Genomic DNA, 72,089 nt, shown 5'->3' with positions numbered 1-72,089 from the left:
CAGTTTCCATACAGTTGGAGAGAACTGACTCATGTGCTCCATGGCCTTCTACACACACACACACACACACCATGACATGTGTGCACACCCAGCCACATTTAATCACCCAAATTAAATAAGGAAATGTATATGTATGTCTAGAAATAATGTGTGTATATCTAGATAGTTGATGCTAGATGATAGATATATATCTAGGTAGATATGATAGATTCTCTCTCTCTCTCTCTCTCTCTCTCTCTCTCTCTGTGTGTGTGTGTGTGTGTGTGTGTGTGTGTGTGTGTGTGTGTGTGTGTGTGTGTGTGGTGTCCCTTTAGGAAAATGAAGAATCAGATTTTGGACCTGGCAAATGTTTGGAACATTTAAGCATCTGTGTTTTGAAAGTTAAAATTAAGTATAAATAAGAAAAGGGAGAAGTGAGTGGAAGGGAAGGAAAGAATGGATAAGAGGAAAGAAAGAAGCTTTTCAGAGTCAATTATCAGTGTTTGTGGATGTTATGAGGAGTGGAATGGAATCATGGGTACTGGAAGGAGGGGTCATTTTGATGACCCACCTCTCCTGGATCGCATGGTCTTTGAATGTGAACCCTGGGGTCTGTTTGTAAGAAGAACCTGGCAGTAGGTCTTTCAGGGGTCGAGCCCTCACTACTAAAAGAATCCTCTGTGGGCAGGCCCCTACTTTCAACTCCAATCTCACTCTCTGCCTCCTGGTTTGCAGCCACATGAAGAGTCCTCACCTCAAGTACCGTGGCCACAGTAAGTGAGCTACTGGGCTATGCCTTCCACACCTCTGAATCTGTGAGAAAAATAAACATGACTTGGTCACAGTGACCAACGGCAGCTAACACAGGTCTATAGGAGTACATGTCATTTATTCTCTTAGGTTAGACTGGTCCTCAGGGGAAGAAGGGCTCAGCTTGATGATGTCGGGAGACACAACCTCAAGAGGATGCATCTTCTTTCCATTGCTATGATGAATTACTGCAGAGGCAATAACTTCACACTCCAAGTTCCTTATTGCCCAGTTATATGGACTGCATGTGTGCCGTGACTTTCAGCAGGCCAAAGGCAGGGCACCTGCCGGTCAATGCATTCCTTCTGGAAGCTCCAGTGGGTGATATTGCCTTAACTGTTCCCACTTTTGCTGTCCACTAGCATTCCTCAGCTCAGGGCCCTTCCTTCCTGTCCACATTCACTGAGAAGTGACAGCGGTGGTGGTCGAGTTTGTCTCACGTCCCACGCTTGACTCTTTGGCTAATCACTGTCTTTCGCCCAACATGGAAAGATCATTATACAGACCACACTGCCCCTCATTGGATACCTAAGGATCATGACATGCTTTTTCCATGTCAACTGACCTATTCCTGGTACTGGTAATTAGGCTGTGTGGTCATCGCCTATAAACAGATGCCTTCCCTCCTGGAGGGAAGGAGAGCGGCTTAAAGAAATCACAAGAAAGTGGTGAGACACTGAAACTCTTTCATCGAGATACAGGCAGTGAACAATTACTGGGAGACGACATTCTTAGATGGAGTTGCCTATATCCTGTACAAGGAACTCTAGGGGTACCTGTTCCATCAGATGCCACCCTTGTCCATTTGAGCTCCTCAGCATTGAGTCACCTGTGTTCTGATAAGTAACTCCTCACCCATACTCACGTAAGAACCCCAATAAGCCACACTTGAAATGGTTTCTTTGGTTAGTCCTGGGGCCCTATCTGGCTCTTCAGGTAATGTTTTTCTGTTCTTACATTACTTTGCTTAAGTTTGAATTTGGGGTCAGATAAGTCTGTATGCCCACCCCCTGCACCTTGACTGACAGCCTCATCATGCAAACGATGTGAAAAAGGTTACTTCCTGAAATTACATTAGGATTTGATGTTTTATAAAGAAGAATAAAATTAGTGGGCAATGTGGGTTGCTAAAATATAAAGCCATAAGTGTCCGTACCGTGCATGGGATGGGAGTACTTGCTTCTAAGGGCAAGTCAATAGGTGAGGAAGCTCCATTAATTAACCCTTATTCCATGGGCAAGAATAGATCCTGTGAGCCTACGTGTGGGATTGGACAAACGCGAGGCTTTAGCTTTTTTCTGGAAATAGAAGAAAAGCTGCATTCAGGATTACTTGTAAGATACACTGAATTTTAAATTTCCAATGTATATAATTATGGCAAAGTATAACAAATTACCTATGATACACAAAAGCTTATAGGATACTATTATCCTTAATTAACGGGCAAATGCATGTCTTTTATTCGATGAAACTGATTTATTGTCTTAATTTTCAGATATTCTGCTTCACATTTCCATGAACTCATCGTGTGCCCATAGTAACCAGCTGACACCAGGCATGTACGATCTCCTTTATGACCTGAGCCTAATTAGTTTTTTATTGTCATCTTCCAACTAGCACTTAAACTGTACAAACAGGGGCGGCATGACTCCCAGTACCGGTGGATGACACGCCAGCCCTGGCTTTGCAAGAAATAGGGTATATTTACGAGAACGGCATCTGTTGCCTTTTCTTCTGGATGCTTCTCCCGCAAGGAGGTGGAGTGCCGGGCTCAGAGGGGGGTGTTGGATGAGGGCCCAGCCAGCTCCACCTTTCTTGTCATGGCTGCCCCTCACCTCCTGTCCTTCACCACCCCTATTAGGCTCGGCTAGTTAAGTGAAAGAGAGAGAAACGAGCTGAAAGCTGGTGGGTGTTGGAGCTTCGAAGTCCAGAGATCTCCGGCTAATTGCTGGTCCTAACAGGCACAATTAGCTGCTACAAGCCCTTTGAGATGGCCCGGGGCCTTTCTCAGGTAGCAGCCATCACCAGATAAAGGCTGAAATGCTCTCCACTTAGAAAGGCACTTGCAGACAGGAGTGTCACAGCCTGCCAATTACACTCTCCCTGTACACAGTCACTTCCCAGGGAAACACAGACCCCAGGGGGTACCCGCATTAAAGGGGCACAGCACAGGGTGCTCTCAGCCCCCAGGAGCTGAGCTGCAGGGATGACAGAGGCCTGGGAGGTGGAGTAGGGGGAGCTTTGCAAATTAAAACCCCATTGTGGAGCTCCTTCAAATGTGCTACCATCTACAATCCTCTTCCTTCTTCTGCAAACTTTCTGGCATAAACATCTGCCTCATGCCTTTTCCTTTTTGTGCTGGGGGTAAATTCAGACAAAAATTGTCCATTTTAATAAAAGTGGCTTGTTGCTGGGAAAAAAAATGCTTAAGTAGGAAATGTATTGCATGTGCTCCCACAGACACACAGACACACACACACACACACTCTCTCTCTCTCTCTCTCTCTCTCTCTCTCTCTCTCTCTCTCAAACACTTTATGCCCCACTCATTTCTAATTGAAAGCTACATATTGTTCTCAAATCTTTCGTACAGGCTTAGGTTTTAAGATGTGGGTAAGACAAAGATCACATCTTGATGGCCATACTGGCTGCATATACTGTAATTCATCCATAAAGCACAGCCTAGACAGATTTATGTAGACAACAGCATCCAGTCTTTTTTGTGTTTAAATGCCAACACAATTATGAAGTCTAAACTAAAGCCTACAAGTACATAACATCATTTTGTTGCTGTTGTTTTATCTCATCAAACTAAAGAAAAGGTTGGCCCATGGGTTTGAGTTTCTGTTATGTTAAAGTTCATGCAACTGGGCTGGTGGATGATGGTGGGAAACCAGCATGTCCTTGCCAGGGTTCTGTTTTTTCATGCACACAGGAGGGAGCTGTATACTGATGAATACTACCACTGCCAGGACTGATGTCCTTCCCTAGGTCATGGGCCATCTTGCTGCAGGATCTTCTAACCTAGCCTTGATTTTAGCACTCAGACCCTGAAGACGTGCAAGCATGACCTTGTCCGGTCTACTGCTTGGTGTGGGGTGGGTGGAGGGTGTGGTGGAGAGGGTCCTGCATACCTTCCATATGCAGCCATGGCTATAGGAGTGAACTAACAACCATATGTTTGTAGATGAGGCAGAAGTTCAGAGAGATCTAAATGGTGTGGAAGACCCTGGGCCTGAAGTATTGTGAAGTTTGGGAGCAATTAGAAAGTACCCAATTGGTCTCAGGTGTGTTTGGTGTGATTAACAAAGATGTCTTCCCCCTAGGCCCCCACAGCCTGGTATAGGTCAGGTCTCACTGGGGAACACAGTTCTACAAAGAGCTTGTAAAATTCCAGTACACAGTGCACAACCAGCCACCAGAGAGGGATGCTGCGGTCTGAGAGGCAAGCTTCAGACAGCCACAGGCCCTTGTGAGGCCTGGGATCTAATCCCATTTGTGTTTCTTCCTCCCTATGTGATACTGGCTGAGTCACTTATCTCTCTGGGCTTCTCTCCCTTGGTTTTCCAAATGAACAATGAACGTTCACTTCATGGTATCTTCGGTTTCTCCCCCACTTTGGGTATCTGGTGGCCCTGTGTTGGTCTGCCTGCTATCTTGAAAGTTCTTTGGGATTCTGACCATGTTAAGTCTCTCATCCTAAGGAGGGAGGAAGAGGAGAGGAGAGAGGTGTCACACTCTTAGCAAAGGCAGATTCCTGGTCCTTTGGTCACTTGAGGCCCAAAGCTTGGACACTCACCTCTGCTTCAGAAGGGAAGTCTCATTTCTCTCACAGGCACTACCAACCTTAGGAGAAGATTGTCTTCTGTGATTGTTGCAACCCATAGGTTAGACACCAGAGAAAAGGTATCAGGCGAATTCAGCGGGAGGTGTTATAATAGCCCTTTTCACAAATAGCCCAGGCTAATGATGGGGAAGGGAATGAACATTGACCTTATTATAGCATATAAAAGCACAATGCAAAGTGGAACCTATAAATAAATGTATTATTTAAATCGTGAGGGCCAGCGAGCTGGCTCTGTGTGTAAAAGAGCTTGCCGCAAGGCTTATGACTTATGTTTGATTCTCAGACTCCAGATGGTAGAAGAGTTGTCCTCTGACATCCACACACAAGCCAAGCTTTGGCACACACCACCTACCCTCACACACACACACACACACACACACACACACACACACACACACACACACTAAATAAGTGTAAAACCATGAAAGGACCATTAGAAAAATGTTATTCCTTAGGAAAAAATAATTTACAAAAACATTCACAAGGGGTAGTTGTATCATGAGAGTAAAAAATCATGGGGCTGGAGAGCACTGTCTGCTCTTACAGAGGACCTGAGTTCTGTTCAGTTCCCAGCATCCTTATGGCAGCTCACTACTGCCTATAATTCCAGATCCAGGTGATTTGATACCCTTGCAGAGATATACACACAGGCAAAACACTGGCAAACATAAACTGTGTGAAAATCATGATTAATTGAACTCTATAAAATCTAAAATCCTTTTCTGATTGAAACACTATTAAGAAAATCAAGACAAAAATTTATAATACCCATCCACAGGACTCACTGATATGGAGACAAACAACCTTTCTACAGAATGGGCAAAAGACTACTTAAAATCTACTTAAGTCAAGATAAATGTAAGAAATAAATGCATGAGAAGGAATTAGAGATCAGGGACCCTTCAAGAAATGCAAACACAACCCATAATTAGACATTTCAATCCCCCCCAGTAGAACAGCTGACACTGAGGAGGGTCAAGAGTTCAAAGCTGGCCTGGGTTACAAAGAAAGATCCTATGAATACGTGAATGGATGAATGAATGAATGAATAAATGAATGAGTAACATAGCAAAGGTTGATAATATTAAATGTTGAAAAAGATGTGGGACCACTGTTAACTCTCCCTTATTGTTCAGGGAACTACACAATCACATCACTCAGTGACTCATTGTGGGATGCTTTGATCTTTCTGTTGACACGAGACTTAATCTCATAGTTCTCAAAAGCATTTGTGACACCCATCTACCATCTGTGCTATTCTAGAGACTGACACATGGAAGCAGGAAGTTGGAGTCCAGCCTGGCTACATACACCATTACAGGTCAACTTGGGCAACAAATTGAGACAGTGTCTCCATACGTAAAATGGCAGCTGAGGACGTGGATTAGGGGAAGTGTTTGTCTACTATGGTCAAGGCCCTGGGTTTAGTTTTCAGCACTGATAAATAGAAAAGTGAAAGCTTTCCCAAAGTATGTATATAAAGTATTTTAAGTGAACCAGGGTCATTGCCTACAAAATCAGAGGAGGGCTGGTGATTGGCATTTAGGTGAGAACACACTAAAACAGAGGGGTACTGTATAAGGCTCTCTAATCCCTGAGGAAACAAGTCACCGTGGCTCATAATTTCTCCTCCCCCAAAGCCGTACTAGCAGAAGAGGCCATGAAGACCACCACATGCCCCATACCCTCTTTGGGACTCACAGGTTTCTCATGGCTTGATATGACACATACCCCATAGGCTTGTGTGTCTCAATGCTTTGGCCCCAGCTAGTGGTACTATTATAGGTTGTTTTGGGAATGTTATGGATTTGCACCCAGTTGAAGGATGTAGATCATGGAATAAATATCCATGGTCATATTATTCCTGGCCCCTTCCTGTCATAGTCTCTACTTCCCATTGCCCATGAAGGAGCAACTCTGACTCGCAATCCCACCATCAAGATGCTATCCTTAAACTCAAAAAACAAAACAAAAAAAGTCAATACAGATTGAGAGCCCTCTGAATCTACAAGAACAATGGATAATTTATCCATTAAATAATTTATGTCAGATGTTTTGGGTCATAGAGATGCAAAGCTAACTAATAGAGGGTTATTCCCTTTCTACCTCTGTTTATTCCCCCGTTGACGTGTTTTGTCTCCTTTAATTGCCTTATGATATGAAAGGGTTTGGCCACATCTTACATTTTCTCAGAGCTCTGGAGCCACTTGCAATCAGCCAGTCTGGCATTTAGATCTGAAGTGTACATCAGGGTCTGACCCAAGCCCCCTTTCCATCTGAGTGTACAGAGCCAGAGAGCAAGGCTCAGTCCCCCAGTAGAATCTTAAGTTTGGGCATGAAGGAGTTCTCAAGGGACCCACATGAGTGACAGCCCCTTCCTTCCCTCTGCTATGCTCCCAGTGTGCCCTTTAGTGGAAATGATGGAATTCTGCAGGTATACTTATCTCCTAACTCTGGTCTCTAGGTTTCTCTATTGAAATTTCAAGAACCTTAGAGAGTTTCGGGAAGTAGCCACCATCAAAGGGAAGGACTGAGAAGCCCAGGCACTCAGATCTCAGGGTATTTCAGGAATTAGTCTTTCCTGCTCAGAGTCCATTGCAAGCATACATCTGAAGAAGCTCCTTGGCAGGAACCTCAATGATTCTTTGTGTCTTTCCCAGCATCCCAGTCCATCCTGCCCTTGTGATGGGTATAGAGACTTCCACTAAAAATCAGGGATGACCTCCTCTCAGTGTGAGTGTGCTGGCATAGTGGTGTGCTTGAGGAGGACATTAAAATGATAGGCTGCACTGGGTTTTCCTACCTTTTTGCTGAGTTCTCCCTGTGCAACTTTGAGATAAGAGCAAAGAGCCCTTTGTGGGTTAACAAAAGCATTTTTTGCTGGTCTGAGGCTGGGTGGGTCCTGCTGTCTGAGCTCCCAAAGTTAAGGGATGAGAACCTGAAGGATCAAGAGCCAAGCTCAGGTAAGCAGAACGTTGTATCACCAAAGCAAGGACCACGTTGGTTGAAACAGTCTTCAGATGAAGCATATCTATGGAGTTCATATTTAAATGTACTCTAACAGCAGCTGACCATAGGCAGATGGCCCCCTTAGGACATAGAGGATGTACTTCCAAGCTGGGAGGACAGCTGAGTTGAATAGGTTGCCTTTCCTCCTCATCATCTTCATCTCCATCATGACTGACACTTACGGTTGCAACTTGATCTAAAAACACCACTAGAGGATCCCATGTCCACTTCCCACAGATACATAGCAGTTTCCCTGTCTGAGGTTTCATTTTCAATAATTTTATATGACTTTTATTACAGTATCATATTTTTACATTTTTCTATTATACTTAAATTATGAATATTAATTTCTTTTATACAATGTTTCCTTTAAAAATATGGTTGTGAATATTTTGTCTGCATGTATGTCTGTGTACCATATGCATGTAGTACCTGCAGAGGCCAAAAGAGAGAGTAAGATTCCCTGATATGGAAGTTAACAGTCCCAAGCAGCTATATGAATGCTGGGAACCAAATCCAGGTCCTATGCAAGAGCATCCAGTGCTTTTAAATCATGAGCCATCTCTCTACACACATGTACCCCAGCTGTTAACTTCTTATTATGCCTATCTATATTTATGAGTTAAAGTTTAGCTTAGGTATGTATGCATAGAACAAAAGAATTCATATAATTAGGTATTCACAGGATTTCTAGATTTGGGAGCCTTGCAACCTGTTTGGGAGCCTTGAAACCACTGAATACTATTTTTCTTCATTTTGTAAGAAAAGCAAGTAGTGATTAGTCCTAGATTTAAGTCCTACACTGATACACTAAGCCTGCTTCATCATCCTAGCTCCCAGCCACTGTCAATCCAGAGATCCCTTCAGAGTGTACATTGCACTTGACAAGGCATCATGATAAATTTGGTTCAGCAAGCATGTGCACACAGCAGTGTTTCCTCCAAGAGATGCTGGTCCCTGGTTGGGATGGTTCACATTGGTAACTGTGAGGTTAGAGTCTCTGTGGTCCCTCCTAGCCCTGCTGTTCTGTTCTCCCGTTCTGACTCCATCATTTCTATAAAAGATGCTCTTTGCCTGTGCTTTGGAAAGCAGCTCAAACTCCACTTCTCTCCCCCAGTCTCTGAGCTAGATCTAATCACAGGACCATTTCCCTGTCCTCCATGACTGATAAAGAAGATTAGCCAAATGGATAAAAGCTTGTTGTAGAAATATGTAGAGTACTTCAGAGCCTGCTTCTTAAAAGACCAGCCATTGCTGGCTGTCATTTAATTTGAAGAGAAGAAAAAAAATCTGATGGATCTATGAAGTTATGACCAGCAGCTGGAGAGATGCTGCCCTGGGCACAGTTGTGTTTATAGAGGTAGTCAAGTTTAATGCCACTTACTCTTGCTGTATTCCCCTCCTAATACCTAATATCAAGTGCCTGATCACCACAGGCTGAAGGAGTTGGGCTGTATGGGCTATCGCCTTACCTCCAACACCACAGATCCTCAGAGGCTCACCAGGTAAACCAACACCATCCAAATACAGCAAAGGATGACCCTCGCCCGATGCCAGTTTTCAGCACTCACTCCTGTATCATCATTAGCACTCACATTTAGGCTGAAAGCAAGATGCAGAATGACTCCTGAATCAAGGGGGACAGAGGCGCCTGGTGGTGGTACTCTGCTAAAGATCTTTATTGCTCATGGGTGTGGTGCTTCAGGCCTGCCATTCCAGCACTCAGGAAGTTGAAGCGGACCTACCAAGTATGGCTTGGGCCCCATAGGAAGTCTCTATCTCAACACCTCTCTCCAGTGAGACTCTTCCAAGTCAACAAATGTTTCCAGAGCATCTGATTTTCCAAAAATGTTCCTGCTGTGTGTGTGGGTCTCACTATCAAATTCTCAATGGAACAGCTGTATGTGGGCCCTACAATTGCAGCAGGAAGTTTCCACTTCCGCCCCCATTAAAGGCACTCTGGCTGTATTCTTTTCTCTGCCTCATTTCCAGTCACCCAAATCTGCAGGGCAGATCCTGCCTCAGTCAGAGCTCCCTATGCTGGGAAGCCTTGCATGCTCATTTGGAAACCATCAGAACTCAGCTGTGTCTTGTGGGAGGTGCTTCCGGACTGGATATCTGTAAGACACTGTCCATTTGCTGACTCCAACTCCCTCAATGGCTCCATCCTTGAAGACTTGCTCCCTCAAGCCAGCTTGCTAGTCATTGAGGCATACATAAGAGAGGCAAGAAACATACAAATCCGTTGGTGTTTCTTTCTTATAGCAACCATTCATGCTTTCCATATACAAGAGTTTAAGAGTGTACATATGCATGTATACACACATACATACATGCATGTGTGTGAGTGCCCTTGAGAGAGAGTGTGCCCGCACAGACACACACACACACACACACACACACACACACACACACTTTCAATGTATATCTGTGCAGTTACCTTTCCACCCCCAAAGCAGATTCAACAAGTCATCATGTTAAGGCTGGAAGTGGGACTGAACATTGGCTGCATGCCAAGAAACGGAGCACACACAAGGAAGGCGTGAGACATGATTTCTGCATCCTGGCAGCCCTTGACTGAGCTTGCAGACTTGAGAGACTGCTGGGCCATGGCAGCCAGTCTTACCTCCATCCTAACCCATACTAGTTCTGAGAAATGACCAGCCATGGGAAACCCTCCATGCTGGCACTCAACAATCCTTCTCTGGAAATTTCCTCCAACTGCCACCAATCAAGGACTGCCAGCTGTACCTAAGGACTGGTTAGGAAGTCCACCCAGCTTTGAAAATGTCAACTTGATAGAAACCTGCCATTCATAGTATTTTCATCTTCATTTTAATCTCAGAAAATGGTCAAATTTGTCATCCTTGTTGAATCAAAAAACAGATCAAGGAATCAGTGAAATAGCCCTGAGTTTGGGGATGATGGCTTTTTAAGAGAAAACTAGGTCATCAGTGCTCAGACTATAAAATGATGATGTCATTGGGAGATAGTGAAAGGAAAAAGATAGGACCTAAGTTGGAAGAAGACATTTATTGGTACCATGTTCTCGAGGCCACATCATGACTTGGCCTCTTCCTGTATAACCCTTTCTCTACTTCTGCCTGCCACAAAGGAAGTCCTTTGCCACACATTCCTGCTACCATGATATTCTGCCCAAGTGCATGGAGCCAAATGACTATAAACAAAACACCATAACCCAAAACAAACAATTCTACCTGTAAGCCAATCATGGCAGGCATTTTTATTCACAATGGTGAGGAAAAAGTAATATACCCCCCTAAAAAAATTTACTTATCTTTCTAACACCTCTGAGCCTTTGCCAAATGAAGTAGATAATAGGTGGAATATCTTGATTTTTATGCAAGAATACATAGACTGTCCTTGAACTTTGTCATGTCTTAGACTTCACCTGAATATAATTCAACATGGAACAGCAACAATCAATATAGAACCTAATGGGTTCTCTATTGGGTTTTACAGGTAATTGCAGGTAGGTGGGAGAAGATGAGATGGGGTTTGTAGAGAATTTTCATGAAAGTATTTAAATTGGGGGGGGGTGGGGTTGAACACCAAGAGCAGCAGAGGAGCCCATGGGAAGTGAACAAACAGGAAGAGGTAATAAGAAGAGCTTAAGGATAAGGAGCCATGGATGGTGGCGTGGAAAGGACAAGAAGACCATGTCCCCAATCTTCAGAATCTGACTCAAAAAAGCACACTGGAAGAATTTAAGAGCAATAGATTATGACACCCTTCTGCAAAAGGAATTAGAGCCATTTAAGGGGCTCCATGAAAGCCCTCAAACTATGTGCTGTAGTTTGCTTTTTCTGTTGTCATAATAAAATGTTCACTGAATTAATTGCTTTCTATTGCTGTGAAAAATGCCACACCAAAGCAATTTATGAAAGAAACCATTTAACTGAGCTTACAGTTTCAGAGGGACAGAGTCCGTGATGGCAGAGCAAAGTCCTGGTAGCTGGTACTGCTGAGAGCTCACATCTCAAAATCGGAATCAGGAGGCAGAGAGCATACTGGGAATGGAAGGAGTCTTCTGAAATCTCTAAGCCTGCCCCACAACACACTTCATCCAGCAAGAGCATAACTCCCGATCCTCCCCAAAGGGCCTCCAACTAGGCACCAAGTATTCAACCCCCCAGCCTTATCAGGGCATCTCATTTAAACTACCACACTGGTCAAAACCAACTTGTGGAAGAAAAGGGGTTATTTGGCTTATAAATTACAGTCTATTCTCGCGGGATGTCAAGGCAAGAACCTGGAGGCAGTAACTAAGAAGGGATCATGGAAGAGTGATGCTTACTGGCTTGGTCCCTCTGACTTGCTCAGTTGGCTTTCCTATACTGCCCAGGACTAATTGCCTAGGGATGGCACCATCCACCGAAGGGAGCCCTCCTACACCAATTAACAGTCAAGAAGATGTCCCACAGGCACAGCCACAGGCCACTCTGATGGGCAATTCTTCAGTTGAAGCTTCTTCTTCCCAAATGACTCTAAATGTATGTCAGATTGACAGCTGAGGCTAACTATGGTGTCATCATGACAATTACACACTGTCCATTTTCAGCCAGTTACACCTTGAGGTGTTCCCATTTTATTCTCCTGACTTTTTTCTTCCTGACTCTCATGTTCTTGAAGTATGAAGATGTTGGCTTATCTCCTTTACAATGCTTCTTTACTTTAAGTAATAGGCAAGTTAGTAATATCCAATCAACAAATCAAGCAATCAATTAGTAAATGTATACTGAGATAATATGTCCGAGGCTAAGCATTGCTCTAGGCCTAGGGATTCAGGGATGACAAAAGGACCCAGTTTTGTTTAAAGCTGACATTCTACTGGGACAGACTGACACCTTCGGATCCTTGTTGCTTCTTGGTTTTCTTGTTCATGTCATCCCCACACAGTGTTTTTCTTCCAGTGCTTCTGGCAGATGTTCATTGCTAGCTGATTCTCAGTCAAGTGCCTCGGTGGCACCTTTCCGGAACATTCCACAAAGTGGCATATCACAGTTCTTCTCCTTCCAGGACAGAATCCAGGTTTGTGGGTGGCTGTTGTAAGCTACTTCTAGAAAGAGCAGGTTGAGATGTGCTCTGGCACAAACTGGGTGGGCTATTCAGAGAAGGGTGCTTCTGAATCCATCCCCCAAGACTTCTGAGTTGAAAGGAGAATCCAGACAGTACTTCATGAGCATGAATGAAAACTAATTTTCTTAATTAAATAAGAAGTAAATAAATGAGTGAGTGAACTTTTTACTTTTTAAGTTGTGGGTTAGCAAGCAATCACACTTAAGGGTGATGATTGCTATGGTAAAGAAAAGAACAAAAGTCTTCTCCAGGGTCCTTAGCTCTAAGTCAGGAAGGTGGGGAAGACTATAGACAGAGGAGGACTCACTAGATCTAGGTGTGATGAAGAAGTAGATGTTGTTCCATTGGAGTATGTACACACAGTCTTGTGCATGCATTGCATGTTGCATAGGTCGTAAGACATCCCATCAAAATGTTTTCCACTGTGACATCTGACAGACTCTAGTTAACTTCAGTGGAAAATCTTGTCAAGAGACAGGAAGACTTAAAAGCCTGTTGAAGTCAGAAATCAGTGGAAATCAGGTCATGGCCTACACAAGGATTGTGAGGATCCTGAGGCTGGCGGTGCCATCCCTGGACACCTACCAGGCTACGTCTGAGTTGTATCATCCGGAGTTACGTGCCAGTGAATACAGAATGGTTATAGCAATGTCCCTTTGGGTATAGAGTCACAAGTTCTCCCTAAGTCCACATAAAGAAGTCAAGTACTAAGACAACAAAAGTCTGGTGAACCCCCTACAGCTGTATCCTGGAGGACAATAGAGATGGATAACACCCACTGGTAATTTTATAAGATGCTGAGATCAAGGCCATTAGAAATTAGAGTGGAGTTTGGACACTATCCTTGGGCCATGGGAAAGGAGTTATGGGTTTTCAGTGGAGATGAGGGACCCTGGGAAGGGGTCTCACCTTGGAAGAGCGATGAGAATTGCAGTGACCCAGAGGAAGGAGTACAGTAGTCAAGGACAGAGTGATGTAAGTAAAGCTGAAGAAATGTGTGGCCTAAGGGACATTTATACAGGATCAATGTAATAGGGAGGAAAGGGTTAAGGATGACCACAGGACATTGTTCTCATTACAGAGATACAAGGACTCCTGTGGGGTGGGGCTAGCAGCTTGAAAGATGTAAAGGAGATACTTAGTTGGCAGCCTGACAGGCATGGAGTTAAAGGGCCAGGCTGGAGAGGGTGAACCCAGGTCAGCAGCCAGGTAAGGTCAAGTTCCTATAGGTTATCCACATTTGCTTGGGTTCCATATGCAGGGGCAGAGGACTCACGGGGGGTCTCCTCAGGGTAGGGTGGTACTGAAAGAGCATAGAAAGGCAACCTATGGGCTATAAACACCCCAAAATGAGGTCAAATAAGTGAAAGTTGTGCTTGGGGGCTTAGTGGCTGGGATGGTCCAGGGCAAGAAGCTTTGATGAAGGGAAATGGAATAGAATGGGCAGAGATGAACGGACACAGGATAAAGGGAGAGAGTTTAGGCAGGAGAGATTAATGTCTATAGTCATCTCTTCCAAAACAACAAAACCAAAATAAACCCGAAAGCAAGAGTGAATTGAGAGGGAGGCACTTTATGAGGGTGGATATAAGTGTAGTGGCTTGATGAGGTGTGTTTCCACCCAGTGCCCACAGGTTGCCATTCGGGATGGTCTGGAAGCTTGGAGGAGTTTGGCTTATGGGTCCAATTCTCAAGAACAGGCTGGGGTCTTCTTGCAGGGGAGACTAGGTCTTGCTTTAATGGGGCGAAGCTGTCCAGAGAGCAAATAGCATGAGCACTGGGTGCTCTCTTCACCCATGAGCTGAGGAGTAGGATGCTCTTTGCCGAGTGATGTTGAACCCACAAAAAGTAAACCTGTGTTCTCTGTTCGCACACAGAGAGTTATTTTATAGTGGCAGTCAGTGGACTGGGCAGGGGAGATTGATAACAAATTCCTTCGTTAACAGCAGATACTTGGGCACATCTGAACACTGCCAAAAGGAAGCAGGGGCAACAGGGTAACCTACTTTTCTTTCACGCTTAGGATGTGCTAGCAGCCCGATGACATGTTTTCTGTGTATTAACTTTTTTCTTATCTTTAAAACAAGTCCGTTGGTTGGAAACCATTATCACCTCATTTCCGAGGCACCAGGCATGGATGGTGGAGAGGAGGCACATCAAGGTGACAAGGTGATTGGAAACTGGTGCTTTTGGACATCGTGCTGGAGCCCACACACCTGCCCACGTGCATACACACACACACACACACACACACACACACACACACACACGTGCATTCATGGCAGTGAGCCATCTGGGACAGAGCAGAGGGCTGTAGTACACAACTGAGATCTTAGAACCCTGGAGTTTGAGTCAGTAGAAGTTCAAGGCTGGCCTAGGTAAGACTATGTTAGAACCCAGCTGATTCTCAGGCCACAATACCTGAAGCAGACTCTCCTTCACATGGAGAAGGACAGGCGCCCTACTGAGATGCCCACTGTGAGCCTCTACTTAGGAATCCTCCAGGTACCAGAAGTGAGTTTACATCAAATCTGGTGATCACACACAAGCTGATCCTCACTTCCCTTCCTCCTTTGGGGAACCACAGAGCCTTGTACCTCAGGACGGTACAAGAAGAGAGCTCCCCTTCTGCAAGGTGGGCTCCGACTTCCTTTCTTCAGCACCCACAGTGGTATCTGTCTCTGATGATAGGGTATGAACGCTTTAGAGCCATGATGTTGCCTGTAAGTCCCTCAAGAGTCCCGATCATGGATCTTTCAGGTTAGGCTGTGCGGCAAGACCCTGTCTTAAGACTAGAAAGAAAAGCAATGAGCAAAACAAAGAAAAAAAAGAAAATAAATTGTTGACGTCCAAGAGAAGTCAAAAAGAGAACTAGTAAGAACCTTGACAACTGCTTCAATGGATAGTTTTCTTCTTTTGATTTGTCCTTAAAGAAGCAAGGGCATCTGCAGAAGAACAAGAAGAACACCAAGGACATAGTCCAGCCGTGCTCATCCACCAGAAAACCCAGGGAGACTCAGTAATTTAGAGGCACCAGACTGGCTGGCTGGGGACCACTGAGGTGGCTGCAAACGGCCCTTCCCATTGAAGTTATTCCTGTCAACAGATGGCCTCAGGCCTGATCCTTTAGCAGGGCTTACTGGGGTGCTGGCCATGGCTCTGGTTCAGTGGAGCCATCTCAGGAGGCAGCTTGGAGTGACTGGGATTGCAAAGATCCATGGCTGGAGGGCTGGAGGAAGAGAAGGGATGGTTTTTGCAGGGTAAGTCAAGCTGGGATAAACTGTTCCCCTGCAGCATGAGGTCGAAGTCTGAGACTGACATCCAAGGAACTTGCTAATCTCTTCCTCATTGTATGAGATACTGTGGCTAGTGAATGCCCCCGGCTTACTGCCAGAGACATGTCTGAACCCGTTTCACTGTGGCACATCCCAGATATGACCAGACGGCACCAGCCTCATCAATGTGCCTCCAGAACATGTGATGGTGAAGATTAAACTGCAAGGCAATATTTGGTTTTTGCTTTAATTTTTTAAGGTTTATTTTTATCGCTATTTACATGTCTATGTCTGTGTGAGTGCATAGCCCAAGCATGTGTTACCTATGGAGGCCAGAAGAGGTTGTTGGATCTTCTGCAGCTGGAATTGCAGGCAGAAGAGAACCATCAACATTGGTGCTAGGAGCTGAGCCCTGATCTGCTAGAAGAGTGGCAAGCTCTCTCTTCCTTCATCCTTGAGCCATCTCTTCACCTGCCATGTTGGGATAGGGTCATACTACATAGTTCAGGCTAGCCTTGAACTCATGACCCTCCTGCCTAAGCCTCCAGAATATTGGGATTGCAGGTATTTACTACTCAGCTCGACAACACCTTTTAAGGTATCTATCCTGGGTGGTCTTTCCCAATGTAAACCTGCATCTAACCACCTCTGCCCTAATTTATCCCATACATCCTTCAGCTCCACATGCTACTCTCCTTAACCCAGGAAAGAGATCATGGGCATCAGGAATCTTCATGGAGCTGGGCAAACCCAGCTGTATTTTGGATTTTTTGCCTGCTTAAAAATATTTTTCATTGTTTTGAGTTTGATGAGAATGTGTTTTCCCATTAATTTTAAAACCAAAATTGGATCCATATGTTTCCTGATTCATGTCTGTTTAACTCGTCTCAATGTGGGAACAGAGCATTTGATGTCCAAAATGGCTCTTTCTGATCTCCCTCATGTGGAAGGAAGAGGCAGAGGGTGCTTGGTCACTGGGTTGGGGTCCAGAAATAAACAGACACTTCCACAGCCTTCTAGAGTCCTTTGGAAACAACTCTGTTTGCAAGGGCCAAGGTCTTGGGTACTTGTTTGGTTCTGGAAGGCTTCTCTGAATGCCTGCCCAAAGCACTCCAGGAGTCAGGGGTCAAGCTGGGACCTTACAGGAAGCAAGCTCTATGTCTCCAGTCAGCGGCAATATACTGAACAAGAGCTCTCCTTTCTAGCAAGGCTGAGCTCTGTCCAGCATCCAGGAAGCCTGTCTGTTTCTCAAAGACAGGTGTGAGCATCTCAAGGCCACAGACAAGCCCTGGCCTGCCTGAAGTCGTCCCACCCCAGGGACATGTTGTCCAGGCAACTCAGAGCCACCACACCGTTTCCTAACCAGTCTGATGCCACAGACTCATGAGTCTCTTCATTCCTTTTACTGCAGCTGGGCTGCAGGTGGAGAAAATTGCTTGAAACACCGTGCTACACATTAGACCTCAGATGAAGCTCTCTCCTTTCTGTATCTGTGGTGTTTTGTATTGAGTCTCAATCTCCTAAGAACCTGAACTTCTTGACTGGTAGAGTTTGGAGAACAATATTTCACTTGGTATTGTTAGAAGGATTGATTTTTGCTAAACACATTTCTTAAGCTGAAGAATGCTAGAAGCCATTTTGTAATAACTTCTGGTCCCTTAACTTACTCTAGAGGGTTTGCCCCTGGAGAAATGAACTAGTGATCATTCACAATCCCCCTTGCCTCCCCCCATAAGCAGTCAAGCATGCGCATGCGCACAGGCACACAGACACACACACACACAGACACACGCACACACACGTTCACACAGCATGAAGCCAGGAGAATGAGCTTTTCCAGCATCCCGACATGGTAGCAAGATTTCCAAGCCTGATGAACTGATTCCAGGATTCCCCTCTGCACCCTCTCCTCTCTTGCTGGGCGTCAGCCTCTCCAGTTGGTTGTTTGAATTTGGTATCTGGCCAAGCCGAGATGTCTAATTCTCAAGACGGTCTGCAAGCTCCCCACTGGTGTGACTGGAGAGGGCCTTATTGATACTCTTTCAGAGCCTCTAGTATGGTAGGATTTGGTTCAAGGGGAGAAAAGGACCTCATGCGTTTGCAAAACCTGAGCAGGTTTCCAACGGCCAGCAGCCAGCAAACCAGATCTTGAATTCAAGGTGTGGAAAGAGTCCCTGAGCAGAAGTGATCCGTTCTCACATATGGTTGGTCTCTCTTTCCCTCTCTCTTTCTCTGCTTCTGCCAGGAAGACGTGTAGGACCAATTTATGCACAAATTGGTCACATTTTCACACATAGCTCCAATTATCTAAAAGGGGTTTAACATTATATTTATATTGATAAGCTTAACAATGTTGAACTGCGACTCTCGGCTGATCTGTTACAATTCACATCCAAAGAGACCAGAAGGAATAATTGGACATTCTCCAGCATCAAGAAAGAGAGGCAGCCTTGAGAAAGATGAAACCTGCTGCACAAGGTCTCGGTTTTGCTGAAATTACCCCATAAATTCCAAGTGAAGGATGGCCAAGAGTACTCCAACTATTACAGACTCACTTCTGAGACTGAGGGGAGCTCCCAGGTTAGGGAGAGTGAAGACGCCCATCCTCCTCAGCGTTCACAGTGGGGGAAATACATCTCAACAGAGATGGACCCAGTGGCTGAGAGGCCAGTGATGAGGCAATTTCTTAGTGAAACAGTGAAGTTCTAAGTTGGGCATTTAGCAAAGAATCTAAAATTGGCATGTTCCAGGCACTGCAACCTCCTTAAGTACTACAGTGGGGTTAACTACATTCAGCCACTTCCCTTATCCCTGTAACCCTGTACTAGCATATATTCTTCATCCAGCAGCCAAGGGCCTCAGCTGGGCAGTGGCTTAAAGATGGGTTAGGGGTAGAATGTAAGACAGTTAAGGGACCTAATAGACCCTCTGATTGGCCAATTTATCCTTGAGAAGCACACTGGAAAAGAGACAGCAAGTTTGAATGATACGAACAGGCAGAACTGACTGATGTGATTAATTACAAGCCTAATTCAGTTAATTGCATATAATTTGCTCACCCCCACCCCCACGCTTGATGCACATTTCATTGTTTGCCCTTTAAAAGATGACTTGGGGACAGGGTATGCATGGGTCTAGCAGGTGTAGCACTGGAAAGTCCCACAAAGAGCACCCGAGCAAGGCTCAATCGTGGGCATGAATTTCTGGACAGCAGTTTTGTTGATACAGGGACCAGGCCAGCTCCTGAGTCACCACACACAGGTACTATATCTCAGAGGGGAAAGTTGGCCAGAATGTGCCTGAGATTTCCCCAAAGAAGCCAGGTCCACAAACTCACAAAGAAGAAGATAGTCTGCCAAACTCAGCACACACACACACACACACACACACACACACACACACACACACACATATATATATATATATATATATATGTTAACAATTTTATTCTGCCATAGACAGGATCAAAGTTCTGTCATACCAGACAACATGGTTAGAACTGGAGATCACATTGCTCAATGAAATAAACCAGACACAGAAGGCTGAGCCCTGCAAGGCTTCTGGAAGATATGGCATTTAGGACACTGATCTCAGGGGCTGGGAGTAGATAATGTTGCCAGAGGCTGGGTATCCTAGGCAGCAGAGGGATGAGTGGAGCCACGAAGAATCACTGGCATCCCAGCATGCTATGGGAAGACGGTAACTGTAGGTACCCAGCATGCACTGGGCAGCTAAAAAAGCAGGAAGAAAGGATTTTGAATGTTTGTTTACTGAATGAAGAAATATTCACTTTTGGAGAAGATGGATATATTTACCTCAATTTAAACAGAACACAAGATGTATGCTTATGAAAACATCACGTGGCGTTCCACTAGCATATTCCACTCTTATGTATGTATTCATCAGTTAAAACATTCATAAAGGGGCCTGGAGAGATGGTTCAGTGGCTAAAAGTACATACTGATCTTGCAGAGGACCTGAGTTCTGTCTGGTCTGCAATTGAAGGAAGGTGACCAGCTTACTCTTGACTGGACCTTAGTCCTATCCTGGGTCCTGAGTCTGGAACACATAAACTGGGCAATGGCACAGGCCTACTAAAGCTCTAGTTGCAGATTCTCAGAAGGAGGCTTGTAATTGCAGAGAAGTAAGTGACATACACAGAAAGCCTAGAAATCCTGGAGCAGCCTGGACAGGCATTCTTCCACCCGACCGTCCCCACACACTCATTGTTGTAGATTTCTAGGTGTGGGGCAGGATGACAGTGGGCAGAGAAATCATCAGAATGTGGATGGATGCATTTATGGAGGAAGGAATGTATATAGATGGATGGGTGATGGGTGGATGAGTTGGGTAAATTTAAGAACAGTTAAGTTCTGCACTGTGTCCTTCACCCCCACCTGGTGCTTCCTCCATCTCTCTATTTGCATACTCACAAGGCTCAAGAGGGGGGAGCATCCAGAACCTCAGGGGTAGGTAGAGAGAGCATTCTGGATAAAGAGCTCTTGGTGGTCACAGGCTTCACCCAGGTGAGCAAGAACCTGAGCCAGGTGAGGTGATGAGATGGGAAAGTGGTCAGGATCAAATGTCCCAAACCAAACCTTCAGGGTCCCTGTTTAAGAGTGACAAGGTGTCCCAGCATTGAGTTGGTCTTGGTGCAGTGGTGCGGCACCCCCCCACACTCACACACACACACACACTCACATACACACTCACACACTCACACACACTCACACACACACACTCACACACACACTCACACACTCACACACACTCACACACACACTCACACACACACACTCTCACACACACTCACACACACACACACACTCACACACACACACACACATGCATACACGCACTAGGAAGTGAGTCCAGTGATCTCATCTGCGCCTCCCCCACAGAGCATGGTGCCACTGCTTCAGCCCTTAATTCTATTCCTCCTCCTCCTAGCCTCTCAACTGTATGTTTTGTGTGGAGTTATCCGTCACCCCGGCGCTGTCAGTGAGATGTGTCATTCCTCTGTGTGTGCCTTCTGATAAAGTGGCCTTAATGCATATGCAAATCTTCTTCTCAAGCAGGCAGTGTGTGGAAACACTCATGTTGCCTGCAAGTCGCTCGCACCCCGTGAAAATACTGAAGGAGCATATGCGTTAATTTCACCTTAAGTTGCAGGCAGAAGCCACCCATCCTGCCCCTGTCACACAGAAAGGAGGGCTCAGATTCATCAGGAGATTTGTTTAGCTTAGATGGCAGAGTGTGCGAAGGTTAGTTTCTAACACAGGGGTGACAGGGAGAGGTCTCAACCAACCAACCAACCACTGTACCAGCCAACCAACTAACCAACCAGTCAGCTAGCCAGCCAACCAACCAACCAACCACTGTACCAGCCAACCAACCAACCACTGTACCAGCCAACCAACCAACCAGTCAGCCAGCCAGCCAACCAACCAACCAACCACTGTACCAGCCAACCAACCAACCAACCACTGTACCAGCCAACCAACCAACCAGTCAGCCAGCCAACCAACCAACCACTGTACCAGCCAACCAACCAACCAACCACTGTACCAGCCAACCAACCAACCAACCACTGTACCAGCCAACCAACCAACCAGTCAGCCAGCCAGCCAACCAACCAACCAACCACTGTACCAGCCAACCAACCAACCACTGTACCAGCCAACCAACCAACCACTGTACCAGCCAGCCAACCAGTCAGCCAGCCAGCCAGCCCATCCGTCAATCTCTTGCTTTCCTTTCTCTCTCTCCCTCTTCCTCTCCTTCTCACTATTTCTGTCTCCCCCCACCGTCCCTTCTCTTTCCCTTTGACCCCCCCCCACTTTTTTCCCTTTGCTTTTTCCAGGGTTTCCAGAGTATCTCTGAAGCCCTGACGATCCTGGAACTCACTGTAGCCCAGGCTGGCCTCAAACTCAGAGATCCACCTGCCTCTGCCTCCCGAGTGCTGGGATTTAAGGAGTGTGTCACCACCCCCATTCCTCCCTTCCTTCTTTAGTCTCTTAAATTATTTGCCCCTTCCTCCCGCCCTCCCCTTTCTTTCTTCTTTCCTTCCTTTTTTTAACCCCTTTCCAAAATACTGGGAATAAACTCCTACACGCTAGCAAACCACCCTACTACTGAGCTACAGCCCCAGCTGTCTGTTTCCTTTTTGTCTTGAGACAGTTTCTAACTAACTTGTCTAAGTGCAGACTCACTCAGTAGTCTAGTCTGGCCTTGCGTTTGTGGCTCTCCTCCCTCGGCCTCCTGAATAACTGGGACTACAGATGTCAACCCTCATGCCTGGCATCCCTTCTAGGGGACTTCTTAATGGAAAAGCCTGGTGTGGAGGATTATATTCCTGGCCTCTCATTTTTCCAGACAGAGGGATCTCACAGGACAATACCAGAAGAGTGCTAGAAACACCACACTGCCAGACAGCAGGACACAAGAATGGCTGCCAGGCAGGGCTGCCACTCCACGAGCTAAGATGACTCTGATCTGACCTCTGCCTCTCTAAGAGTTTGCTCCCATCCTCCTGAGGAGATGCTCCTGTGGGAAGACATCAGTAAACTGTGTATGGGTGGGCTGTGCATTCTTTCCTTTTTCTTTTAGTTTGGGCAGAGGGAGTGAAGAAGCCTTAAAGTCTAGACAGTGTATGGAGTGTTGCGGTGGGCGAGGGGCATTCTGTGTGCAGCCTCAAAGCAGGCATAGCTGTCATCCATCTTAAGCAGGTGGCTGGCATGGCAGATGTCCCCTTTAAGTCCTGTTGTGCTCACAGGAAGGAGCGGTCTCAGAATCTTCTCCCTTTCAAACCCAGATCATTTCCAGCCTAGACTGGACTCTAGTTGGCATGGGGTGGAAAGTGGGAAGCTTCCTGGGACATGGCGGATGACAAGCCTGAGCCTGACTGGTCCAAGGGCAGAGGCAAGAGGAGATGTCCTTTCTTTCCTAGAGAATCTTCTCAGATGACTGATCTTCAAAAATGTGTCCAGGAGTGTTTTCCTATGATCTATAGCCCAGGAACAAAATCACATAAAACCTATACATCAGTGGTTCTCAGCCTTCCTAATACTGTGACCTTTTATACAGTTCCTCATGTCGTGGTGACCCCAACCATAACACTATTTCATTGCTACGTCATAACTGTAATCATCCGGCTTCTATGAATCATAATGTAAATATCTGAGAGTCGGGATATCTGATGTGTGACCTCTGTTGAAAGGGTCATTGGACCCCAAAGGGGTCAACCCACAGGTGGAGAATCACTAGCAGTTCACCTTAGAGTGGAGTGAGCTAATGCTCATCACCTGCTACAAGATGGACACCGTGTTATTGATGGGATGTGGGAGGCTCAGAGAGGTTAGACAGCTTGCCCTCAGTCACACAGCAGGCCTGGCTTTGGAGCTAAGCAGGCCTGAGTCTTGGCCTGTAGCTACATGACGCCTTGTAGTGGAGGAGTGGAGGAGAGCATGGCATGTGGGACAGAAAGGAGCTCATGTAGGGAAAGCTGGGGGAGGGCCGGAACCACTTCCTCTTCTTCCTCCTTCATGACATCAAGGCCAGCTCCCAATGCCTGGGGGAGGAACCTGTCCCTGAGCAGCACAGCTCCTCACTGCTGTTGCTGTGGGTGTTTCCTCTTCCTCCAGGTCACTTTCCGAGGCCCCTTTCTGTGTGCCTTGCTTCTTGTGTGTGTTTGTGTATGTGTGTGTGCATGCATGCATGTGTGTGTGTGTGTGTATGTGTGTGTTTGTGTATGTGTGTGTGCATGCATGCATGTGTGTGTATGTGTGTATGTTGTGTGTGTGTGTTTGTGTGTGTGTGTGTGTGTGTGTGTGTGTGTGTGTGTGTGTGGTGATTATTATGCCTCCCTCCTGACAGTCCCATAGCAGCTAACAGCAGAACCCAAGTCTTATGCCACAGACTTGGGCTCAACCTAAAACCCGCTGAACACTTCCAGAGAGTTCCAAGGGAGTCCCAGAGTAGGCCAACCTTTGTTTAAGGAAGGAACCCCTATCTGCCTCCATACCTACCCCACCCCAAAGGTCACTGCCTAAGCCCAACAGTGTCACTCCACAGAAGTCTGACTTGAGGGAATATTCCAGAGCCTAGCTTTGTAGAACTACTGTGACAGTCAGCAGTTTCTAGTTGTGCAGGTTGTCTTACAATCAAGGCTAGCTTGGCTTTCTCCATGTGGCCCAGGATTGCCTTGAGTTAGTGTTAATCCTGCCTTGACCTCTCGAGTACTGGTCACCTTTTACTGGCACGTGCAAAGATGGTTGACTCTGTGTTTCCATTAACATATATTCAATGAACAGAACAACAAACCTCGTTATGGTATTTTCACACAAGTATATAATGCACTTTATATAGTCACAATCCATCTCCCTTTCTCATCCTCCTTCCTCTGACCCACTGCTTACGAGAGAGAACATGAGATATTTATCTTGCTAAGTGTGGTTTATTCCATATTACAGGATGACCTCTATTCTGTGGAAAAAGAAACAGTAGCTCAGAGAAGTTAGGGCACTCACTTGACCTCACACAGCTTGTGAGTGGCTGTGGCCAACATCCACGGTGCTTCCTCTCTCTTTTCCAACCAGGAACAAAGGGTCCTGCTCCTACTTGCTTTAGTTGTCAATTTGGTGAATCCTAGAGACTCAACTGAGGCATTACCCAGATCGTGGGCCTGACCTGTGGCAGATCGCCTTGCTTACTAGTTGATGCACAAGGGCCCAGCACACTTGGGGGCTGTGCCATCTCTAGGCAGGTGGTTCTAGGCAGTCTAAGAAATCTAGTGAATTAAAAGCCCATGAGCAAGCCAGCTAGCACGCAGCATCCCCATGGATTCTATAGTTCTTTGGCTGTGAGTGAGTCCCTTCGACACAGGCAGCTTACTCTGGGTTGAATAGTAACCAGGCTTGGCCAGGTTGCTGCTTTTACCTCCTGCACTGCCTTCCCTCCATGATGGACTGGGATCTGACAGTGTGAACTGAAACCAACCGGTTCCTTTCCTTAGCTGCTGTCAGTCAACACGATGTAACTAGGAAAGAACCTAAGCCGAGCTACCCTCTCAGGCCACAGCCAGAGAAAGAGCAGAACACACAGGATCCTGGCAAGACAGGGGTGAAGGACCTCCTTCTTTGGAGACATGCCTTCCAACCATCAGGGGAGAAAGGGGCAGGCATGTGTGGGGCTACTGTTTTGCTCTTAACAGGCACTGCAGCTACAAGTGGGGTTGATACTAAACATAATTAGTGGATGCGTGACACATCAATGCTTCCATAGCAGTTTGCAAAAGAATACAAGGAACTCAACACCTCTCATTACAGGGAAGGGAGAGGAGAGAGCCTGTTCAGGAATTAGCACCTGAAGCCTGAAGAAGGGACACAGCAGCCAACTGCCAGTTAAGAGGACCTCTGGCCAGCATAGGTGACCTGGGTGCTAACAAGGACAGAAAATGGATATCCACTTCCTTGCTTGGGACACGCACCTAAATGGAAGCACACCTGCTTGCCTGCTATCTCTAGCCACGTAGCTGCGAGGCGCTTATTATTTTAAGATCTCCTTGGATGGCCACCTCTGCTCTCAGCGCAACACCCTGTCAGCACTCTACTTCAAGGTGTGGAATTGGTGACGTTCGCAGGACACTCTGGCCACTATTGGCCCTGCATGTGGTGGTCTGTAAAAGAAGCCGACATGTCTCCCTGAGCCGACAACTCTCTGATGGGTAAAAGTGCCTCGGCTCACAGCAAATGTGGGGGGCTCACCCACCAGAACACCGCTTCAGGGGCCCGATGTCACTTTGAGAATGGAAAATGTCTCCGGATGTGAGAAGCCTTTTACATGTCTTACCACTCACAGATCCCCCAAGCTAAATATTGTGTTTGCTCATGAGTTGATTGACATAGCATTGGGATGTAGGGTTCATTTCTATTTTTACCCTGAGGGTGAATGTATGGGAGAGTCCCCTGTTGCAATTTTTTTTTTTTTTTTTTTGTTATTTGAATGCCTTGTGGTTTTTCACCCTCTTCAGTAATTACATTTTTTTAAGACATCCTGTCTTTTGGCATCTATCAAAACAGAGAAGGAAGAGGGAAGAATGGCTGATAGAAACAGCTTTGTCACAATGACACAGTGACTCCACAGGGGTGGGGGGGGGGGCGGAGGAGCATCCACTATCCACTATGGAAGGTCCAAACAGAATTAAGGTCTCAGGAACATTCCAGATGAGTCCAGAAGACTAACGCAGCAATTTCTAAGCAAAAGCAGAGGTTTCAAAGTAGCAGCCATGGATGCGGCATCATAATGTAAATCTGGAAAACTGGTCCAATAAGGCAAGACCATCTGATGGTATTTCATGACGGGAATTCATGGAAGTTTAACTGGTGTGGTCCCAGAACTGTCCATAGGCAAGAAACTCCCAGAGTTCCACCCAAATCTAGCCATCCCTATCTTTATTTAGGACCTTCAGGCCACAATATACCAGGGCAACTCCCACTCTTGTCTGGGACCCCTAGAAGTGTAGCTTCTATCAATTCCCACACCCTCGTGGGCTGTTTCTCTGCCCCTACCCTGGCAACACTGGGTGGGGCTCAAAAGACACTAAATTTGATAACTAACCCTTATTACTCATTGCCCTCTCCACACTATTCTTGGCAGGGGTTACACACTGACATTTCCAGCTGAAACATAATGCATTGTCAAGTAGGAAAACTGCAGGCTGCCATTTCTAACACTCGTAGCCGTTATTTTAAACATGAAACATCGCATCAGCTTGACGTTAATTTATATAATGGGGGCTGAAAAGGATAATGCAATCTTAGTGACCACCTCAATTTCATTAACTGACAGAGAGAGCCACTAACCCCCAAAACACAGAATCACCCTACACAAAACAAAGGCTGTCTGTACACCTCCCATCATGCATTATTGAAGCAGACCAGGTCATTAGGGAGAATAATCAAGATGCTGGTGCAAAACCAGCCACTGACAAATGCAGACACAAAACTTTTATGAAAGTTTGTAAATACGGTATTGTATGGAAATTCCAATGCATATTGGCCTCCCTGAGCATAGTAAAATGTTTTATTATGAAAAAAGTGGATAAGATACTTATCTTTTAAATTGGAGTTTAATATTTTATTAGTGCCAGGCACATAATTCTCATCAAATGGCAGGAAACTCTTTTTTGTATGGATATAAATGTCTAGAGTTTAATATTTCAAAGATAAGCACCTACCAGTACATCTATCACACGGCAGCTTAATGGAATTTACTTTTTCTTAAATATTTATACTGTATGTGTGTTTGCTAGTCGAGTGATTATAGCTAAGGTGGAGGAGAAGTCTGGTCCTGTTAGGGAGTAGAACCAGCTGAGCCCTTAGCTCCCCCCACCTCCCCACCTTGTTAACCTGCATGCACAGAGAATAATCAAGTAACTCAGACCCAAGAGCTGAAGGAACCACACCGAGAAAGCTCTGCTTCCCCGAAACAAACTACCACCAAGTTACGTTGGATTCCACCTGAGTTTTTAGATGACTTCAGAAAGAATTACGTTTAGATCAAATCTGGTGGGGGCGTGGGAGCTGGGGGTAGGGGGGTGTTCTTAATGTTCACAGGGAGATTGCATTGTGTTGAAAACCTGTGTCCCTGTGCCACACTGCCCTGGGAGGTTTTTCTTTTCTTTTCTTTTCTTTCTTTCTTTTTTTTTTCTGAGGGCCAGGGTATAGCAGGCTGGACCTCTCCAGCCCTGCAAACTCTTTCATGGGGCCTGAGAAATGCTTTCTGATCCATGCTGATACAATTACTCAGCCTTTATTGGCAATTTAGACCTGCTTTTAGGGACGTTTTAGAGCAAATGATGTTTTCTTGATTTTTTTAAAAAAATATATCAGTGCTATATTCTGTACCTTTGGGATAAAGGTAGAAACCGAGTTAGAGGCTCATTAGAGCACTGATTGCCACAATGAGGTTTGCAGTCATCATTGCTAGGAACTCCGTTACCAAAATGGTGGGAATGGGCTACCCTGGCCATTCTCCTGCCTCAATCCAAGCTGTCTTTATTTTGTTTATTTGGGTGACATCTAAGCCAGCATTTAGTATTCCTATACTTAGAAAGGATTTTGAATTCTTCCATTAGTTGAAGGATATTAAAATAGACTCGGTAATTTTTTTTTAACACTAACATTTGTCAAGGAAACGTAGGGCAAGCCTTTGTCCTTGCCCAAACTGTCTGCTTCCTGCCCTGACCAAGGTTAGGGTCGTCTTCACCAAAGGAGTTGTTAGATTGACAGTAAATATACCCAGCTGTCCTTCAAGGCTTCCTGGCAGGGGCTGCACTTGAGGGCCAGTGAAGGCTGCACCATGGGATTAGCAGGGACAGTGCCCATGCGTCCATTCCCTGGACAGGAGGCAGGAGATACCATCGCACTGGTTAGAGGTGCTTTGGCAAGCCACCTCAGAGAAGGTGACAGTTCCTTGCCCTGCAGACAATGGGAACAGGAAGGAAAGCCTCGCTGTATGGGGCACCAGCTTTGCATGTGTCTCATTGGGACAGGAAACAGCAGCAGGCTCTGTGTGTGTGTGTGTGTGTGTGTGTGTGTGTGTGTGTGTGTGTGTGTGTGTGTGTGTTGGGGGTTAGGGAGTGGGTGCTCTCTCTTTCCTCCTTCTGCTCTCACAGAAAGTTCCCTACCCCCACCCAGGCACGGAGATTTGCTTGTGTTGAGTCAAAGCTGATAATTTAAAATGTTCTTGGAGATGGCTGTGTGAACATCAGTGAACTTGGTTGTGGTAAATAAAACCTGTTAATTAAAAATGTATTCTTTGGAGAAAACAATGCTGGCCACACTCCTGTTGCCCCAAGGGTGTGTACCAAATACACGCCTTCTGTAGGATATAATAGCTCAGGTCAGTGTGGGGACAGAAAGGTGACATAGTCCACACAGCTACTCTGGCTTGGCACCATGAGATGAAGACTCCCAACTGTGGCCAGAGCCCTTGCCCACATATCAGCATCCAGGAAGAGGCTTGTCTTTCTGTCCCTGGGCCCAGCTACTCCAGCCACAAACAGTCCCATCTCCCAGCTTTAATGTCTGCCACTGCCCCTGCCTTAGATGCTCCCAAATGCTACTTCCTCAAAGAGATTCCCTCCAGCTACATTACAGCCTGTCTGGTTCCTGCCTAATTGCCTTGTTTCCACCCTGACCCTTCACACTTTCTAAAGTGACATTTCCTCTTTTTTTCCCCCTAGATGCTGTATCACCTCCAGCAGGCCATACTCCCCAAGAGAGCAAAGATATTCTCTTCTTTCTGTATTTCCATCTGTTAGCCTGGGCCTGGTACACAGTAGGTGCTCAACTAACTCTTAAGCTACTGGAAAAGGTGGGATGGAGGCAGGGTTCAGTAAAGTCTTTCTGTGGTTGGACAGCTTTGCACTGGCTCGATAGGGCCTGAAACTGACATTGGGACACAGTCTAGGACACAAGGGATCTCTCTTAGGATCTACTCCATGCTGGCACAGATCTCCCACCTTGGAAGCTGCCTTGCTGGTGGGCATTTCAGAGCCTCTAGGACAGCAGAAGATGCGGTAGGACATGCGCTCAGGGACTATATCCAAGCAGGTGTGCAAGCACTGTTCTTGAACACGCTTCTGAGGTGTTTGTGCAGATGCCCTCAGAGGACGCCCTGGCTTCCAGCTCCTTCCGTAGCCATATGGCCAACCTGGGTTCAGCCCAGAAGAGATTTTCTTGCTATATCCTAGTGGTCTTTGTTCCCCACAATGGCACTGGCCTCATACTCTCTAATCAAGCTGAGATATGCCTTGAAGTCCTTTCCTTTGGGAAAACTCCATCTCTGGGACTACCCCAACCCATAGCCTTTCAGTCTAAATGTCCCAGGCCTTGGCCAGGGTATGCCATCAACATCAACTCATGCCTAACAGGGAGACCTGGAGCAGGCATGCCTCCCCTCACATGTGCAAAGATCACGCCTCTGCAGGCCTGCTGCCCCATGAGAGACATGAGCAGAGCTGCCGTTTGCAGCTATTTGTGGCTTTGCGACTGCACACAGGCAAAGAGGACATGCTTTAAATAAGATTTCTTCCCAAGCGGCTGAGACAGAGGAGGGAGAGGGCCACCCCCTCTGTGGCTAGAGCAGGGCAAAATTGGAAGGCCCAGTGAGTGCCAGAGAGACAGGGTTCTCCCGGAGGAAATACATACAGTTGTTCTCCAAAGAGGTCCCTGAGGATCCAGGGCTGAGAATGCGTCTTCTTTCCCTCCTGCATATCTAGGCCACGGTTTGAAGAAAAGAAAAAGACAATTTGTATGTGTGTGTGTGTGGGGGGGGTTAAGCTGTGGGGAATTCAGTCTTCTCTTGCCGAAATCTCAGTTCATATTGCTTCCCCCATCTGAGAATTCTGCCATCCAAGTGGCTCTCCAACGTTTCTTTAACCCCACCAATAAATAAAAATTCTAGAAGTTAAAAAAAAAAAAAAAGAGAGGATGCGATGATGTACCAATGGATGTACCAGCCAGAGCTGGTAAAGTCTGAGCCCAAAAGAGACAAGTGTGAGAAAGGGGTTATGGTGAGGCCACACTGCAGCCCCTTAGCATGGAAGAGTCATTTGGGGAGCAAAATTCAATTTCATAAAAACCATTTTCCAGGGCTGTTTTATGAGTTGTAGAATATGAGGAATTTTCTTTCCCCTTTCACCAAAATGAATAAAAAATGAAAAAAAAAAAAAAATATATATATATATATATATATATATATATATAAACCCAGCAACAACTTTATGTTCAATGTGGTACTTAGGTAGTGGTTTTGTTAATTTCTTAAAACAAATTGGCTCCCTAGTAAATCCCAAACTTGGACAGGCACATTAAGCTAGCAGTAGGGAGGCAATCTAGGCACGATTATCCTGCAAGAGAATTCCCAGAATTTCATCCGAACTGTGATTTGTTCTGTTATAAAAGGCCCATAAAACCCAGTATAGAAATTCCTGCAGGAAACTCGAGTGTTTAAATATCTGCAATTACTCTCTCATGATTAAAGAAAGATATGAAGGACAGGACATTAGTGCCCAACAGCCAACTTGAGGTGTGGCTCCCAGAATAAATCACAAGGGGCCCATGACACAGATGAACAGACTTTGGGGGCATTTACAAATCAGCTTGTGGTCAGGCTCTCTCAATGGCAGGCTTGGGGGTGAGAACTGTGAAGCAGAGGGGGAGTCAGCATTTCAAGAGTCAGCCACTGTCTTGAGAGTTCCCTCCCGGGCCATCTGTGGCCTCTGTTGCTAGCTGGATCTTTCTTATAATGTCACTTATATATTCAGTCTCCAGAGGGCCTGCTGTGTGGTCTCTAAGGACCTGGACTAGATGGTGCCTGCACCATCACTTGGCTCCCCAGCCAGCAGACAGCCCTTTCCTCCCTGGTCCTAGCTTGTAGCGATAATGCAAGACCCAGGTCCCCTGAAGCGCTGTCTCTTCCCAGTGTCCCTTCAGTGCCAGGGGTACAGACATTCTCCTTGAGACCACTAAGTATTCTTCAAATCCCACTAAAAGCTGTTTCCTTGGTACAGGATGGAGATGGGGGGGGCTGCTGAGCACCTCGAAGTAGAAGCAAGACACAACATGGATACCTCAGAAATAAATTTTTGGTGTATAAATGGATGACTAGAAAGGATGTGTTTGCTGAGTTTGGGTATCTCATATTCTGCAAGTCTGGGCTAATCTGCTCGTTGTCCTCTTTGGCTTTCTAAGAAGCACAGCAGGGCTTTCCTCCTAGAGTCAGTGAAAAGGGGGTCACTACGATGACATTGGTGCCACTCAGCTGGCACCAGAACTCCAGATGCTTTCTGTCCCTCCATCGTCTGCTAGATCACTGTTTCCATCCCTCCCCACCTCTCATCGCCCAGCCTCCTGGAACTTGAAGCAATATTTTGAGGGGTCAGAGTGGAGGATAAGGGAGATGGTGGGAACTCACGTAGCACGGGTTAGTGTGATCCCAGAATGCCTGTGTAGGTCAGAGATGACAAATGGCAGGGCCCTGAAGGTGTGCAATCCATTTATTGATTTCAAGCCCGCCCTCCTCCTGTTCCCTGAGCCTCCAGGGAGCAAGAGTCACAGATTCTTAGGGCTGAAATTGTGCAGGAAGGACACAGCTTTTCTATTGGCCAGACATCTGAGGCGGCTTGGCCAAAATATGGAGCCCATTACGGGGAAATCTGGTTCATGTTTCCGATGGAGACAAATAGCCTCCCTCGGGCTGACGGCCAGGTCTCTGGGTCTCTGGTGCAGACCGACAGCAGTAGACATCCCGTGTCCCTTGTCGCTAGTCACCTGGTGCTTTTATAGGAGAATCTTGAAGTAACAAAACATGGACAGGGAATAGTCAGACAATAAGAACTGAAGGTTTGCCCTGAGCCGGGAGCACTTCTAGTTGCATTTGCTGGCTTAGTTAATACTGTAGCTCCTGTGGAAAATGAAATTTGTGCTTCTTTTTCCAGTTCGGGGCCTGCCGCAGTTCAGTTAAGACCACTTGGCCTGGGTATTGTCATCTATAAAGCAGGAGTGGCTTCATACATACATACATACATACATACATACATACATACACACATATATGCACACACATGATCATGTGCACACACATGCATGCACGTACACATGCGAGCACACACACTCACACACACACACATACAGACCCCTTTTGGACAAGGTAAAGGATTATTTTATCCGAAGTGTCTAATTGATTTATTCTTTCTAGGAGCAGCTCCATAAGATATAGAAAAGTGAAGTCTAGGAACAAAGAGAGCAGAAAATGAAAGTTTAACAGAATAAGTTATAGAGTGACCCAACTCTGTCTGCACAGGGTCAGGCAGTAGTGTAGGATTCCTGAGCTGCAGCATCTTCAGGACAGCCATGTAACTTCTCTACAGTGCCCACTGTTGCCAGAGATGGAAGTGTGAGGGAAAGCTCAGTGTCATTTCATTTTCGGAAACAGACCAGGCCCAGGAGTGGTGACACAGCCCCAAAGCCCAGCTCTCTGGAAGCCGAGGCAGGAGGATGAGGATCATAAGATCCAGCCTGGGTTACAGAGTTCGTTCAACCTGAGCTACAGAGCTAAATGTTGCTTAAGAAAACAAATGGATGTATGAACAGATGGATGAATAGATTGAAAACAGAAAAAAAAGAGGTCAGCTGGCAGACTGGTGGGGCTGGGTCCTGCCCCAGGATGTAGTCCACTGAACCCCACTTAATCAGCCATCTATTTCCTGTCTGGGTCAAGGTACAACAATGAGGATGTATTAGAGAGTGACTCCGCAATGCAGAAATCAAATGCTGTCATCTCTCTACAGGCTTTTCATTTCAAGGATGTCTAAACAAAATGAGGTGACGCTAACGAAGATGTTTGAACTACGAAGCGTGGGAGATCTCTAATTCACCGAAGCACGGGAGCCTGGGGTTTTAATCTTAAACATAGAGAGAGTTCATGAACGCAAGGCTCTGGCATGGTTTACTGAATTATAATTGACCAAAGGAACAGTAAAAATAGATTAATGCTAACATGAGTGATCAATTTCCCCCTGAAGTACTGAGCAAGGTTACTCTGCAGCTACTTCATTTCTAAGCCGCTTCTGACATGTTGGATCCTCTACGGTGGGCGCTGGGCCGGTACCGTGGTTCAAAGTTACCTCGAGCCTGATTGGCCATATTCCTGCAATACATTTTCCTAACCTCAAGATAAAGATCCATGCATCTCTTTACCCTTTAAACAAAAATAGCTATTGTAATGGCATGTAGTGAGAAGCATGGTCTGCATACCAAAACCGTCCATGCCCTGCTAAACTGTTTAAGTATGGAAGAAGTAGTGTCTAATAGCATCAGGAAATTGAAATTTAAAAATTTTTCTCACTCACTTATTTGATGAGAACTGGTATGCTGACAGGTGAAGCAGAAAGTCATTTTTCAAGTTAAATGCCAAGTGGTTATATAGCATAATATCCAGTCAAAATTAACCACCTCACTGCTGTACTGACACCCAGCGTATTTAATGCCAACGGCTCCTGCAAAGCAAACGGCAGACCTCTGGGAATGCCTGCAGAAGGGGAAAGAAACTGTTACTAATGCTTCAATTATGTAGTAGGCGCCCCAACTCTCAGAGTGGGAAGAATGGACCGGCAGCCAGCTGACTCTCCGGGGCACCGAAGCAGGTCTGAAATCAGTCTGTTCCTTCAGGAGCCCCTCTGGGTCCTCTAAACCAAATTCTAGAAATGTTTGAATTTATATGAGGCCTTCAGACAGCTTCCTTTATAAGCGAGTCCTTTAGGATAATGCAGGTAGAGTCCTACAGGTTAAAGGGCAGAGTGGAAGATGGCGGACCTCCTAAGATGGATTCCTTCAGGTTATCAAGTAAATGTCCCAGCCTCCAGGACATGATACATGGGCCCATGGCAGTATGTGGTGGGACCCTGAGCATCAAAAAGAGGGAATCAGATTCCAAGGAAGAGATGGGAACTGCCACCTGGAGGATGGAGAGGAGGTACAGCCAGTGGTTGGGAATCCTAGCACATATCTCTCAGGACTTCTACAAGTGAGCATGTTCCCATGCTCCAGCAAAGGGTGAAGAGGTGTAGCCCTCAGCTTCCACCCACAGACAGAGCCACAGATCGTAGGGAGCACCTGTGGTCTCAAATCCCCAGGGGCTAAATAACCAGGGTCATTTTGCACTCTCCTTCCATGGTTTGCACATGTGTCTACCATGTACAAAATCCCCTGGTGCCCCTTGAATGCCTTGGAACCCACCAGGAACAAGAGGACAGACAATCCAGTCCAGGTTCATTAGGTATGTATTTAATTCTTCCTGCTACAAGGATATCCTTGGGACATTTCACATCTCTGGCCTTTTATCTCCCCATGGAGAATTCCATTGGCTTCACAGAGTTACACCAAAAAAAAAAAAAAAAAAAAAAAAAAAAAAACCAGATGGCACAGCTCCCTGGGGTCCCAGGGGCCTACAGTAGAATTGAGCCCACAAAGGAGAGGATGCAGGTTACCCCAAGTCACAGCTTCTGTTGATGGAAGAGTCAAGCCTAGAATCCCAATCTCTTGGTTTCTAGAATTCTTTGGAGGGGAGGACTAACTTAGCATTGAAAATAACCTTGAAAACAAAGAAAAAAGGGACTCTGTTAATATTTAATTTTTGAGGACTTAAATAACAGAGAAAAATTGAGAAAACATTCATTCTGTTTATCAGGCACATTTTGACTCTTACCTTTGCAATGCTTCCTCACGACAATCTCACAGATATCCTTCAGAGCCCTCCAGAAGCCACCCCGTTTTTCTCAGCACGAGTCTGGGCCCTGTGAACATTCAGGGCTGTAAGATCATATTGACCTTCTTAGGGTATTTGGCAGCTCACTTCAGCTCAGTCCACCAAATGCCAGTGTCATCTTACTCATTTGTCACACTCAAAAATGGTTGTAGATGTTACTATATGTTCCCATAGGACAAAGGCTCTGCAGGTAGGTAGCTTGAGCAACAAATTCCGACTATTGGTGTGACAACCTACTGAAGGAAGAGACATTTCACCCTAAGAAAAAGCCAGCTGCTTTTCTCACATCTAGCTTCACGAGGTTGTGGGGATGATGCATATACCACCAAAGAACCAGTGTCCTGTATGTGCACATAAATGTGGGGGTCAGTTGACCTCAGAGGAGATTGTTAGATCCCCTGGAGTTATGGGTGCTTTGTGAACTGCCCAGTGTGGTGCTAAGAACTGAATCTGGGTCCTCTGGAAGAGCAAGTGTTCTCAATTACTCAGCTCATCAGAACAGAATTTCTCATCTCTTTTCTGTTTGTTTGTATCTAACATCATTCGCAGTGTTAGCACAGATTGGGTTAAATTGGAAGGAAGGGAGAGAGAGGGGGAGGGAGGGAAGAAGAAAGAAGAAAGGAAGGAAGGAAGAGGGAAAGGAAGGAAGGGAGGGAGGAAGGGTGGTTAATCTAACCAGAGATACTCTTGAAAAGGGAACTTTGTGCTCACTTGCATGCACACGTCATCAGAACTCATGGAGAAAATTCGCCAGCTCCACCAGCATCCATTGCTTTCAACTGGACAATGATTTCTAAGATTAAAATTTCTCTGCATAAGCAGGAAAAAATTTCTAAGTCTGCATCGCACAACATTCAGAGAATCAGGAGCAATGCATTCTCCAGTGAAGTAGCATCCCTACTTTTAAATAAGGATACTTAGGATTGTCAAAGGAGAGAGAAACTTTCCCTATTGCTTTAAAAGACAATTTACTGCATCATTAACGCATGTCGTTTAATGGAGAGTCCTGTTATTTTTGGAGGGAGAAATGAATACTCCATACTAAATATAATAACAACATAAACCTTTAATAAATAATTGTAACAGTTTATAAATATTTAAATGGTATATCTAAAAGTCCTGAGGGACTGGAGAAGGCATGGAGGGAAGATATGACTTGCAAAGTACTAAAAATAGGTCCTGACACATGTGCTATCAGCTCCTTCTTTTTTCAGGCAGTAAAATGGATACTGACAGAGCAGAGTGCCTATCCTATGACTATTGGGAAGGAGTTGTTGAGGACAAGGATGACTGAAGAGTCCAACAAAAGGGAGAAGTGTGCTTCCACCTCTTCCCAACATCAGTTACCAAGAACACAGCCCTCTGAGCTGGCTGGGCTTGCTAGGAAAGTCAACGTAGTGGTTTGTGAGAAGTTTAGTATTCCAGCAGTGGTACCGGATGCTTTGGATGGATCCCTCCACTGACATCCACCATCTTTATGATCCAATGACCTGGATCACTGTGGTTACAGATGATACCACTGAGATGTAGAGAGGTTGAGTAATGCTGTCAAAGGTTACCTGCAGCTAGGTGGGGGCTGGGGATGTGGAACCAAGGGACACTTTTTGGAACATGCACTGTCGCCAAGAGATGGCATATCCGTGTTCCTCTGGACACAGACAGAGCTGTGACGACAACCTGGAAAAGTTGAGAGGAGCCAAAAGCTGAGTTTAGAGAAGGGAAAAGGCAACTTGGGGCAATCTGCCAATCAGTAATTCCCAAGCCAGGCTCTCTAGAAGACACAAATCTTACGCAGGAGAGAACAGTCTCTCCTGATCTTTGCAGCAGATGGAAATGCAGCCAGGGAATTCTCTGCAGATGTGTGGATATATGCAAAGGACCAGCAATGATGCTGATTATGAAATGAAGTATGGTTGACAGGACTCAACATGAGGTCAAATTCTGGCAATGGGCAGTTCCTATGGCCTCATGAGAACACATTAACACTATCTGCCTCTCTGTCTCTGTCTCCAATTTGTCTCTGATACCCAGGTCTGATAATTACACCAACTATCACTACCAGACACGCAAAAGGGATGTCCTTGTCAGCTTTCTATGGCTCTCATAAATGCCACCAGAAGCAACTTGGAGAGGGAGGGATTTATTTCATCTTACAGCTTGTAGTCCAGCATCCAGGAAAGTCAAAGCAGAAACTCAAGGCAGGAGCTAAAACAGAAGTCATGGAGGGGTGCTGCTTGCTTGCTTGCTCCCCATGGCTTCCTCAGCTTGCTTTCTTATACAGCCCAGAGCCATCTGCCAGGGATCACACCAGCCACACTGATCATTAATAAAATGTCCCACAACTTGCCTAACAGCCAATCTGATGGAGGTATATTCTCAACTCATGTTCCCCTTTCCAGATAACTCTGGCTTTTGTCAAGTTTGCAAAAGGTCAACAATAACAAGGGATTTTAGCATCCTATATATGTTAAACCCAGAATACAGCAAAGAAAAGAGGAACAAAATGAAGGTAAGTTAGTTTTTCCCAATCTGGAGAACTATTGTTCAGTTTAGTGAAGTGTAGACTGCCCTTGTGGGACAGTCTCTAATTTCAAGTAAATGCATGAGGTCGACCAGAAGTATGACTCACTTCCTCTTGAGTGGTCTGAGCCCCATGATTCCAGGAGTTTGCATGCAATGATACCCTGCTAAAGTAAGATGTTAATCAATGCTTAAATATTTCCTGCCATAATAGTTTGCTCCTCTCAGTCACCTACTTGGTAAGAATGAAAGAAAATGACCAGCTACTTTCTATGCTCTGTCCCAAGGCAGAGGCTCTGTCTAATTTCTTTTCTTATGCCTTTCATCCCTCTTTCTATACTCCACCACACATAGTGAGAGACTCTGTGACTACTAACATTGATAGAAGCAGCGTGTGTAACGATACACCATCCCATCTCTACTTATTAGATCATGGACTGATCTACTAGAAAGAGCAAGAAGAGACTTCCCCTGTGAGGAGAGTTTGTCAGGCCCTCCTCACTCCTCTAGATCTCTGGGAATATTCCTGCCCGTGTTTCCCTGATTCTAAGCTTGAAGAAACTAAAGTCCTCTCTCCCATTCACTCTTCCTCAAGGGTCCCTTACCTCTTGTTCTGAAGGCCTTGACCTCATTTGCTTTTGAGGATGGCTTCATTTGAGCTGTCCTGCCTGCCAGAACGCCTACTCTAGAGCTCACCCAGAACTCAGCATACAGAGCCATGTGTGAAGTTCATGGGTGCTGTCTCTATTGCATGTTTGAACAAGGAGACACCCTGACACGTTGGCAGTCAAGAGTTTCTTCTGTAGCCTGGCATGTCATGTGGCTCCTCACTTCCTGCCCTCTTATGTGGATATAGACTTACCACACCCCTAACACAACATGTGCATACGCCATCCAGACTGTTCTCATTTCTATATGGGTACCTTGTTCCTACAGCCTTCTAGGCATCTTTGTCATTCATCCATTCCTGTGGGGTCCCCATTATCACCCACACAGTGAGAGATTCCCACAAAGGATGTTGCTGAACAAGGCCCTGTCAACACACTGCTGAACAGAGTCATGTTCCCATTACTGGCAGGGCTTTTTCCTCATCAAGCCTGGCATTCTTAAACCTTACAGTGTCAGCTGGATAATACTCTCATAGTGCCAGCCCTCGACACAGTGAGGAAGGAGGATGGGGAATCTGAGGCCACCCTGGGATACATAATTAAAACCTGTCTCAAAACAAAACAAAACAGCCAAAGACTCATATCCTAGGGCAGAGTGGGCAAAGGGTCTCTGAGAGAGGGGGATGATGTAGGGGGCACAGGGAGCATCCTATGGTAGGCAGGGACTCACAGGAGGCAGTCCTGTCCAGATGGCTTTGGGGTTACTGTGGCCCCACTCTGCCTGCTCTGAGAGAGATTCCAGGTGCTTCACAACCCCCGCAACTGCCAACCTGAGCTACAACAGCTAATGGACAGAGAGACAGCCCATCAGTAGATAAATCTCTCAAATCAGAAAACATCATACATTAGAGCCAGAAGAGGCCTTAGGAATGACCTAATTAGAGCCCCTCATTTTACAGGCAAGTAAACCAAGGCCCAGAGGAATGCCAGCTCCCCCAAAGTCACATAGCTAATTAACGGAAGAGTCTAGACCAAAATCCGGGTCTCCCGACCCCTGGCAGATGGTTCATCCTATTGCCTATGTTTCTTTTGATTAATAGTCAGTTTCTGCCTGGTTCTGCCTCAGTAGGACTTCATCAAATGGGTTCTCCAAGTTGTCTTTATAGGTTTGACGTGAGGATAGCGTTTTGTGGTCAAGCAAATTAGGAAAATGATAAACCAAGATTTAAACTAATGCATTGCCAGTTTTTAGCAAGGTAATCCACAAAGGCAAGTGACATATGTAGCATCTCCTTATTTTAATTAGTGTTTTTTCCTTAGAATATGAATATATTGGGCATAGAACTAGAGAATTGTGCATCCATCAAGGTTTTCAATGAATGCAGCTCATCCTTTTGCTTTTCAAAGTCCAACATTCACGTGGCACTTGGAGCTTTCATGCCAGAATACAAGCACTCCACCATGACTCCAGAGCATAAGAACTCGTCTGCTCAGAGAATTCTAGGCTTTCACTCCTCCTCAATATCATCCACAAAGTGGCACGTGGGAGTGGGAGATATGTTGCCATCTTAGTCCATCTGGGCTGCTATAACAAAATACCACAAACTGTGTGGTTTATAAACAACAGAAATGTATCTCTCACAGTTTTCAAGACTGGAAAGCCCAAGATCATGGCACCAGCAGGTTTGGTGTCTGGTGAGGGCTGGTTCTTGGTTCATAGATGGCGACTTCTCTCTGTGTCACCACAAGGCAAAAAGGGCCAAGATGCTCTCCAGAGCCTCTTGTAAAGGCACTAATCGCATGCATGGGGTGGCAGGGGGCAACCTCACAACTTAGTCACGCCCCAAAGTCTCCATTTTCCTAACTCCACCACAATGAGAGTTCAGTCTTAACCTAACTTTGAAGGGTGCAATGTTTCATGTCCATAGCAATGTACCTCAGTTGGAAAAAAACAAGTCCAATGAAAGTTTAATTTGAAAAAGTTAATATTAAACCTTAAAAAGCATCCATCCCTAATTACCTTAAATGTGCAGCGGCCTCAGAGATGTTGAATGTGTGGGGGGTACACTTCACCCGTTCAAATATGGGCCCCAGCTAAGATTCCAGACGGGCCCCACTAGAGCCATTGGAGGCTGAATGACACAGAGGGGACTTTGCTGATGCAATGGGCCCATCACATAAACTCCCTGGTTGGCTGTGACACAAGTTATCTTAAGGAAGAGCTTTATATGACTACATCTTGCCACATATTTCCAATTGAGTTATCACAGGGGTATTGAAAAAAAATCATCGGAGTTGGCAGTAACTCAGTAAATAAAATCACGGCTTTAATTGCCCCAGTGTAGCGGGTCGATCATTATCAAGAAAGGTTTTGATATATTTTTTAATTAAACAGTGACTTTGTTGATCGATTTCACTGATAATCATACAATCCCCTCCCTTGTCCCCCAGCCTTTGAAACAGTTTGCTTCACGAGTTGATACTCTTCCACAGTTGAAATGCTGAGACCTAATCTTTGTTCAGCCAGTAGCCGGTCTCATCGCCTTAGGCACATAATCTCCCCTCTCTACGCCTCCGTTTCCCCACTCTGGGGTGTTTTCCAGACCCTCTCCCTACCGTAGAATTCTGAGATATGAGTGGAAGATACTGCGTTCACTTTCACAGGGAACGAAGCCTGGACGGTTGTTCATTCAACAACCTCCTAGGGATGGACGGACGTTAGTGCTTAGTGTGGCTACCACAGATTTCCTCAGTGACTCTGAGATCTGGATTCTCACCCACCGTGACTGTTTTCTGGTTTACAGAATGGGACAGCCAGGTTCAGTGCGCATGGATAATGGTAACTGGAATCATACCCGTTGGTGAGTGTAAAGTATTCCTACAGTTCTTCACTGACTGATCAATTGAGTGATTGGTTGATTGATTTTGAAAGTGTCTCTTGCTGTGTAGCTCAGGTTACCCTCAAACTCTTCATCCTCCTGCCTCAGTCTCTGGAGCGCTGGATTACAAGGGTGCTTTACTGTTCCCTCCTTAACCCTGCTCTTGTCAAAGAGAAGTCACTGCTCACAGCCACGACACAGCCACACCTCTTAGTAGTGAAGTCACTTTGTGCTGGGCCCGAACAGCAGGTGGAGAAGTCAAGGCTTGGAGAAGGCAACAGCTATATTTAGCCTGTGTAGAGCAATGAGAATCAGTGATGGTAATGAGTAGAAAGTGAGTAGAAAAGGGCTCAGAGTGGCCTGTGTGTATAGGGAGTACATCCTTTCCCTGTAGTTACTGCCTTCCCTGTTGCCCCTCAGAAGGATTTCCATATAACCCGTTCGATCAAAGGAATCCCATTTAATTCAGAAGTAATGAGGAAGGACACTCCAGTGGTCCTGGGACCCTTGCATTTTCCTTTCCATCTCTACCGAAGTCCACGCAGCAGACAAGGGTGGGCCCTCTGCCGGAGGCAAGGGATGGCTTTCTGAACCTCCAGCCCATACCATCTGCCTGCGCCAGGTGCTGGTACCTCTGACCAGACCCCCTTTCAGTGCGAAGAAAAACCATCTTTCTCTTATGGTATTTGCTTTTCCCTGATGTTGGGGAGATAAAGTGACTTTGTTGGTGTGAAGTGGGGTGTAAACTGGTGACTCTTCTCTTGGGAGACCACCCTCATTCAGGGGCCTTTAGGCATCAGTGGGGTTACCTGTCCCACGAAGATTATGCGAATAGCTCACCTGAGATCAGCTTGTACCTGGTTTTGCCCATTTTCAGGAAACACAGCTGCCTACCTCCTTTTCACCTGGCACGGATGGGAGGGCCCTCAAAGCCCTGAGTCCCTGGGGAACCACTGTGGAGGCATTGGAGAGGTTGTTTCCCTGCACCAACCCCTGGCCTTCGCTTGCTCAGAGATGGTTTTTCCCTGAGCTCTCCCACCTGTAGCTCAGACCCTGAGTCCCTGGGCTGCCCTGGGAGCCTCACCTCAATCAGGTACATTTGGCCCCTTCAATAATGCCACAGGGAGGATGGAGGACAAAGGGCTTCTCAACATCAGTCTTGGAAGGGTTAGGGTTAGGGTTAGTACCAGGCTGTCACTGACCAGCTAATCCTTGCTAAGGGGCCACAAAAAAAGAAAGGCTACCATCATGGATGGGACCACTAGGAAAAGGCACTTGATCACAGATAAAGCTTTTAGAGGCCCTGGAGGAGCAAGACCTCACCCTTCTCTGGGCCTCTGATTGTCAAACACTGGAGAATCCTGTGTGCCCTTCTGCTCCTGGCCTGCCACTTCCTCACCCACCCATCCCCCAACCTCAGGAATGTAAAGAGCTCTTGAATCTCTTCCTGGGTCACTGGGGAACTTGTTAAGCTTGCATGCAGCCTGGGGTGAGACAGAAGGGGAGGGAAAATTATGAAGTGGTGGGTGTTAATGCTGGTATTGAGGGCCTAGGAGAGAACTATTTCCAGGCTGTCTGAGGCCTTCCAGGACACACAGAGCCCCTTGCCTGAACTCATCCACTTTATTATTAGCTTTGTGAACATTATGAAAAACTTTCCAGGAAAGAAAATGAAAGAAGATTCTATGGGATAGGGGAGTAGAAGTTGTCCCAGTGGCAGAGAAATGGTCTTGAACCACTGAGGTAGAGTGGCCACTGCTGGATGGCCATCAGGCACACAGATGTTGTAGACAAGAGGGCACCATAGAGTCTCAAGAATTGCCTGCCCACCAGAGATCCTCTCTAGGATCTGCATAGAGAGAGGGACACCTCCTCTGAATGCAATCATCTATTTACCAGGGATTTCCTCTTACTTCATTGGCTTTGTTGGATGTGGGTTTTGTTGTTGTTGTTTTGGGTTTCTGTTTGTTTTGTTATGTTATGTTTTTTGTCACAGATTTGGACATGTACTTCCTGGTGACGGAGGAAACATACACAGATGGGAACATGATATGCTCTAACATCATTGTCTTCTTCCTTCTCTTTCATTTCAATTTTCCCAGCATCCTAAGACTTCATATAGATTTGAACATTTAGACAAAACAAGTCATTTGCTCTTGGTAACTAACACAGCACTATGCATCATTTGGCTTATCGTGTTTCTGACTGACTGACAGCCAGTTGGTTATGCATACATGGTTTTGCATAAGTATTGCATACATGACACAGAAAGTCTGAATATGAGTGCATTGTCAGGACCTGTAGCTCAGTAGGAGAATGGTTACTCAGTATGCTAGGCTCTAGGCTCCATCCCCAATATAACCTAAGGCTCGCATACTCAACACCAGATCTTGGGAGGCTAAGGAAGTAAGATGGATGTTAAGTACAAGGCCAACCTTGGCTACATAGTGAGACCCTACCACAAAAAATTTAAAACATAAATTTTAAGACATTAAGTAGATGGTGGGGCTGGAGAGATGGCTTAGAGATGTGAACATGAGGACTTGAGCTTGGATCCCCAGCACAATGCCAAAGCCAGGCATGGTAGCATGTGCCTGTTACCTCTGTTATAGAGGGGCAGAAATGAATCAGTTCAGGGTGAGGAGCTTGCATGTCACCCATCTGACCTAATTGGTAAGCTCCAGGCTCAATAAGAGACTTGTCTCCAAAAATAAGGTAGAGGGAAATGGAAGAAGAAACCTAAATCCAACTTCTGGCCTTCACACATGCACACACACACACACACACACACACACACACACACACACACACACACACGTGCACACACAAGCATGCATGCACACATGTATGCACACACGAGGCACATGCATGCACACACACACAAGCAGGCACATCTGCACTCATACATGCGCACAGAAACACATGCAAATGCACACCGACAGTGTGTCTGTGTTCATGTGCATGTCTGGCCTACACACACACACACACACACACATACACACACACACACACCATTCACAAAAACAAATGCTGAAAGATTTGTGAAGGTGTCCCCACATTGTAAGATGCCTGTGATAATGACCTCTCTTTCAGAACTGTCCTCCCGGAATCCAGGCAGCATTGGAGAAAGCAGTCCTGGTGGCTGCCTCGCTAGCTCTTCCATAATCTTGCTTTTCTGCTATGACCAGATGAAGTTAGTCATTACAGTTGACATTCACAGACTCCATGAAACAGGTGCACAACCCCCACTGGACGTGCTAGCCTGTGCGCAGACCCAAACAGATGTCCATGGACCATTCCTCCCTCATCTTTCATTACAGTCTGTGGGAGAGGGTTGCAAAAATGACTACAGAGCCCAAAATCACTAAGATCTCAAATAACTCTCTCTCTCTCTCTCTCCTCTCACCCTCTCTCCTCTCTCTCTCTCTTTCCACACACACACACACACACACTGTTCAGATTTTGCTTGGACTTTTAAAAAACGCCAGCAGTAATAAGCACATGAACTATCTTTAGGATTTATGGGATAGGAGAAAAAACACAAAGTTCCATAGATTTGTCTATTTTTTTTCCCCTAAGAAAGATGTATTGGGCCGGTACTAGCAATAAGATGAAGAGAAACCATGAAATTCTTCATGTTATTATATGAAAATTGTCACGCTGCTAGGATACTCTTGTTGCCCACGAGCAGCCTCAGACACGGAGTATTTATCCTCACATTTTTTTTTCAGTTCCCTTGGACAGTAGCTTTAGCCTGGTGCAGTTGTAAAGTCCCACAAAAGAGTATTTACTTTATCTTGTCAGAGAATGCAGTCATGGAAGAATCATAAAGGCCCCGTGTTTATCAGGTTGTCCCTGCATACCGGTTGTCATTGGAGATACAGGTTCCTGTTCCCCCCCCCTCTCTGCCACTAAAGAAAATGAAATGTCTTGTTGCTCTCTTCAACAACAACAAAAAATATCAAGAATCCTAAGTTATCAGAGAAAGCCTGTCTTCCCATTAGTACTATGTTAGTGATAAACAATGTTTTATGCCCCATAATTAAGGTACAGGTAATGAGCAATTATGCACATCATGAATTAATTATATTTAAAATACAGGCCATTATAATCAATATCCACCACAGTTTCAACTGCATTCTGGAATTAATAAATCTAATTAAAACTTTGAATTGGCAGGAATCTGTTTATGCCACTTTTCTCAAGAATCACAATTAACAGCTGTTTGCAATTAATGTATTCCATGTCACTACACAGACACCAAGGATTTAGAGGTACACAATGCTGTCACCTTTGTTGAGCTAGGCTGGTTAAGACCAACCTGTGTTGTGGTGAACTTTCTTCTTTCCAGCCTACTCCCCTCCAATATGAGTCAACTTGGTCTTTGATGGACAGTGTGGCCTTATCCTTCTGGACCGAAGTTCAGAAGTAATTTTGTTTCAAATACAGGTGGGAGGGGACAGCTAGTATTTCTCTTTCCTGAATAAGGTTTTGGAAGACTTCTGTTTTCCACAGTCAGGCTGTGCTTCCGGAAGGGAGTGACCTTCTTCTTCCCATGGGCATTGGTTCATGCCTCAGTCCCAACTGACAGATCTCACAGTTTGCTGGCCACAGCCTTATTCGAGGATGTTGTACAATCTCATCAGAAGTCAAAAGTCGCAAAGGTAACTTTGCTGTGGCTTTTGAGGACTGTTCTTGTCTGCTTTCTCCAGAGGAGCAGAACACTCCATCATATCTGAAATGCTGAGAACCAGGTAATTATTGAGCCCATGAGACTGGATGCATGAGCAGCCCTGGTAGGTCTGGCATCAACGGTCTGAAGGGTTCTTGGAAAGCATCCGGTCCTCAGTAGGTATTGGACAACTGAGAACACTGGTTCTGGTATCACTGAAGAAATCAGCATCCGCAAGTGGGTACATTACCTCCACAGCCAGAGGGAGAGCCAAGGTAGCAAAAGAGGATAACCTTCCTTCTTTCATGTCCTTTCTGATCAGTGCTGATACCTGTTATTTACCGTGTATCTTCCCACATTAATAAATGCAGCCAAGAGAACCCACCTCTTTCCTGAGACCTTCCCAAAGGCCAACCTGATGTGACAATCACTCAGCTAAGGATCCTTGCTCAGGTGCTTCTCAGGAGTGGCAAGTGGACATTTAAAAACAACCCTCTCAAGGACAGACACCTCCTGTTTCCCATTGTACTCAAACCGAGAAGATGGATGCCTAGAGCCAGAAGCCACAACATCCCTGCCACAAAGAGTAAGATGGTGGGAGAGAGAATGAGACCCAGCTTCACTTGTGCTATCAGATCCACCAATGCCCAAAGACTCAGCTAGTCCAATTTTCGTGGTCATGAAAAATACTAGAGAAATACACACATGGGAAAGAGCTCTTCTGCTTCACAAATGGTTGCTATCCACTACTGTGCACTTGAGTGAGACTGAGCATCTTGAACATGATAATTTGGTAAAGCAAAGTGGCTCCTACCTCACACTGATCAGAAAATAGAGAGGGAGACAAAGGATAGGGCGAGGCAAGATGCAGCCCCCAAGGACATACCCTAGTGACCTACTTCCTTCGGCCAGGCTCTCTTCCTAAGAGTTCTGGCAAATATCAAAATATGTCACCTGCTTGGATCTATGCCCGAAGGCCTGTGGAAGATGCTTTATATTCAAATAATCTCACCTTTGGACTCTGGAATTGTCAGTTATCCCACCAGTAAGTGTTACAACCAGTTTCCCCACCAGCCTGGTCCCAGAGCAGTGTCAGCCCCAAATAACACACAGAGACGCTGTATTAGATATAATGATGTTGGCCAGTTACTAGCATTTCTTACTGGCTAGCTCTTGTGGTCTTTGAAGAAGTTGAAGACAGATAGTTATGGTTATAGTTTTCCCTAGTTAGGATTAAAGATAAGTTACATATAGGACTCTAGATTCACAAAGATAGAATAGCTGATGGAATATTTTCTTTAAATCTTGCTAAATGTTAGTGTACTAAGTATTAACTGTGTTTCTTATTTGATAAGTATTTTGTTATATATTTTGCTATATTAAGGCTAAAACCCTTCTTTTTATTATAGATAGAAAAGAGGAGATAAAGGGACATGTCATTCTGTAAATATGTTTCTCTTATTGGTTAGTGACTAAAGCCTTGTTGGCCAATAGGAGAGCAAAATAGGTGGGACTAGGAGACACGGAAAGTTCTGGGAGAGATAGAGCAGGAGATTCAACATGTAGGACCGAGAGAGCAGAACCAGAATCTGGACCCTCTCTCTTCTCTCCAGTAAGATAAGATACATGGAAATACTTAGATTGATAGAAATGGGTTAATATTTAAGACAGAGCTAGCCAATAAGAAACATTAGTAACTGGCCAACAGTTTTATATCTAATATAGTGTCTCTGTGTGTTACTTGGTGCTGACGCTGCTCTGGGACATGGCTGTTGGAAAACATGTTCATAACAAGTAAGAATGTTCTCTTTGTGACACAAGTTTCTCTATGAAGTTGCTGGCACCGTATGGCATGAAGCAATTTCACATTTAGCACACTCATTGCTTCTGTGTAACCATTTACCAAATCATTCTTAAATAAATTACACTCTTAGCCAAAATAAAAGATGTGGAGCAGTAAAAGGTAGGTGGTGTGACAGGGCAAAGAAAACCCTTAAATGAAACCCAAGTGCATTACTATCTGTTTTTAATGGGATATTAAAAATGCATATGAGTTTATAGCAGATATACCTGAGGTGGTGATGTCATTGTATAAAGGCTGGGATATAGCTTCCTCACAAACTCCTGCTGACAGAGTGCAACGTGGAATAGCAAATATCTTTGTGCTTCCTGTCAACTTCCTTCTATTCAGTTAGTGGGAAGGGTGTCTTCGAATAGTGATCCTTGGGTGGTAGTCTAAGGAGGACCTTCAACAATGGGAAACTTTATTAGACTGGATTTGGGTAGGCAGCTGTATATTTGTAAAAGATGTTTATATTCATCATCTCTTTTGATCCTCACAGCAAAAGCTAAATCCTGTTTCCCTCAGCCCATCCTCAGCTGACTAAAAGGATACTGGGTTATAGGCTTGAGGATCTGGGTAAGAGTTGAGTAGTGACCTGAGAGGCAAAGATCTCTTCTCTCATTGTCAAGACAATGTGTTTCCAGAAATTTGGCAATGATCATCTGATGCCAACACCAGCTTTCCACCCCATTTGATAAGAAAATGAGAAGGGTGTGCTCTCCTACAGCCCATCCATTGTATGCACCAGCTCTATAATATCCCAAAATGCCTAGACTCCCAACAGAGGCAATTTTCCCTTGAAGCTGATGCAGCAAGAATCTTCAGTCTTCCTTTTCCAGGGATTCCTCCAGATCCTTCAGTGGGGCTGAGGAATGTGAGCATGTGGCCATGAGACTGTTTCTCTATACTCAGCCTTTTCTTCTTGGAGTTGAATTGACTACAGTGTTTGGGAAAGTTTAGTGCAGATACATCAGTGTGGGGTTTGGAGGATCTTGCTATGTATCTACATTACTTCTCTGTATAGTTGCATGTTCTTCACACTGCTGGCTGACCAGAACCACTTAAGGCACGCTACTTAGCCCAAACACACGACAGACACAGAAACTTGCACAGGGTCAGAATTTCAGGTGGTATATGAACATGTCAGTCGTCCTTCCACAGGATTGTGGAAGGTTAAGAATGTTTAAGGCATATGAAGCCATATGCTAATCTGTGAAACTCCTCTCTGCCATTCACTAATGTATAGTATACTATGATGAATTCCCAATCACTATGAAAGTCATATATGCAATTTCACATACCTGTCCTGATTTTTTTCCTTTTTCAATGAAGAATAAGAAAAGCAGAAAGCATGAGAATTCATGTTGTATGTCACAAAGCTATAGTGGCCCATGACCCAGCAAATTAATCAAAGTGTGCATTTTCGTATTATATGTATGCTACCAGAAGGATCTCTACTCCTCTTGTAGAAACTGGGATTATGATATTGTTTAGCAAACAGAATGCAGACTAAACAAAGGATAGGTAGTTTTAAATGGACTAGAATTATATGTTAGAATGCTAATTAATAAAAAAACAATATATTAGATGTATGTGATATTTGCTGGTCTTTGGCATTGTATACTTTTGATCTATTTTCTTATTCTATGTAAATATTCATTTTCAATGCTAATTTTGCATGTACCCCTTTAAAGACCCCACCCAAATATCCTATGAGTCTTTAAAATGTCTCCTGATTGGGTCATTAATCCTGGGTCATCATCTAACCTTCATATCAGTCTCTAGGGCTTTATCTGATGCTTCAGGAAGACAATGACTCATGAATGTCATAAAATTTTAATTAATCAAAAAGATACGATGTGCAGAAACAAAGAAGTTGTAGAAAGATAGACTGGGGAATTGCCAAGTTCAAAGTATGACTAAAGAACTTCTCAGAACAAGAATTCTCTATCTATACATACTGCTTCTCTGTCACCTGCACATTGGAAGACTAGTGTCAGCAGTGGGTAATCCAGGGACAGTCAGTCCTTTTCTCAGTTCCTTTTCTAGAAGCTCCGTGTTCTTGTTGAGTTTTGGGCCCACTTGGCACAAGACTCATCTGAGAAGAGTGAACCACTATTGACAAATTGCCTTCATATGACATTTTGGCCCATAGGCAAGCCTAGGGAGCCATTTCTTAATTAGTGATTAATGTGAAAGGGTCCAGCTTTTTGTGGGTGATGCCACCCCTGGTGGGCAGCTCTGAGGTCAAAAAAGAAAACTGACTGAGTAAGCCATGAGTAACACTGCACTAAGCAGCGTTCTTCCAAGGTTTCTGCTTCTGTTCCTGTCTCCAGGTTCCTGTCTGGATTTCCTGCCGTGACTTTCCTCAGTGATAGACTGACTAGAAAGTTGAAAGATGAAATCCTTTCCCCCATGAGTTGCTTTGGGTCACTCCAATAGAAAAGTAACTAAGACACTCCCTTCCCTTCACTCCCTATGGGCACACTGAGAATCTGGACAGCTGACCCTTCTCAACTTCCTCCCCCTAGTGACAGTAGAGTGCCTTGGAAGTGGAGACATGATCAAACCAGAACCAGACAAGTAAGTGTCCTCCTTGAATGCTTGCAGTTAAGGCTGCCATCCTACTCTCATTCTGTTCGGTGTCGTGAGCAAGTCACCAGAAGCTCAGGAGCCTTGGGAGGCCACCTGCTTATTTTTGATTGTAGAAGACAAGAAGAAAGCAGAGCCATTCAAAAGGGGAAGGAGGAAGCTGCCTGAGTCCCTGTTGTCTTTGGTTCATAATGTTTCTTATGTTTTTCTCCATCAGTCTTTGGATATAATTTTCATACAATGAAATGTAACCTTTGACATTTACTTGAACTTATTGTATTCACAGGGTTTGGCAACAATTTCTACTAATTTCTCCCAGCCTTAAAAGAAAACTCAGCTTCATGAGTGGTCATCCTTCCTTTGCTTTAGTCCCTGAGCCCTGACATCCACTCTGTGTCTCCATAGATTTGCCTACCATAGACATGTCATATAAAGGAAATAATACAACATGTTCTGTTTTGACTACCTTCTCTCACGCTGTACACTATTTTTAATGTCCAACCCATACTGTACCATGCAGTAGTACTTCATTCTTAAATTTTCCATTTATTTCATCCATTTTGTTTGAGAACAAGAAGCATCTCCCCCTCTCTACCTGGAGATTCCACACATGCTTCTCCGCCTGATATATGGTCTTCTTTGGACCTAGATTCTTGGCTGTCCACTCAGCTTCTTCCATTGATCCTAATTAATTCCTGAGATACTGTTAGGTAAGGATTCCTGGAGGAGGTGAGGCCAGCACAGGGCCAGGGAAGGGACAAAGTCTCTGCATTTGAAAGAGAATGGACTAGAAGGTGGAAAACAAAGCCACTGAAGGCAATGGGAATAGAACTAGCAAAGATATGGGTCAAGTCCGAATCACTGGAGGGCAAGTGGATTGGCTGGTGTTTGAGAACAGAAGCAATACACATGGAAAAATTAGGTGTTGCCTGTGGGGTAGGGGACCAAAGACTAACTCCCCCTCTATGCCTTGGCAGATAGCATTTTTGTAGCAAGACAACAATACATTGAACCTGGAAACAGTCATTCACAGCTTTCTCTTCTGTATTGGACTGTGCAACCTTGACTTAATTTAGCTAGTTGTTTCCCAATGTCCCAAAGAGAAAAAAAAAAAAAAACCCGCAAATAGCATGCATGCCAGTACATCACACTGCTATGGAATCTACCCAGGTCCACTGCCCTTTGAGATGGGGTCAAGAGGGGGCAGACTTATGATACCTGGGATGCAGCAATTTCAGTAGTGGGTTCCTCTGTGAGCATATAGCTATTGGATAGCCAAGTGTTCTTGAAAGTTGAATAATTCTTCTGTTTCTTTCTTGATTTTTTTAGGTCAAGATGCATCTTGCAAAGTGACATTAGAGATCCAATATAATGTGGCTGGTCTGGGAAAAGATGTTATAGGATATTTTATTATTCCCAGGTACTATTTCATTCACATATTGACCATAGAAACTCAATGAAGAAAGCATGGGGCTGTGATCCATTGATATGGACCAAATGGAAGATTGTGAAGACCTTCCCATACAATGACTTTATTCTAAGTAATAACATTCCACAATAAATTCAGAGCAGGCCCTCCTTCTCAACTGAGGAATGTCACCAACAAAAGTACCTGCAAGACATCCATGAAGAGTCACACACAAATATCGATTTAGTCATACTTTAGTTGACCATGCTTGATAGGTGTGTCATCTTTGTGGCTATAGAAAGCCATGTTGGTAAGGAGGCAGGCCTGACAGTCTGCCTCCATCCTGGATCTGTGTTTAAATAAAAGCAAAAACAAAAACAAAAAGCATGCAGAAATAACCCAAAGTAACTCAACAGATTCATACCTTGACAGGTAGTGCTGCCCACAGCTAGCCTCACAATCACCCAATTCATATTTTAGGTTCTGACACCAGAGTTTGCAGTATTTTACAATTCTCTATTCTATGTCAGCAGCTCACAGTACAGCTGAATATCAGCCCTATTTAAATCTGCAAGAAAATAGCTGCAGGTGACATAACCTTTCGTGTCGTACCACTGTGTACATACACAAATAATTGGGGCTCTTGACCCTGTCTGGGCCCATACAACTGTAAGTACAAACTTGACATTTTGATACTGCTGCTAGCCTTTCCCGTTGTTATTTTCTGTTTCAATAATCCATTGCAGGTAGAAAAATGAAAGAAGGAAGCATGAATGATTAATGCTGTCAAGCTAAAATAATGTATTTAGAAAAATCTATAAATCTGTTATTTGTGGCATTTTAAAACGGAACACGACAGTCCTCAGTGCCACGCCGCCTGTTTTCCCAGCAGATGAATGTGAGTGTTGTACCGCCCAGGAAGCCTACGAGGCCAATGGGCCTCTAGAGTCTGGGATGGATTGCTGAGCTGCGGTTGGCCTGGGATGGCCATGGTGGGAAACTTTGGGTTCCTCCTATAACCAAGGTCAAGAGCAAAAAGACCCACAGTAGTCTTTGGTGGAATACATCAGCCAGTCCTCTGTTTTGCATCAAGACAAAGCTGTTATGGTTCTTGAAGTTTCTACTCCTCCATTCCCTAGATTCCACACCCACTACTCCCAGATTGTCTGCTGTTTCTTGTCCAAAGCCACCCTTCCCTGGCTTGAGTTCAAAGTCAAAAGGTCAGCCTTTGAGCTGATCAAGCTAGACTTCCTGGAGGCTTAGCACAGCTCCCAGCAGTATTCTCAGTGCCAATCCTTGCTCTAGTCCATGACTCTGCTTTCCCCACAGACCCCAACATGAACTTTCTCAGACTCCAATGCAGGTACTTTCAATCCCTCTCCAAGGTGTTCACAGGATGTAGAGAATCACAGCATGCCTTCCCAACCCCTGGTGTCTCTACTGTGACCCAAAGATTCCCTATTGCAATAGTAAGGGCCTACCAAAGACCTCCATTGTGGTTACATGAAGACCTCCCATTAGTTTCCCATGAAGCACATTATAATAGCTAAGTTGGCAGAAATCAATGTATCTATCATTGGCTCGGGAAGCAACTCAAATTTTTGCAAACAATGCAATGATCAGTGCACATTAAAGTCATTATCCACCAATTTCAAACTCTTTATGATTGGTCAGAGCTGTTACATGTGCCACCTTAAGAAGCATTGTGGACAGGTGGAGAGTCACCTGGATGGTTTGGAAGTCCGTATTGGGAATGGAAGGACAGACAATGATCAAGGAGAAATGGTCCATGTGGGAATCTTGGTTTACTCTCAAGAAGGGGGATTTCCCAGGGAACTTAGATGTTGCTGTGGAGAAAGGGTCCTTGGGGCATAGGCCACACTGATGAGGCTTCTCTGTGATCTGCTAGCTGAGCACTGAAGGACCCTCAGTGTCTTTGAGCAGTTATGGCAGGTAAAATGCTGGTCCTGTTCCATTGACTCTGTTCTGCTGATTGACTGATGTCTTATCTTAAAACAAGGGAGACATGGGTCACCCCACCCCAAGCAGATAGGAAGGGATGTAGGTATGTTAGAGACTCAGAGGGCTCATAGAGTGAGCATCTTTTAAGGGTACTGGTGACGCAGTGTTGAAGAAATCTGGTCGGTCATATCAGATCTGGAAGCCAGTGTCTGAAATTGGTTCTCAAATGGTTAGCAAGAAGATTGGGAATGGAGAAAGGCCACACCCACAGTGGGCATAATGGGAGCTGGTGCACTTTAAATCACCGTGCATATCTTCTTTGCTCCCCATATCTCTGCCACTAAGGACAAAGTCTTGGTGACACACAATGTAGTCGGCAGAGAATAGAGTAAATACAGCCTCCATGCACAAAGCCACTCTGCAGCTGCGTCATTAGACACAGGTGGCATCTATAGGTCAGCCTTGTAGTTACTGTGGGGCTTACAGACTGGCATCCTACCCCAGATCCACTCTGGCAAAATGAACAGCCATACCAGGCTTCTCTGCTGGGTCTGTCATATATATATATATATATATGTATCTGGCCAGCGGAGTAGAAATGGATTTTAATCCAGTTTGTGTTTCTGCATTAGTGAAGCTCACAGATGCCCAGGCTGTTTGAAGATGTTCGTTTCGCTCAGGTGCTGGGCCTCAATAATTTAAAATTAACTCAACTCTCTCAGCATAGAAAGTAATGGATCTGTCAGAACCCAAGTGCGGAATGCCTAATTTAAGATTTTACATGCTAATTCTGAATAAATGGAGGTGTCACGAGAAGGAAGGGTTCTCTTTTTAAGTCATAAAGGAAGACCATGAGTTAGTAGGGACCATTAAAGGCACACTGTTAGTGTCTCAGTCTTCATGAATGCCAGATTCAGATCCAGGTCCTGAAAGTCTGTCCTCAGAAGCTCCCAGCAGAGGAACTTGGAAGTCCCTGTGGAAAAGATGGGTGGCATTCTGAGAGCTGTGACCTGTGAGTGCGGAACTCCTTCTTTCCTATTACCCAGAAGTGCTGGGACCCAGCACACATAGCGTGTGCTTATGACCACTGAGCTTCAGTTTGGCCCCAAAGCCCTCAGGCTGGGGATACTCGTAAGGGCGGAGAAGCCTGGATTCTCCACCCTGTGGGGCTTTCTCCCTCTGCATTTGGAAGAGGGATGCAGAAGGAAGTGTGGGATTCACATAGGATCACCAATCCAGATCTGGGATTTCCATGAAACCCTTCCAGGCATATATATATATATATATATATATATATATATATATATGTATATATATATATACGTATATATATATATATGCGTGTATATATATACGTATATGTATATATATATGGATATATATATATATGTATATATATATATATGTGTATATATATATATATATATATCCCCTGATTCAAAATATCTCCTGGGTACCTGAAGAAGCTTGGTAATGTCTCCTATCCCCAATTTATCTGCACTATTTTGCCTAGCAATTTGGGACACATAAAAGAAAATGGAAGTCAAGTCTGTTCTTATCTTCTTGTTGGAGTGCAAGCTTGTTGAGGATGTAGAGGTTTGATCTGTGCCTTGCCTTTCTGTGCTCAGAATCACCATCCTTTGGTGCTTTGTCTTTCTGGATGGAAACCAGGAGATCACACTGTAATTATTATTATTATTATTTTATTGTTTAACTTGTCAGTACGCTAAACCTTCTGAAAGAAGCAACTTAAGGAAAGAGGATTCATGTGGGCTCGAAGTTTGAAGGGATACAGTGGGGAAGGCATGGAAGGATGAGAGGCTCAGGGATGTTGCAGTAGGAGCATAAGGCAGCTTGCTTCTATCTCTATGGAACAGGACACAGAGAGACTTGGGCCAGAAGAAGAAAGAGCTCTAACCCTGCATATCCACTCTAAGTGGCCCATTTCTACCAGCCATGTCCCATCTTTTCTTAATTCTACAACCTTCTGAAATGGTTACACAAACTGGGGACTGAGCTTTCAAATGCACGAGCCTATTTGCTCTCTCTCTCTCTCTTTCTCTCTCTCTCTCTCTCTCTCTCTCTCTCTCTCTCTCTCTCTCTCTCTCTCTCTCTCTGAATCAGCCCAGGCTTCAGCATCCTGTCTGAATCATGTGATGTAATGGTGAAAAGGAAAGAGCCTAGGGTTAAGGGCTCTGAGCAAACAAAGTGCATGGATTCATCTCTTGGCTATGTTCTCCTTGTGAGTCACCTACAAGCTCCCTATGAACCATTCACTCATAGATTCATGCATTTCCTATATCCAAGTTCCCAGAGCCATATGTGACTTGAGTCCCTGCCTTCTCACTGGCCTGAACCCCATAATGTCGAGGTGCACAGGGAAGTACACAGAAAAAGAAGATGGTGCCAACAAAGAAACTGCGGTATTGCGTAACTGTCTCTGCATGCGCTGGCCCACATCTGGACACTTCTCAGTCCATGTTAGGCAAATACAATATATAGCTTAGGTGTCCTCCAAGGAGGCCTGCATGCCTCACCAAGTAGATAGATGGGGCTTAGGATAAATGGTGGGGCAACACTGACACTCTGGTGACTTCTCTCTTCTTCTGCTGTCACTGGTGTGGTAGGTAGTATTCAGAAAAGGAAAGCTATGGGAGCCTTCCAGAGATACAGCCCTGCATGTTTGACTTTCACTGGCAGGGGCAGAATGCTAAGGAGCCATGTTCCTGGGATCCGACCATATTAACTTTGCAGGTGTGAGCAGGCCCCTCTTTCCTTCCCAAAGTAGAGCTCAACAAGTAAGCAATAACTTCCTCTCCACCCAGGTTCATCTCTTTCTCCCATTTCCTTGCCCTTTCTGGAGACTTCAAATCCAACATCTGCCATTTGTCAAAGCCTCTTGTTACAGCGCTCTCTGCCCTGCTGGGCTCTGTAGCTCCAAGGGCCCAGGGCTGGATATGTTGTGTCTGCAATTGGCATCATAAAACTGAATTCCTGATTCCATCCATCCACTCGCTATATGCTTCATGGGATGAGATGCACATGGTAGGTTTTAGGTGAAGAAAACACTGGAATGATTGCTCCCAATGCTCCCACAAGTTTCCCTCCCTAAAGAGGAGGAAATTTGGAAATGCCTGAGGAGAAAGCTGACTACTTCCAGATCCACACACCTGTAAGGGCATGACCATTAATGAGTCTATTCCAACCACGGTCTTGGGAAATGCAGAACGCACTGTTTGAAGGAAAATAAGTCAGTATTTAGAATGGATTCAGGAGAGGATCTTGAACGGAGGCTGGTCTTTATAGACAGAGGGATACCTTCAAAGTACTGAGTATTTAGGACAAAAGGTAGTTAGTGAAACACGGCTTAGGAAGAAGATGGAGAAAGCTGGCATCTGGGAGGATGCCGATAGATAGGGGTGATAGGCTGCACAGCTCTTGGGGCATCTGGCAGGGCTGAGGCTGGGATTGTTGGCTGTGGGCAGTCACATCTTCTGGCTAGTCTTCAGCTACATTTCCTGGCTGAGCCCAAGCCTTCAGTGAAGACCGGCAAAGGTCACAGCCTGCTCCTCTGCGAGTTCTAAGCAGATAATCGGAGGAGCACCTGTCCCACCTCCTGCCTGCTGGCACAGCATTTGCTGTGTGAAGAGAGTGTGTGTGGAGCAGAATAATTCGCATGCATCCAAACAAAAGTGAAAGGCACAAAAGAAAGCCTTGGAACCTGGCTGAGACAGCTAGCTGAGGTGGAAGGTTGGGGCAAGAATCCCAGTGTGAGCTGCTAGAGGCAATGAAACACGGAGGATTTGAAAGTCTGAATATAGATTGAGTCTTCTCGCCTAACCTTGGGTGAATGATGCCTCCGCTGCCCACTCCCTTAATGCCAGAACCCTTTTAGCCCAAAAGCGTTGTACACTTTTCAGGTTCAGAATGTTTAGATCACCCAAAGACAAGAATTTTCTGAGCCTATACCTTCTCATGTCCCTGCTGGGAAAGACGATGGCACCGTGTAACTCCTTGCCCCTGAGACCCACCTGTGTGCCACACACAGGAGCACTCCCACAACCCATCCTGCTGTGCACACACACACACAGACCTTACCAGATCAGGTCCTAGAACCTCCACTAAATCCCCCCAACACATTACACCCTGATACCCCCTCCCAAGGGAAGTCACACCCTCATGTGGGGCCACCATCCCCAGCCACAGATTGGTGGTGCTCCTTTGTCACGGGCATGGTGCATGCTACTTTTGGGGATCAATGCAGCAAGCTTCAGATGATGTATGTAGGAAAAAAAAAAAAAAGAAAGAAAGAAACCTCTCAGCCCCTGTGCACATAGAATACAAACCTATTTGTGCTAAGAGAGCTATACTCCGCCATATATTTGTTGTTTGTTGACTGTTGTCAACTATAATAAAAAGAAATAAATCTCTGTGAACAGAAAAATTAAGGCACGTAAATGTGCTATTGTTTTTGATTTTGTCCCAGACTCATAAAACAGTACTTCCTTTCCTTTCCCGAGTGGTCAGATAAATAAATTAACTATAAAGTTGGAAAGAAAAACACATCCATGGAAAAGTGTTCTGCAGGGGCACCAGACCCCATCTGTACAGTGTTCTATTTTCCCTTCCTGGCTGCCTTTCCCATTCTCTGCAGAGCTCAGGGCCATAAGAAAGGGGGTCTGGTGAGTGTCCCTCTGGCTCCAGATCCTCTCTCTGATCCTGAGTCCACTTCGCCCAATTTCAGCCTCCTCCCTACAAAAACACCAAATAGTTGCTCAACCCTTCTCTCCTCGGTGATTCCATTCAGTTATTTTTTCCTGTTTGCCACCAATGTGAATGCTCCCTCTTCACCGGCTACACAAGGACCTCCTCTGGGGAGCACTGTTCTCCAAAGGCTGCTGCATGCCCACTCTGTCACTTTGGGGTACAACATGTTCAGGAATGTTCCCATCTCTCTTACAAGCCTGGGGAACTGGGGAGGAACGGCAATATCCTGCTTAATCCTGAACCAATAAACAGGTATGAAAAGACCTAGTGCCTTCGATCTGATTTGAAAGATTCTGGGCCGCCACTGACATTCCTGGAACACACTATAGGATGCAGTCTCAGCTACGTGTGTTAGAGTACCCCGAATCTCACCCTGCTTGCCTGAACTCTCTTCTCGGTCCTTTTACTTCCCGATTCTCTGTGTCCACCCCACCCTGGGCACATCAGGAAGCAACTCTCTAACAGATCCCTGAAACAAAAGCTTGGACCGCAGATAGAATCCTGGAGGACCTTCCTGGATGAATAACTTTTCTAGTTGCCGTGACAAACCACCTGAGAAAAATAACTTAAGGAAGGAAGAGTTCATTTATTTTGAACCACACAGTTTGAAGGTGGAGACTCATGGTGGGGAAGGCGTGGGGACAGGGCCTTGAAACAGTTGGTCACCCTATGTGAGAAGTCGGGACACACAGAGAGATGAGCCATGGCCTCAGCTCATTTTCTCCTGCATTCCCAGACCAGGATCCCAGCCCAAAGGATGTCACTGCCAGCATTCAGGGCAGAGCTTCCCACCTCAGTTAAAGCTCAATGGAAATACTTCAAATGACACATACAGAGGTGTGTCTCCCAGGTGATTCCAAATCCCAGGTTGCCCATGAAGATTTCCCATCATGCTTCATATAGGAAGAGGCTGTACAACCCAATGTGTCTTCCCCTTGCCAAGCAGGTCTGTGATAAGCAGGACAGGGCATGAACAGGAACTGCTTTCTTCTCTTCTTCCTCAGAAGCAATCCTCTGTGAGCTTGTGACATGCCCCATCAGAAGCAGGACTGAAACAGATGACACAACACTGCCATAAATCCATGGGACCTTCCCAGCCACTCCTGACCACATCTCTGGACAATCCATGGGATGGTGGGATGCCCTGGAAGGAGTCCCTGTATTCCTGGCTTAGAGAGGACTTGGAGTAGCTTTCTACAAAGATAGAGTTGTGAGCCCTCACTCCATGCTGGTAGAGATGCTCAACGGGTGGTAGGTAATTCTCCACTGAGGATTTGAGACCCTATTCTAAGTGCTGTGCATTTACAGCCATTACTTAGCATCCGTAGGAGACTTGCACTAGGAGCCTGGTAGGGACACAAATCTGAAGGTGTTTAAATCCTTTATATGAAAAAGCATGGTGCATACCTGTAATGCATTTATTTAATCCATACAGAAACAAAATAAGAGCTATTGTTATCCCCGTTTATGAGAAAATTTATGTTCAGAAAGGTTCAAAACCTTGTCCTAGACCATACAGCCTAGGGATAGTGGGGCCATGAATCAGCTCCCAGCATTCTGAGACAGCATCTACGTTCCCATACTCCTTTTTGCTCCTTTTTTGTCTGAGACAAAATGATGTGTTCTATGCTGTTGGTGCAAAGTTCAGATGCACAGAGACACAAGAAAGAAACATATCTACCTGTGCAGCCACATGGGGCAAGCCCTTGGGAAAGGAAGCTGGCTCTGGGCTGCTGAGCCATTGCTCAGAGTGGCAATAGCCCAGGGAGCGGAGGTTCAGTGAGAGGAGCTAGCGCTGTCTTCCCATGAGACTGAAGAGCAGAAGAGACCAATGCAGTAGGGAGTGTGAGTAGGAGAAGGAGGTGTGGTAGTACTGGAACCCTGGGATGAGGGCAGAATGGAAGAGAGCTGTCTCCATGTCTGGGAGTGGTGGGCTGGCAGTTCGAGAAGACAGATGGCCCTGAGAGCCGAGTGAAGAGGTTGCAAAAGACATGTTGAGCTGTTCTTCTGTGGACTGAATCTCGGCAATGAGCCGTCCCAGGTTTTGTCTGCTCTCACGTATCTGTCTCCCTCTGTTTAACCTCTCTATATTGCCTGCAGCCAAAGACTTCTGTCTCCTGTAAGTGGGCACATGAGCCTTACAGCTCCACTGTTTCTCACTGCAATGACTCCTGCAGGCAGAGTTTGCACATCTTTTCTCCTACTCGCCTTTCTACTGCCTGTCCTCTTCTTAGACTCAAATCAGGGAGGAGGGGGTCTCTTTCCTCTACAGTGTTTGGGGCTTATTGTCCTGATTGTCTAGTAGATTAAATCATATGCACACACAAGTACATGCATGTCTTTATACACCTAGACACATGTACCTGTGTGTGGTACACACACACACACACACACACACACACACACACACACACACACACAGAGAGAGAGAGAGAGAGAGAGAGAGAGAGAGAGAGAGAGAGAGAGAGAACTAACCAGAGTCAAAATCCATTCTCAAGGCAGTGCTGCCTGACATACAAGGGAGAAAAAGAAATATTTGCCCAACTGCTCCATAATTTGGATAGAAGCTCTTACGGTTAATTAATGACTCATCTGTCCATGAATTCAGTGGCATTCCATTGATCCATCTTTCTGACATCACCCTGCCCGCCCCCCAAGTCTTCCTGCTAGTAACAAGAAAGGCCATGTGCCTTGCTTGTGCTGATGTCCATACTAACTAAAGGCTTGGTCCCCAAGGCAATATGGGGGGGCGTCTTTGGGAAGTGGCTGGGTCATGAGGGCCCTTTCCTCATCAATGAAGGACAGCTTGATGGTGGTGGCTGTGGAAAGCAGACTCTAACTAGAATGAGGTAGACTGTCTTTGAAGAGAATGTCTTCTCCCCAATCTCTGCTTTGGTCTGCTTTCTTGGCTTTCCTATCACCACTGAGAATGGCATTCTCCTCTACTGTGGCATTCCGCCATGACACTCTGCCTCACCACAGATCCAAGCATATAGCCGTTCAGACATGATGGCAACTGGAAATGCTAATCAAAATTAACCTAAGCTACACCACTACCCTTTATTTGTGTCAGCGCACTTTGCCATAGCAAGGAAAGACAAGGTATCTCCTATGGGAGCCGCTGTTGCTTGGCCAACCAAGAGCCTTTCTCAGACCCCAGCCCCTTTCTGCATCAGTAGTGATGTCTGGCTCCCTTGTACACAGAAGTGTCAGAGAGTTCTAAGCAGCACAATATTAAGAAGAGAGACTTGATGGTAAATGTCTCATATGGGATAATTTGCTTTCCTGATTTAAAAACGGAACAGACCAAAGCAAACGAACACAAAACAGGACAGAACAGAGGAGAAGTATGTGAGCAGGGCAGCAGGGAGCCTTTCCCCTTCTTCCTGCTTTGAAGACAGATTAAATGCCTGGAGCTTCAACGGCCATTTTGGCATCATGAGGCTGCAACGTACATAGATGAACATGGAGCAAGTTATTGAGGTAAGAGGGTGAAAACCCCAGGAAAAAAATCCTGAAAGCCTGGTGATTCCATGGCTGAGCTGACAACAAGGCTGAAGACATCTTAACAATAAACACCCTTGATGTTTAAGACACAGTTAATCTGGTTTTCTGTTACTTAGAGTGAAAAGCTTTCTCATCTGACAGACACATCTTAATGGCCACTCTCTTAAGCTATGCAAAGGCCCAGCAAGAAGCTTTGAAATGACTCTTCATAAATACTCCTTTAAACCAGCCACGGGACATCTGCATTTCTGCCTGGAGTGAGGGAGAGACACAGGCAGTCCCTCGAATGCATATCTGGTGTCCTTAACTAAGCTGTTTACCGGGAAGAATGCGTTTTTTATGCGCTTCATCTCCTAAACAGCACCTTAACTGTCTCTGTGTGGAGAGGATGCTGGGCAGACTCCTGACGCATTGTGCTGAGCCAGGCATTTGTTAGCGCTTCTCTTAAACAATTGCCCTTGCTTTCTTCCCACTTAGCTCTCTTCTTCTTTGGACATGTGGTACTCTCCAACACTCCGGATATTTCTGAGGTCAAGGTTGATCTCTATTCATCTCCTGTTCCCTGCAGTGCTCAATGGTGTACGGAGCATGGGGGACGTGCTCATAAAATGAGGTCTGGATGAGAGGAGATTGACAGGGCAAACTCGGGACACATTACCAAGTCCACCTAGACCTGCAGTGAGCTCTAGCTGAGTCTGGCCATTTTATCTCCCCCTCCAGTGACTGGGTTCCCCAAGACAGTACAGAAAGCAGCATCTTCCACTCCCTTTCTCTTGATGCCGTTTCTGAAATTTACAAAGGAGCAGCTGCAGCCATTTTGTGTACTTTGCACTAAATGCCTCATAACTGACCCGTGTGCTACTGAATGAGAGGTTATAGCCCTGCCTCTCTCTTGAGTCTCCCAGAAGCTGAAAAGCTTCATTGAGAAAATCAAAGGATTTCCTGAGTTCAAGATGTAGAAGCTTGTAGAGAAGACCCAGGTCCCCAGCTGGCTGGCCTTCCCTGTGCTGGCTCTCGGATGTCCTCTGTCTGTTAGTCATTTCTTCCCAAAAGCCCAGCAAAGGCTTGATCTGCATCTTGAAAGCTTGTAAGGATGTGCATCCATGGCTGACCAGCCAGGGCAGACTAGTCAGGCTCCTCCCAGCCCTTTGTGCTTCTGGATGCTCCCAGTGTAGATGTGCTCCAGGGCATGGAAAGCAGAGTCCTTGCAATGCATGAGCACCCCAGCAAGGGGTCTATGTAATCAAGGACTGGGCTCTAACCCTGCCTTCCCTGACCCTGGACAGCTGTGGTGACGTGTTGCCTAACATTGGTGCCTTTGCAAGACTCAAAAGACACACCTTCAGGTGACAGAGAAGGTCCTCCACTGGACTGGACAGAGCACCAGACATCTGAGTTCTTTCCTGTGCTTAGGTTTCCTCACTGGTGAAGGACATGCTTGTTCCCTGTGATCTTCCGTGCTGTCCTTGGAGTTCATAACCTAGGGAACCTTCCACTCACATCAGGCATTTGGTGCATTGTGGATGATGGGCTTTCTGTCAGCCTTCTCCTCCAGGAGAGATCAAGTCAAAAGGCCCCTCAACATCATTCTTCAACATTTCTTCACACTAGGCTGGCCTTGGAGATATAACCAGTATGGCCATGACCCTTCCATTATTTTCTAACCAAATTCTGGTGAAAGGGGCCTTCCCATCCCACAGGCCTGGTGGATAATGGGGAAGGAGATGGTGTTTTGGGTAGAAATCATACAGACATCTGCAGTCATGGAAGACTTTCAGAGTGACTCATTTCTTGAAAGCAGTGTTATTTTATATCCAGTCTGAGAGGGTAATATCAAACTCATGAAACATTTACTAACTTGGCTGCATAAACAGCAAACCACCTCTCTCCCATTAAATATTTTTTCTTTTTTTTTTTTTCTTTTTTGCAAAAGATATTTTAGTAAAATACTGCAGCTTGCAATTTAATTACAATGAGTAATTAAAACTTAGAGCATAATCATTTTTGGCAAAAAGTCAGTTTTTGTTAAAATTTTAAGATAGAAAAAAGATGCATATTACGACCATAATACTGTTAGTAATTAAGATAAATGCATCAATTATTAAAGATGCAAACATGTCAAGCAAGCATAACTAATTATTTGAGCATGTTAACAGTTGTTTAATGTTAACAAGCAGTGAATTATTAAAGACCCCATGTGTCACATTCTGGACTGCACAAAATAGAATGTTCTGGAACGCTTTATGATTTTCAGGTTTTTCCTTGGATCTTCTCTGTCGGGTTAGCCATAAAGTTAAGATAACTTGCCTTTTAAATGGATTTCTAAAATAATTAGCTGTAATCAGGCTGGGTGAGACCACGTCTCAGAGTTTGTGCGGCAGAGAGAGAGAGAGAGAGAGAGAGAGAGAGAGAGAGAGAGAGAGAGAGAAAGCAGTGGATCCCCTAGGGAAACTGCAGACCAAGCACCACGTTCGCAGGAAAGATTTATGTAATTTGGGGGAAATGTTTGCCACTGAATGTTCGGCAGAGGGGCAGAAACTGGAAAATGTAGCATTGGGTTGGTGCAATAATAATAATGATAATAATAATAATAATAATAATAATAATAATAATAATAATAACAATTTTAAAATCCAGGGAAAAGCAGAGTTTCAGAGGCTCCACACACATTCTCCAGCTGTATGTTTCTTCTTCTTCTTTTTTTTTTTTTTCTATTTGGAGGCACACCTTGAAAACAGCCCTTCACGCAATCATATAATCAAGATGCCAATTAAGACACTTGTATAAATCACATGCAAAGCAATGCTTGGATTATTTTTGACTGTCAAACCGCAAATCAACGCCGGCAACGTTCGCACTGGGATTCAACCATTCCAGGGCTTTTCTTTTCCCTAAACACAGAACAGAGCCCCTTGGGGCTGGGATGGGAAGGGTAGGGCTGGGATGGAAGGGGGTGCATCTGAGAATGGACCTAGAAATCAGTGAGGAAACATAACACTGGGGTCCTAAGGTGCCGTGTTCTCTGTTCCCTTGGGCCCCAATTCTCCAACCTTGACCCTACAAACAGGACAAAGGAAACAATGCGAACAGGAGAGTCTGAATGGGGCTCTGAGGCACCTGGGTCTCTGGAGGAGGGTAAGGAGGATATTAACATAACGGAGGTTAACTCCTAGCTGCCCTAGTCTGGCAACCACAGATTTAGCTGGGATACACCGTGGGCCTCGAAGAATGCACCTCTGAACCCACCAAAGAGCCTCCTCCACCCACAGGCAGGCACCCACTGCTTGTGTGCAGGGTCTGTTTCACAGACAGTGTCCATGGGTATGACCCTCCTCAGAAGCTCTGATGTCCAGCCCTCTGCCCTACACTAGGGTGTCAGGAAGGAGTCCGATACAGCCTGCTTACAGAAACTTAGAATGACCCAGAAGGAAGCCTCACAGTAAAGAGCAGCTACACCAGGAGGAGAGAGAGCTACACCCAAATGAGAGAAAATGGCTTTTCATTTGGCTGTCTCTCCAGCCTACTTCCCAACTTTCACAGTGTGTTGGTGAAGGCGGATACTGTCCCAGGGACAGGAAGTGGGGCAGACTGGAAGAACCTCCAGAGAAAACCACACGGGGATTGCCACAGTCTGGTGGAAGCTGAGAGCTCAACTAGCAGCCAATTGTATCCTTCCCTAAAGCAAAGACTTGAGGTTCAGGGAAACAGGGGCCCCAGGGTAGGAAGAGCCCGTTGGAGAAAGCTTGCAGAAGTAAGCCAGCCCTCCCCTTTCACTTTCAGGTGGAGGCTTGCACAGTCAGCTCTCTTCTCCAGGGCCAGCATCCACACATAGTCAGCCGTTTAGCCCTGTTCTCCTTCAGGCTTCTATTGTCTATCATGTTCACTGGCGGGTTTGTTCCACACAGACACTCAGCCTATTCCTTCCCTGCAAACCTAGACAGAACCGGATTTTAATGATAGCAGAAAAATCACATCCCTATGCACTCAGGCATGCCCATGGAAGACCACAGAGGAGCTCTGCTACCTGGCTTCCTTTCCTTGGCTTGCTCAAACGTTTCTATACAGCTCTGGTCCACCCACCTGCCTAAGGTGTGACACCATCCCCCAGTAAATTGCTTCCTCCCACACTAATCATTAATCTAGAAAATGCCCTAATAGACATTCTTACAGGACAATCTGATGGAGGCAATTCCTCAGCTGACGTCCCCTCCTCCCCTCTACCTGGCAGCAGGTAGAGAAATTTATGAGAAATGGATACAGTACATTTATGATCTGAATTTGGCTGGTACCTCTGGACTCAGTAGATTTGCAAGGACCACAATTCTCTGTAGCAATGGGTGATCAAAGGATGCCAGGCATCCTGGGAGAGAAGAGAAAGCACTGATGTCCAATGGTCTGTGTCACCAGGGAATGTGTAAATCTTTCTGAAGGGAGGGCCACGGACTGTCATATCTATGTGCCACATTGCAGGTAACCACTCCAAACTATTATTTGCAGATCTGGAACATGTCTCCTCTGGAACACAGCTTTGCAGACTGAATGAGCCTTCTCTACCTCTTCCCACCAGAAGGCACAAGGGTTACTAAGATGATGGCATTGGATAATGGAGCAAGAAGGTGGATGGAGCCTGGGCCTTCACATAAATACGTCAAGGTGAGCTTCCCAGACATGAACGCATTTCTCTACATGACAAACTTTCATGAGTCTGTCATTCTATTTCTGATCTGTTTGTAATGGAATCTGTTTCTGACCAGGCAGTGACCACATCACTATTGAACTATTCATAGAATCTACCTGAGGGCCATCAGATGTGGTCTTCACGGGCTTGGATGATGTGACTCTTCCTTCTCCCCTTATCAGGTATCTGACTACCCTCTCCCTTTTTTAAACTGTATCTCCTTTACTCCATTCTCTGAAACACCACACCCCTCATATTCCCAATACACAGGAACACGGGGCCTATGCCTGTGTTGATTTCTCTTTCTGTGAAGGTCCTGAAGTGTCAACTACTATCTTTTTGCATGTCAATGATTCATGTTTTCTGGAACCTTCCTTACCAAACCACACTCCAGTTCTTTGCCTGACTCTTACTCATCCTCTTAATCTAGGTCTTTCCTTGAACTTGGGTCTACAGACTTGGTCAAACTTCCTAGTAAACACTTGACATGTTTGTAGTGACCACTTAGTTACAGCTTATATTTGCTTGGTGGTATCTAATCACTATTCAAAAGACTGGGCTAAAACTGAAGAATAAAAGAAACTCCATACTTATAAAATACAAAAGGAAAGTTGATGTGTGTGCATCAATGCCATTGGGGTGTCATCTGGAAATCATATCAGATTTTCTTAAGAAAACCCAGTATCTAAGAGAAATTACTTGGAAAGCATCAAGTCATCCAGCCAACCAGGGTGACAGACTGAGCTGGTGTCTGGGGTACTGCCCCTCCTGTCCAATGCCATTTCACAGAGATGCCTCCTGCAGTGTGGGAGCTTTTCTCCTTTGTTTGGCAGTGGAGCTGGTAGCAGGTCAGGTGAAAAGCCAAACCCTCCTTATAAGGCACCTCCAGCCAAGCTGGCACTCCTCCGCTATTGTTTTGAGGAACTATCTCCAAAGCCAGGAGGGGCTTTCTGCTGGAGCGCCTACAATCACCTCAAACACCCAGAAAACACTGTCCACTGCAGGACAGGAGCCTCGCAGAACGCTCCCAGTGAGTTCTAAATCCCGGAGCATGGGCGTTCCAGATCCTGAAATTGTGGGTCTCCCAGTCCCCAGCTTGAGCACTGGCAGCTGGGAGTGTTCCTCTGGCCCCATGCCAAGCGCATTCCTTCATGTGTCAGCCCTGAATCTCTTCATATGTTAGGGTGAGCGGCGTGTACACTCTCTTTTTTTTTTTTTCCACTTCCAAGGCAGTTCTACCATCTGTTTCTATTATGGGACTTTATGGCACAGAGTACCTCAGACACCAGAGCCTCCATCTTTTTCCTGGCGGGCAGTTAAAGTACTTTATGAAGGAAATGATTAAAAGGTAGGGGCCTCCTTAATTTCTCCCCCATTTTTCTTGGCACATTATGGAATTCAGAAGGATTTTTTTTTACAGTTCATTTTATGAAGATGAAAGGTGATTTAAGAGAAAATTAAGAAATTATCGGGAATGTAAATGTGACCGCAAACCGCCTTTTAAAAATCCTTTAATCTCATCATGATTAAGTAGGTTTTTTTTTTTTTTTTTTTTTTCATATTGTTGCCTAACTGTACAGATTTAAGAAGGCAAAATTGAGGCATGGGCTGAAATTTGAAAATAATTCTGAAACTTGATATCACAGAAGCTCCTGTGGTTCTGTATCATAGAAGCAAATTAAGCCGGCTATTGGAGGAAGCTTTCAGCCAGAAAGTTCTGGATACATTTGGTACCAGATATGAAGAGAGGATTATACAGCTTTAATGAAAGACATAAATTGCTAGAACCCCCCATTAAACTCACATCTCACATCTTAGGGTCTTCTTTGAACACGAAACATGTCCACTCAAACACACACACACACACACACACACAGAGAGAGTTTTGTAAATAGCCCAGTGTGTTCTACAGAACATGAGAGAACACTGAGTCCTCCTCTGTCTGTTGTCCACTCTTTGGACTGTCTATCAAGACAAACACAAGTCGTGCACTCTCTGAGGGCATTCCAGTGGTTCATGCCAACCTGTGACACCTTGACTGTGAGCATCAGATGAAGAAATGGGAACCATAAGAGTCTCTGCGACTGACATCCAGCAAGGGAGAGGAGTCAGATGGAGACTCCTGAGAGATCTCCTCCTTTGTCTGAGGGACAGTCAGAGAGCAGAAGATGAATGGGACTGGACTCATCAGTCTTTAGATGAGTTCCTACTTTCACATGTCCCTGTAAATTCCTACTTTAACAGGAAGCTCAGAAGAGAAGATAAAGGCTGGAAATCCCAGGCTCACTGGATCCTGATTTCCTTTCTCATTAGTCTTTTCCTAAGTATGCTTCTGTTATGTAATACAAAGCCCTATCTCTACAATATCACAGCCAAGGCAGCTTCAGTGATGACCAGGGATGGCTGGGAAGGGAGAATTTGGAAGCTATATGGACGGGCCACCTGGGAAGGGGGCACTGTTTTGATTCTATCATAGTATCAGCAGTGAGCTACAGTAGGATCTAGCCAGTGTGGACTAAGGATCTAGATCCATACATCAATACCACAAGTGAACAAACAGTTGCACATTTCTGCTTGGTTCCAAGAAGAGAGCTGGCCTCTAACTTCTGCTCTGCCCTTTCTCCAGCCTCATTCACAGCTCCCAGTTTTGCTTGTGGACTCCCAGTTCAGCTTCTTGCATCTTCAATGGTGGCCCTGTGCCCCCAGAAGAATAGGGTCCTCTATTGCTCTGATGGCCACCTTACTGTCATTACAGTTAGAAACAGGGTTGGTCTCCATCAAACATCCTGTTGAGGCTTGGTCCCAGGCTGTTTTGGGAAGTATTTGAGTTTGGAGATGGAGCCCTTGTGTTTATATTAACATATTACCTTTAAGAATCCAAGATTTCTCTCCACCATACTGTGGAAACAACATGAAACCCTCTTTAGCACCCTCTCAGAGTTTTCAGCCTCCAGAGCAATGAGCCAAAATACATCTTCAATGAATTTCTCAGGCACTGGAGTTCTGCTATGGTGGAAAAAAGGTGGAGGTCTGGTACAGTAAGTTATCTCTAGCCTAAGCCATTTCTGGACATGGGATACATCCCAAAGATAGAGAGTGCAATGGAGCATCTTTTATTGTGGGAGTCTAGGCTCCAGACCAAAGTCATCATGCAATAACAACAGGCCCCACACTCAGCTACATAGTGGACCTCAGCAAAGCCTACCCACTGCGTTTTAATTTCCTTTTCCCAATGGAGAGTCCTCTAAAACCAGGTGGAGTTTAAAAACAAAGTGTGTCCTTGAGAATCACCCAGCAAACACACACACACACACACACACACACACACACACACACACACACACGCACACACACACACCACACACAGCTCTTTATTGATCAGTGATGAATGTTTTAACCACAACCCACAGCCAGGGGAAATGGAGACCATAGTCACCGTATACTTCACAAGCCACATAATTGTGTCCTTGGCTAAGGTGGTGGCTAGGAATAAACAGATAATACAGGAGGTAGTGTGGGGTATGTTGCTGCTCAAAAAAAAAATCACATCACCACCCCCACACACCTACTATGTTCTCACCTGATTCTTAACAGCGTGGAACCCATTGGCTGTGGACAGCAGCCACCTGGGAATCTATTATGTATGGATCTGTCATAGCAGGTTGTGAACTTCTCCTGGGCACTTACCCTAAGTACAACAGCATGAATTTACAGCCAGACACTAAGACAAAGAGCTACAAAGCCCATATTGGATTGAATCATCCCTGTACAGCAAGAATGCTTTGTGCAGTAGGTGTGGATGTCTAAACCACCCTCCCGTCTCAGACAGTACAGGCAAGGAACCCAGACACTCCTGCATGCTAGCCAAGCTCTCCACGTCTGACCTGCACCCCCAGGTTTACCTCCATTACAAAGATAATTTCCTGAGCCAGAATGAACAAGAACACCCATGCAAGCATCCCATGACACCAGCAAGTCCCTCTCTACTCACCTTCCCTGTTATATGCAAATGAAACTGAGTTGTATCGCCAGCATCAATAAATAAATTACAATTTCTAAATCCCTTCCACCAAGACTCCGAGATCACTATGGAAGAAGAAACTGAAAGATTGAAAGATTGTTAGAGTCAGAAGCACTGGATATCTGAAGCAAACAGTATATTGTTGGATGCAACAGGGCAGCTGCACGCACAGCAGCTGTGACTGGATGCACAAGACATACTTAAGAGCAAACCAGGCAAAACTTCCAGCATGAAGTGAGGAAGGATTCATGAAGCCCCACTCACAGCTGCTGACAGCTAAGGGAGAGAGTCATCAGTTTTCTTCATGTATGTAACCCCTGAAAGTACACTCACACACATTCCAACAGATAGTCCTACACCATGCATAAGCAGCTCTAAGTGTCCTTAGTGGAGTTTGTTTTATTTTAAGTTTGTTTTAAAGAGTAAAGTGGCTGGAGGGATGGCTCAGTGAATAAGAACACTTGACACTCTTGCAGAGGACCCAGACTTGGTTCCCAGCATCCACATGTTAGCTCACAATTCTAGGGAATCAGATGCCCTTTTGAGAAGGTACATGGACATGGTGTAGGCCAAATACTCAAAGGTAAAAAATTGAAGGGGAGAGTCTTGGGGATGCTTTGATAAACACATTATATGCATTATGAAATTCTCAATTTTTTTAAACTGTTCTTTAAGGAGTTGGGGAAAGGAGCCAGAAAAGAGAGACAGAGAGAGACTGCAAGCTGTGGAGATAGGTCAGCAGTTAAAATTCTTGCAAACAAGCAAGAAGAGGATCAGAATCAGAATTCATTTGGATCTCCTGAATCTATGTAAATGCCAGGTAAGTGTGGCATCATTCCTGTAATCCTAATATCAGGAGGCAGACAGGAGCAGGCTGGCTAGCAAGATTAACAGCAATGGTGGGCCCTGGGATTGCCCGGGAAATCCTAACTCAAAAACTAAAGTAGATGATTGATGGCGGAAGAGTACCAAGATCAACCTTGGCTTACAGACACACATACACACTCACTCACAGATGCTTACATATGAAAACGAAGAAAAAGTAACCTCGAAACTCCAGTTCATTCCGTGACTGTGGGATACTCGGGAGGAGCCAGCCTTGAAGGATGCAGATACTTTTGGATCAGGCCATTCTGCAAAGCAGTTATCCAAACAAGCTGAGTGTAAGGAATAGGGTTTTTCCTTCTGCCGCTGGTCTAATCCCACCACCATGCCAGCCCCATGTATTTGATATAATTCTGTTGGCCAGTTACTAGTTTATTATCGGCTAGCTCTGTCTT

This window comes from Phodopus roborovskii, unplaced genomic scaffold (assembly GCF_943737965.1).
Source record: "Phodopus roborovskii unplaced genomic scaffold, PHOROB, whole genome shotgun sequence".
NCBI lineage: Eukaryota > Metazoa > Chordata > Mammalia > Rodentia > Cricetidae > Phodopus > Phodopus roborovskii.
Note: the sequence above shows the minus strand (reverse complement) of the source record.